This window comes from Hippopotamus amphibius, chromosome 6 (assembly GCF_030028045.1).
Source record: "Hippopotamus amphibius kiboko isolate mHipAmp2 chromosome 6, mHipAmp2.hap2, whole genome shotgun sequence".
Lineage (NCBI taxonomy): Eukaryota > Metazoa > Chordata > Mammalia > Artiodactyla > Hippopotamidae > Hippopotamus > Hippopotamus amphibius.
Genome location: NC_080191.1, coordinates 9682977 through 9755065, shown reverse-complemented (window position 1 = coordinate 9755065; position 72089 = coordinate 9682977). Strand labels below are relative to the sequence as shown.

The 72089-nt window shown below is 39.2% G+C and overlaps 1 protein-coding gene across 1 annotated transcript; it reads right to left on the bottom strand.

The window, feature by feature from the left end:
• Positions 1 to 37141: 37141 nt before the first annotated feature.
• OSTM1 (osteoclastogenesis associated transmembrane protein 1) lies at positions 37142 to 69730 on the bottom strand. Its single transcript, XM_057740022.1, has 6 exons — positions 69207 to 69730; positions 61793 to 61907; positions 50437 to 50534; positions 45757 to 45924; positions 43173 to 43338; positions 37142 to 39211 (listed from the first exon to the last, which is right to left on the bottom strand). Exons 1-6 carry the CDS (start codon positions 69612 to 69614, stop codon positions 39156 to 39158), a joined length of 1011 nt encoding a protein of 336 aa, XP_057596005.1. The 5' UTR covers positions 69615 to 69730; the 3' UTR covers positions 37142 to 39155.
• Positions 69731 to 72089: the final 2359 nt, after the last annotated feature.

The window sequence follows — 72089 nt, the reverse complement described above, 5'->3', positions numbered from 1 at the left end:
ATTAAGGTGTTGTGATGAAAACCAGCAGTAGGGACCACAGATTAATATGGGCACAATCAGAATCAAAGATCATGACGTTTATTTTCCCAAAAGCCTCTTCTCTAACTTCTTTTCAATCTCTAGGTTTTCTCTCAGGTCTCCACCTTAAAGCTAGCCTTTGCATCATTAAGTAACTAAAGACCTATGCAGCATATCTTTTGAAACGTACGTAAATGACATTGACACAGAGTCCTCAAAAATTTACCATTAATAAGTTCTGGATTCTGTAAAATAGGAAAGGCGTAAGGAGAACATGTAGTTCTCTGTGTAGGCCTGGGGTCTTGATAAACCTGTGGCTAGAAGTAAGAGGGGAAGTGTCTGCAAACACCCTGATTTATACATAAATGCCATATGTTTACTATCTTTTCTGGGGAAAGAGTCCATGGCTTTTATCAAATTTATAAAGGAATCTTTAACTAAAATTTTAAAAGTAACCACTTATAGGAGGAGTCTTGTGTCACAAGACCAAGACAAGCAAACAGGGTGACAGAGCCATGTGGTGTGGGCATGGTGAGCAGCTTCTTTAGACATCACGTGATAGTCAACATTGTATCTGTCGTAGGGACACAGCACTGTCAGAGCGCACGTCCAGATTTTGGTGCCCTTCCTCACCACAAAAAGGTCCGTTTTTTCCAGAAACACATCTTCTTTGGTGTGAGAACAGAAGCATGTATTTTGGATCAGGAAGACTTGTATCAGTGACAATGCAAATTATACGTACCTCTCTAACTCCAAATGTACTTGTAAGTCAAGAATCATCATTCCTAATTCATCAGGTTATTGGGAGGCAGAAATGAAATAGCACATGTCAAGCTCCTAGCACAGTGTCTGGCACAGCGTAGGCACTCAGAAATGTTTGTTTTTGTTCCTCTTGTTCACCACCACACTAAGATTTCCCCCATGACAGGGATGCTGAACACAAACTACCTAAGCTCAGCTGGGGCTCGCCTATCAGCCTCAAGGAAATCAGGTTTCCTTCAGGAATTCCCACTTTCCAGTCTCCCCTTCATCACTATTGCAAAGATAAGCAAGGACCTCAGGCACAGAACATGCCTGAGGCTAACAGGAAGTCACAAGGGATGACAAGACATCATCCCTCTCCTTGGAGTTGCCAGACCCTAATGGGGCAGACAGCACCGAAAATTAGTTGGCAGAAGCCACAGGGCATGGAGTGCTAACAACCTCCATACAAACACCAATGTTCTACACACATGAAAACAAGTTACGATAGGACAAAGCCACGTGGAGTTGATTTAGGAAACTGTCATGAAGAAAATGATTATCGAGCAATATTTTTAAAGTTAGGGAAGAGATATAATTTGAGAGAAAGAACAAGGAGGGGAAAAAGCTAACAACGGAGGCAAGAGTGCCACGGGGCGGGCACAGGAGGGAGGTGAACGTGGAGCAGATTTGTGGGGCAGCAGGAGAAGCCATACTTGAGGGCCTGTGAAAAGATGACAGCATTTATGTGTGGGGGAAGGGAGGCAGCTAATTGGTAGAGACCCTTGAAACCCATGATTAGGAGTTTTAATTTAATTCAAGAGGCAATTGGAGCTATTGTAGGCGTCTAAGAAGGGGAGTGATAGGATCAAAATGGTGCTTGAGGACAATGGTTCTTGCCGCTGTGAGCAGGGTGGATTAGATGAAGGAGACGCTCAGGCTGGGAGGCTGATCTGAGGCTGTTTCAGGAATGCAAGGTTACAGGGGCATGGCCTAGAACAGGGCTCTGGGCGTGGCATGGAAGGAGCAGAACTGAAATATATGATGAAGGGTAAACATTCATTCATTCCTTTTAGAACCAAACACTGGGTTAGGTACTGTGATACTACAGGGAACAGGCGCAGAGGCTGGGATGGGGAGAGACAATTAGGCAACTCTAACATGGTGAGATAAGTGCTGTGACCATTGAATCAGAGACGTTTTAAGAGTGCACAGCAGGAGCAGCACTTACCGGAGTCTTGGGGAGGGATACAGGTGGTCAGGGAAGCCTTCCCTAAGGAAATGGTGTTTAGCCTGGCAGTTTTAATGAAGGGTCAGGAGTTAACTGACTGAAAAATCATTGGGGGGAGATGTTCTAGGCGGGAAGCCTCAAGATGAAAGGGTAGGAGTGGAGCCATGAGGGAAAGGAAAGAATCATTCCTAGAAAGACTCAACGGAGCAAGAAGGGTGGGACCAGACCAGGAAGGGCTTTGAGTTTGCAATGTGAACTGTGGACTTTATGCTTAGGGCAGCGGAAGACCAGGAGAGAGACATGGTTCATTTTTCATTTTAGAAAAATCTGTCTAGCTATTGTGGGAGAAAAGGATTGGTGATGATTAGGATAGGAGACTTGCCATAGTCTAGGCAGAGACAATTGGGAAATAGAGATGTAGACACGTAGATATTTAGGATAGAGAACTCATGGGGTGACAAAGAGATTGAGAGGAAGAGAGTATTAGCAGAGATGTCATTAGCCCAGAGAGGGGAGGTCATTCTCTAGGGTCATACAGCCAACCTGTGGAAGCATCAGTGTTAGAATCCAAGTCTCCCATTCTTTTTATGTTTGTTTGTTTATTTGTTGTTTTCTGGCAGTGCCACGAGGCTTGCAGGATCTTAGGTCCCCCGCCAAGGATCAAACCCTGGGGCCCCCTGCAATGGAAGCATTGAGTCCTAATTGCTGGACCACCAGGGAATTCCCATCTGGTTCTTTTTAAAATAAATATCTTTTATATCTCTCCTCATCATGCTCATGTTTTCCTTTACATTGTCAAATATACCTATACAATTTATAATAGATGTTTTAAGTTCTTTGTCTGCTAATTCCATTACCTCTGTCATTTCTGGACCTGTCTCTGCTGGTTGATTTTTCTCCTGGGTGTGGGTCATATTTTCCTGTTTCTTTAGATGGCTGGTAATTTTTATCAGATGCCAGACATTGTGCATTTTACATTGTTGGACGCTGGATTTTGCTATATTCTTAAAGAGTTTTGGACTTTGTTCTGATGTGCAGCTAAGTTATTTGAGTTTGATCCTTTCAATGCTTTCTTTCTTTCTTTATTTTTTAAGGCGTAGGCTTTTAAATAGAAGGAAAATCCTTGTTTTCTTTTTTAAATTAATTAATTAATTAATTAATTGGCTGTGTTGGGCCTTCATTGCTGCACACGGGCTTTCTCTAGTTGTGGCGAGCGTGGGCTACTCTTCCTTGCGGTGTGCGGGCTCCTCATTGCCATGGTTTCTTTTTTGCAGAGCACAGGCTCTAGGCGTGTGGGCTTCAGTAGTTGCAGCACACGGGCTCAGTAGTTGTGGCTCACGAGCTTTGTTGATCTGCAGCATGTGGGATCTTCCTGGAGCAGGGATCAAATTGTGTCCCCTGCATTGGCAGGTGGATTCTTAACCACTGTACCACCTAGGAAGTCCCTCAGTGCTTTCTTTTAAGATTTTTTTAGGGCGGATCTAGAGGAGCCTTTAGGACTTCTGCACTCAGCCATGATGGAGTAACAGGGACTGGATTTACTCTCCCACCTGAAACAATAATAATGAACCAGATTAAATGTATGAAACATTGGTCATCAGGCAATGAAGGACAGTGATCCCTGAGAGATAGGAAACAAATGAGATGAGTCCCATGATTGCCCCAGCTTTCTGCTTTGAAAAGTTCCCAGGCCACAGCAAAGAAAAGTCGAACTCATGTGGATCCTGTTGGACTCCCTGATTCGAGGAGATGGAGCTGAGAGTCTGGGGAGACCAAGGCAGCTAAAGTTCACAGGACAGAGTGCCAGAGAAGAGAGAGCTGAACAAAGAAAGAACTTCAGAGATTTTTCAGAAAATCACCTTCAAATATCCAAGAGTATTTATCAGCACAAGCATGTAGAAAAATGATCCAAGGCTGAAGACAGAATGATCTAACAGGATCAGAGAGACTACTACCTGGCACTTGCTCAGGGCTAAGAATAATGTCTGTTCCCACCAGCCAGAATAGAAAACCTCATAATTCACGGAGCACTGGCAGAGTCCTCAGAAGGGTCTTGCCTCAAGAATGGGGAGTGATTATTAGCCCTGGACTAAACACTGCTCTAGTTTACTCTAAAATATCATAAATGCAAGGCCCCAAAAGAGCAAATGATTTCTAAGTAACTTAACTGCATTTCAGAACAATGTGGAAGAATATTTGTAAAAATTCAAAAATATCTATCATCCAACAAGGTAAAATTCACAATGTCTGTCATCCAATCAAAGATTACCAGGTATGCAAAGAAGCAAAAAAAGATGCTCTATTATGAGAAGGAAAAAAAATCAATTAATTGAAACCAATCCAGAACTAGAGGAAATGTTAGAATTAACAGAAAATATTAAAACCGTATTTGCCATATGTTCAAAAAGTAGAGACATAGAAGATATTTTAAAAGACCCAAATCTAGAGATTAAACCTGAGATAAATTATACACTGGATGACACTAGTAGCAGATTAGACATCACAAATTAGTGAGATTGAAGAAAATATTCAAAATTAAATATAGAGAGAAAAAAGAAATTTAAAAAATGAACAAAGCATCAGTGATCTGTGGGACAACTTCAAGCAGACTAATATACACATAATTAAAGCCTCAAAAGAAAGGGAAGGGGTACAGAAAAATATTTGGAGAAATAATTTCCAAAATTTGATGGAAACTATAATCACAGATCCAAGGAGCTCTTAAAAAAAACAGCAAACAACAACAACAAAACCCCAAGCATGAGAAACATAAAGAAAACTACTCCAAGGCCTATCTTAATCAAATTGCTGAAAATCAGTGATAAAGAGAAAACCCTAGCAGCAGGAGAGGAAAAAAAATACACATTCTATATAGAGGAACAATGAAAATGACAGCAGATTTTTCATTGGCATTTAAATAATGGAACAACACTTTAAAGTACTGGAAAAAAAAAAAAAAACCTGTCAGCCTAGAATTCTATATGTAGCAAAAATATCTTTGAGGAAACAAGCAAACAAACAAAAAATGTTTTCAGACAGACAAAAGCTGGAGGAATTCATTACCAGCAGAACTGCACTACAGAGGACTCATTATTGCAGAGTTAATTTAGCCCCTCTACAGGAGCAAGCACTCCATCTAATATGAGGTCTCTCTATTCTGACTGGGGGAAATACAACTACTCCCAGCCCTGTGTGGGCTTTGAGCTTTGATCATCCCTACCATTTTTACAGTGGTTTATTCCCAGGCCTTGGGGGGTTTCCTCTTATACATGTTCAGATCAATACTCAGTGAAAGACTCAAAGGGGCTCCCCTGGAGCTTGCTGGAGCTCTCTTTCTGTTTACCTCCCACCACTCTGATACTCTACACCACAAATTCCCCAAACTCTGATCTCTGTCTTTCAACTTAGCAAGGTTATCAGGTCATCTAGATTTCTTCTTCTTGCCTCCAGACAGTGAGTTAGAGTACTGATAAGGCATTCCTTGTTTTGTTCCCTTCTCTCAGGGATTACAATTCATGACCCATTGTCCAATGTCTGGAAACTGTTTCAAACATCTTGTCTGGTTTTCTAGTTGTTTACAGTAGAAGGGAAATTCCTGTAGTATTTAATCGTTCATAGACTGAAGCAAAAACGTTTTTAATTTTTAGCTCTTCCAATTGTCACTGTGCTCACTGTCCTTGGGATTCAGTCTCTGCCAAGTAAGATGCAAATCCAGTCCAGATTATAGGGGAAATTTGGTGGTGGCGGGGGGAATGTTTACCTGAAGGGGGACCTGAATGAATGAGGGACAGAAAGAAAGCAGAGAAAGAAGTCAGGATGATGTTCAGGTTTCTGACTTGGGTATTGAGAGTATAGTTGTGCTATTAAAATAGCATGAGTAGAATTTGGGGATGTTGACATTGAACTTTTGATAGAAAATACTTAAACCTTGGGAGAAGAGATCTGGGCTGGGCTGGTAAAACAGATTCCAGTGTTATCATTGTACAGGTGACAGCTCAAGCTTGGAAATAAATGTAATTAGAAAGAGAAATATAAAGGAATACAAAGGAAAAGAAAAGTAGGTCAAGGGCAGAATCTTGAGTAATGACAACATTTTGGAGGCTAACAGATAAAGAGGTACAAAAAAGAGACTGAGAAAGAGCTTTGGGAGAATTGGAAGAAAACCTGGAAGAGAAAAGAAAATAATGATCAGCTCTGTGAATGAAACAAAGATACTACTGAAAATTGACCATTTGCCTTGGCAGTTATGAGTTTAGTGGTCTTTGCAAGAGCAATGTCAGTTAGGTGGTCTGGAATGAAGCCAGGCTAGAGTAGGTTTAAGAATGAAAAGACAGAGAGCAAGTAAAGACAATGAGTGGAGGTGACTCAGAAAACTTGATGAGAAGGGAGGAGGGAGATACAGTCACAGTTGTAGGAGATCGAGGACCTGAGAAGGATAAAATCTTTTATTTTTTCTTTTTAACTAAGGAAAACTGGAGTTGTTCATGGCATGAGGGGAAAGAAGATGTTTGGAATTGGAGAGAAAGAAGATGCATGATGGAGGAAGTTCCACAGGCGTGCATAAGAGGACAGAATCCCAAGCACTCAAGGAACCCTATGATGACTGCTTTCTGTACAGTGAAACAATAATTTGTAAGGAAAGTAATTATGGACATTCTCTCTTCCCTCCTCTTCTTTCCCCTCTGTGCAACCCCTTTTCTGCTCTCCAAAAAATATGCATGATTTATATACTCTGTAAGTCTGGATTGTCATATCAGGTTTCCTTAAGGCAGAATGGCTTCTATATTAGAGTGCAGGACCCGACACTCCCATTGTGTCCCTCTGAGGTTGCTGGCTAGAGCATGAGATAGACATCCAATTATCTGTTGTGAGTCAAGGAGTGTTTGGGGACCTATTCAAATATAATACATTCTGCCAAGGAAAGTCTCATGGGCTCAGTCATTCAGTGACTGTTCATTGGGCACTGGACACTGCTGGGGTAAAGGGAGGTCCCTGCTCTTGAGGAGTCTACTATCCAGTTGTGGAGGAGACAGGTACACAGGAGACACTAAACTGGTGACACTTACCATGTGTGCTGAGCATGTACAATGTGGACATGCTGGAGAGAAGATTTGGGTGGGTTGGGAAAGGCTTCTTAGAGAGGCAGGGCTTGAGCTGGTCCCTGGAGAAGGGCTTTCTGGGCTGGAACGTCATATGAACAAATGCAGAGAGGTTGTATTGTGCTGCATGTTGAATGCGGTACATTTAAAGGGCAGTCACACACCCTGTCTGACCATGGCTGAGGGTCCAGAAGTGGGAAGAAGTATTCTGTAAAGTAAGAAATGCTTGTTGGATAGTTTCTCAAGAGAGGAGCAGAAGACAAGGCTGAAACCAATTATTAAAAGCACCTGTACACCTAATTGACACCAATAACTAAAAACAATGTGTTGGATAAGCACCGTTCAGCGCCTTTTGGAAAGAAATTGCTAAGTGATATTTTACAAAGTTATCTCAATTTGCCCACAAAGGCAAGACTTGGACTTTAAAGCAAAGTGAAATCCTTTAAAAATGGGCACTTCAGAGACTTCCTTTTTGTGTCAAACTGCTGCTGGGGAATGAAGAAACTTGGGGGAAGGATGGAAACGCCCTGTGTCTTGATTGTGGTGGTGTTTGTACAGGTGCAAATATTTGTCAAAACCAATTGAATTTCACACTTAAAATGGATGGTTTATTGGATGCAAAGTATACCTCTCAAAAAAGTTTACTTTCTGTTTGTTTTTTAAATTAATGACTTTATTTATTTATTGGCTGTGTTGGGTCTTCATTGCTATGAGTGGGCTTTCTCTAGTTGCTATGAGTGGGGGCTACTCTTCGTTGTGGTGCACAGGCTTCTCATTGCGGTGGCTTCTCTTGTTGTGGAGCACAGGCTCTAGGCATGAGGGCTTCAATAGTTGTGGCACGTAGGCTCAATAGTTGTGGCTTGCAGGCTCTAGAGCACAGGCTTAGTAGTTGTGGCACACGGGCTTCGCTGCTCCAAAGCATATGGGATCTTCCCGGCCCAGGGCTTGAACCCATGTCCCCTGTATTGGCAGGTGGATTCTTAACCACTGTGCCGCCAGAGCCCCAAAGTTTACTTTTTCAAAAAGCAATTTACACACTTAAAAAATTAGAGTGAATCCAAAACAAACAAAAAACTTCCCCTGGAATTCCTTTCTTTCAGCTGAGCAATACCATTTTGGAAATAGTTTAGGACTTCTTGAGAGTAAGCAGGAAAAGAAAAAGATTCTGAGTTACTAAGATGACTGGAAACAAAAATTTCCAATGAACTATTATGATTATTAAGCAGCCAGCATGGGTTTACATAATTAATGATCCCAGAGGTTTTATGACTTTCATTTTTCTTTTGCCTTTAAACTTGTTCTTCAATAAGCCAATCATGAGAATGCACTGCAGGTGGTGAGAGGCATAAATTGCTGGAGGTAATTACCTCCCTTAGACATTGCCTTAGGGCAAAGATACACTGAAACTGGTATTTTAGGATCTCTCTTTTCCAGCCTGTAGTGTATGTGCTTGCTGCGTTCTTTGAGAATATCCAATTCTACTGTAGAAGAAAGAAAAACACGTAAGGTGGATAAAACTCAAAAGAAGGGTCCAGCGTAGATAGAACGTAAATAAGTAGCTTATGTGCAATAAAACTCAGGATCTGATAAGCATACGTGAGGGAGCAAGCAGCCTATGAAGCACAGAATACATACGATATGCTAAGTATTAGGTAGTAATTGGTAACTTGTAAAATATATTATATGTTAAAGACAGGACGATGAGTGTTACTTATAGACAAAAAGGGATAGAAAGACATGTCCTACGTTATCGATTATGCTACCTCTAGGCTAGTAGTTATGTCATCCCTAAATCAGCAACCTTTCAGTGATCTCAGTACATCCTTTATGACCCCATGTGTGCTCTGTCCCAGAAATGCAGATGGAACTCATAGCTTTAGTGAACTAACTGGCAAGCTTTGACTCTGTGCAGGTGCACTTGCCCTGTGTCTCTCCAATAAAGCAAGCATGCGGTAGCTCTAGGTGTGTTCTTTCTACTGACCCACCTACCTTGTCCAAACTCAACTCTGGTCCTCCTAACTGCAACACAAGCAAAGAGAGAAACGTGATCTTCCTTCCGTGATGCTTGCCCTCATCCTAAGGGTGTCAACCCTCCCCGTCTATGTCCCCCTGTTTCCCATTGTGTTTTAAATAGATTCAATAAATAATGTTATTCGAAATTTACTTTGGTCCATGAGCCTTTCTATTCCATGACCTCTAAGAAAGCTTTCTGGGAGTGAACTTGGAGGCTGTCATTCCTTACAACACATCCTGATTTGGTGGATAGTTAAAGCAGTCTTAAATTCATTGGATATTTTCAAACGTATGTAAGATGCAAATAACATTTTTTCCCTGTTTCCACGCTGTCAGTGTTTATCCAGTCGAGTCCCTTTGTCACATGCCCTGCCAGGTAGCGTGCTTGCTTATGTGGTTATGGGGCAGGGGTGGGAGTGGGGGGGACAGAACTTTTTTTGTGGGGGGAAAGGAGAAGAGGAAGAGGGATCTGGAGGAAGAGGCACATCCCTTCATGACTCTCATTCGTTCACTGATTCAATAAACACTTCATGGAGCTCCACCATGTTCCACTTATTGTGGAAGGGTAAGAGCCATAAAGAGGATACAGTCCCACCCCAAAGGAGCACGCTTTCTCCAGCAGGCTCCAAATGCCCGAAACATGAACAAATAAGGGAACTCAGTGCAGGAGAGGCATTCGTAAAAAGTCCATGGGAAAGAGAGGTGGTCATAGATGCACCTGCTCAGGTGTGTGTGTGTGTGTAAAAGAAAGCAGACCTCACAGAGGATGTGCCAGCTCAGAAGTCTTGAAAGAAGAAGAGTTTGCTTGGTGAACAAATGACCACATTTTGGCAGCCAGCAGGAGAGATTATTATGAACAAAGACTCAGGCATGTGAAAAAATGCTATTTGGGACATGGTAGAGACGGGTGTGAACAGAGCTAAAATATAGAAAGCGAGAGGGAGCTGATGACCAAATAGAAGACTACGATGAAAAGTCCACAGGCCTCTCTCTCTCCCCCACTGCCCCCTTACATCCATCCGAATAGCAAGTCCTCCTGTTGGCTCTGCCTCTACAAAATAGCAAGTCCAGCCACTTCTCACCGCCTGTGTGACCCACCTGGCCCAGGTGACTGCCATCTGTGCTGGACTGCAGCAAAAACCTCCGAACAGGTCCCCCTACTTCTGTCCTTATGCAGCCCTCCCAGCATTCTACTCAACATACAACAGCCAGAGTGATCTTTTAAAAGCTGAGGTTAGATCAGAACTCTCTTCTGCCGAGAATCCTTCAAAGCTCCCAGTCTCACTCAGAGTAAAATCCAGAGTCCTTAAATGCCCCCCAAATCCAGCGTGCTCTCCCCCGACCTCCACCTCCTGTTCCAAGCACAAGGGTGTGCTCCTCTCCACCACAGCGCCTTCCTGACACTGTGTTGCCTCTGCCCGGGGAGCTTTCCCCGCCTCAGGTTTCCACTTGGTTCACTCCCTCACTTCCCCCAGTCCCTACTCAGTGGCTTTCGCACAGAAGCTTTTCCTGACCAAGCCAGGATAGCACTGGCCTTCCCTTCCCTCAATCCGGATCCCCCTCACTTGTTTTCTTTTCCCCACAGTGCTTCTCACCTTCTGACATATTATATACTTACTTGTTTATGTATTGTGTGTTTCCCTCACAAATATCAGCTCTGCAAGTGAGGGATTTTGGAGTGTTTTGTTCACTGCTGAATTCCCAGCCCCCAACACGATGCAAGACATACAGTTTATGCTCTGTAAATATCTGGGGAATGAATGAATGAGCAAATGAGGGAATGAAGCACTGTGGAAGGATTTTAAGCAGAGGAGTCTCATGACCATATTTATGTCTTAGAAAGATCCCTCTCGAACCCTCCTGCACCGCTGGTGGGACTGTAAGTGATACAGCCACTATGGAAAACAGTATGGAGGTTCCTCAAAAAACTAAAAACAGAACTACCATATGGCCCAGCAATCCCACTCCTGGGCATATACCCTGAGAAAACCATAATTCAAAAAGATACATGTACCACAATGTTCATTGCAGCATTATTTACAACAGCCAGGACATGGAAGCAGCCTAAATGCCCATCAACAGATGAACGGATAAAGATGTGGCACATATATACAATGGAACATTACTCAGCCATAAAAAGAAATGAAACTGAGTTATTTGTGGTGAGGTGGATGGAACTAGAGTCTGTCATACAGAGTGAAGTAAGTCAGAAAGAGAAAAACAAATACCGTATGCTAACACATATATATGGAATCTTAAAAAATGGTACTGATGAAACTAGTGACAGGGCAAGAATAAAGATGCAGATGTAGAGAACGGACTTGAGGACATGGGGAGAGGGGGAAGGAGAAGCTGGGACAAAGTGAGAGAGTAGCATGGACGTATATACACTACCAAATGTAAAATAGATAGCTAGTGGGAAGCAGCTGCACAGCACAGGGAGATCAACTAGATGATTGGTGATGACCTAGAGGGGTGGGATAGGGAGGGTGGGAGGGCCGCTCAAGAGGGAGGGGATATAGGGACATATGTATAAATACAGCTGATTCACTTTGTTGTACAGAGGAAACTGGCACAACGGTGTAAAGCTATTATACTCCAATGAAGATCGACAGAAAAATAAATAAATAAATAAAATAAAAATTTGAGATTATTTCTTCTGAGAATTTTCAGAGACTTAAAAAAAAATGAAAGAAAAGAAATAAAGGGAAGATCCCTCTCAAGGAGGCTGAGACTGAAGTGGGGAAATGGACAAGAGGTATTAAAGGTCCTGCCACAGAGGACAAGATTCTAGACCTAGTTTAAAAAAAGAGAGAGATCAAAAGAGTGTTTACAAACTGACTGAGATTAGAGCTATAAAAAGAGTAACTTCAATTTGACCTAGCAAAAATTTGGTAAGTATTGGCTATAGGCAAGGGATCTTGGGAGGGAGAATGAGGGTATAGATGGGACAGCTTCTGCCCCCAGAGGGTTACATTCAGGTGAGTCATGAGCACAAGAGAGGTTTGGTGCAAATGCTGGGAGAGTGGAAGAGGGAAATTTGATTTTCATCAGCGGGGGAGGTTAGAGAAGATGTGGAAGAGGAAGTCTTTACGGTAGGTCTCGAAAAACAGGTAGAATTTTGAAGGCAAAGACTGGAAAGGGCAGTGAGATGATAGGTTTTCAGTTTCACCATCTCTGCCGTCACTTACACAACTTTTGATGGAGTTGATAATGCCTTGAGAAATAGTTCTTTCTACACCATAAAATAAAATTTTTAAAAAGAGGGTGTGGGACCCGAAAAAGCAGAAAGGAAGAGTCAGGATAATTCACTATTTGGATAATTTGGAGAATAAGTGAATCATGCCAATAAGATTGTAAGAAAACAGGGACAAAATCACTTCCTTGTTCAGATGTGTCCCAAAGGGAACAACAACAAAAATCATCCAAGCAAGTAACTCCGGTGACTCCTGGACTTCCACGTGGAAATTCTCTGCCGGTGTGGTATTGTTTTACAGGCAAGTGAAGATCCTGGGTAAGTAAGCAGGATTCGTACATAAAGGCTGGCAGTCATGCTGGCTTTCAGAGCTTGCCTACGTTTTTAATAAAACTGTCAGATTAAGCAATGCCTGGCTGCAGTATATTATTAATACAAATTCTTAACTGTCAATTAGTTAACTGGCTAGTAAAAAGAACCTGGTTTATAAGATTGCTGCTAATGAATACAATGCTTTGTTCTCAGGCAAAACATCTGCTTTGGATATGTAAGTAGAAGACGGGCCCCCTCCCACTCTCCCCATAGGGAGAACATGTGCAGCTTTACTCAAAGGAGCTTATTATACCTGTTAGGGGTCAAAGTCTGTGGATCTGTGGCTTATGGTATTATGACAGATTACAAAATCACTCCATTATGCTAGTCAATCTGTTTCCAAGCACCTAGCAGGGAGCTAGCCGGCACTGGAGGCTCTGAAACAAGATTCCGGTTGGTTTTCTTCCTAAGGTCTTATGATAGGTCAGCTGTTGTTGACATCACCCGACAGCTCACATGTCAGAGCCTCTCTGTCTGACTTCTGCCTCTGTTACTGCCAAGCTCTCCTCTGAGAGTCAGCCTGTGCCTCGGGCCACAACCAGCTCCCAAGAAGAGCTTAAGTGGATTTGAAATCCATGGGTAGCCCCATCATTTGTGCTAATGAAAAGGAAAAGGAAGCAGAACACTTAAACCCCATGTGTCCTTTGTTTCTGACTCTCCCTCTCTCCTACCCTTCCCCCATGCCCCTTCTTTTTATTTTCCATTATTTCCCTAGTTCCTCATCCCACTCCTTCTCCCATGGGCATATGCCTTCTTATAAAACATATTTAGAGAGGAGAGCAACTAGTTCCAAAGGCCTTTGTTTTGAAGTCAGTTGCCCCGTGTACCTAGAAAACCATTTCAAACTCAAGAGGTTGAAAGATATTTGATACTTGCCTGATACTCCAAAGAAGTGGTTTTAAGGAAAGTCAGTGTTATTTCTTAAAAAATTTTTTCTCCCTCATAGTCTACTTTTCCAGCAGCGCCTGGCCATGGGCTGGATAGTATGTGCAGGAAGGGAGGGGGCGATTGTCTTCATTCCTGCCAACTACACCCTCCCTACCTAGTTTCTGCAAGTGCCCAAACAACCCAGAGTTTACGAAGGGGAAATTGATTGGGGGATGTGACATGTCAAATCATAATATTTATAAGATTTAATGAGCAGGAATAAAACCACAATTTCAAGTAGTCACATCTGAAAGAACAAAACAATGAAAACCGTATCCACAGGGGCTGGGAGGAATGGAAGTTCTTCCCTGAGATGAAGGAGGCACTCAGCTCCCGGGGGAAAGCAACACACGCTGTTGCCGTTCGTGGGGGACGTCACACCCCTGGGAACACATGGCTACTTTTCATGAATGAAAATACCTTTTAGGTGGCCATTAGGAACTGAAAATACTTATGCTAAGGCAAGAGATGAGAGAAAGCTGAACAGACCTAGGGGATAAATAGTGTCACCCAGAAGGGCTCTGCAGTTACGAAAGTGGGAACAGAGGCTGAGCCGATTAAGGGTCTTGTATCAGTCACATGTGTACTTGATAGTTTAGTGTTATTTTTGCCCCGTGTCTTCTAGGTACCCTTAGAGTTCCCACAGCCGTATTCAATGGTTCTATTGGTGTGCCACGGGACTGCATCCTCTTTGTAAAGAAGACTGCCTGGGTCTACAGGGCTTTCACCTGGTGTGTATAAGGTGTTCTCTAACATGTGCAGAGAAGGGAATTTAGGAAGAGATCCCGTGTAGGTGAAAAATGGAGAAACTGGGTCCTGGAATATTTGAAACAAAAGCCTGTGGTGTGGTGCAAGGCACGTGGGCTCTGGCACTAGAAACACCTGGATTTGATTCATGGCTTTCACTTACTAGTTGTATAACCTAGAGCCAGTTGCTGAGTTTTCCTGGGTCTCAGTCTCATCGTATGTAAAAATGAGTTTAATATAATTGGAACTACCTTGGGAGAAAAACAATGTAAGAAATCCCCAGGGTAGGGTCTAGCACATAACAGGAGCTCAGTAATGGGTAGTTGTTCCTGTTTTGTATTTTTTTCCCAGAAAAATCATTATTGGTTTTGAAACACTGGGCACTTTCTTGGAGTCCAAAGGATCCTAGGCTTCGAAAGGTGAAGGATTCAGGAAATATTTCAAAATCTCATATTGTAGAACAACACTCCCGGGACTGCTTCATGTGCTAATGAAAATCCTGTGGTCTGGACAACTTACAAAAGAAAAAGCCCCTACATCTTCACCCCCTTAGAGTTCAAGATCCTTCAGGAAAGGGATGGAGGCTTACTCATCTCTGTGTCTCCAGAACCTCCCAATACGGCTTGGATATTCTCTTATTGAGAAATTTAGACCGTTATGTGACAGAAAACATTACAAGGGACTGTCGGAGTGCAGCCCAGGTTTAGGAAAAGTTCCAATTAGAAGAAATTGCCTTGGGGGGGGATGAATTGGGAGATTGGGATTGACATATATACACTACTCTATATGAAATAGATAACTAATGAGAACCTACTGTATAGCTCAGGGAATTCTACCACAGTCATCTGTGGTGACCTAAATGGGAAGGAAATCCAAAAAAAGAGGGGATATATGTATAGCTGATTCACTTTGCTGTACAGCAGAAACTAACACAACATTGTAAAGCAATTATACTCTAATAAAAATTAATAAAAATAATAAAGTTGGAGGGAGGGAATACGGGAATGTGTGTATAAATACAGATAATTGAACTTGGTGTACCTCAAAATAATAATAAATTAATTAATTAAAAGCAAAATAATAATAATAATAAAGTTGGATAGAAGAATGCTAAGAAAGCAAGAAAGCAAGAAAGCAAGAAAGCAAGAAAGCAAGAAAGCAAGAAAGCAAGAAAGAAAGAAAGAAAGAAAGAAAGAAAGAAAGAAAGAAAGAAAGAAAAAGAAAAGAGAAAGAATTTGCCTTGGGCCGATGAGTCTGTTTTACTGCCAACATCGATGTTCTTGGAGACTTCATTTCTGGCAGGCAATTCTGAATCCAGTTGACATCTTAACTGCATAGCTCATTGCTATTTGAACAATAATCCACAATCCTTAGCTTGTTTTATTTGTTAATTCATATATTCAACAAATATTTACCAGGCATCTACACTGTGCCAGGTGCTATCTGTGATTCTGGGGATACATATGGTGAACAAGTAAATTCTTACATAACTCACCCTCTGAGGGGAGGCACAGACAAACAGTGAAAAATTAACTCAGTAATTTCAGATCATGGTAGGTCTATGAGGGAAATAAATAGGATGATGGGCTGGAGACCAAGTGGTTAGAGGTGGTGCCTGCTTCAGGTAAAATGCCTCAGAAAGGCTTCCCTTGGGATGAGGAGCCAGCCCTAGGAAGGAAAAGCATTCTAGGTCAAGCGGACAGGTAAGGACGGGGCAGGGCCTGGAAGCCGGGAACAGCAGGTAGAATTTGAGGAACACAATGGAAAATAGCTGGACTGGAGCATGGTGAACCAGGGGAAAGTGGTCAGCAATGAGCCTGGGAGAAGCGATGTGGTCCGTTTATGAGGACAGTGCAGGCTAAACCAAGCGAGGGGTTTGGGCTCACCGCATGATTCTCTCAGAGACTGTTTGGAGGATGCTTTCCATTTGTGTACACTGGCTCTTCTTCAGGGTACCAAGTGGGCAGCCTGGATCTCTACAAACTGCAGTCTACTATGAGCAATTACTCTTAAGTCAGTCTTTGTCTACCCCTATGAGCCACAGATCCTAAGAAATTGGGAGCAGGCCTCCCTAGGAACAGTTTTATTAAGGGTAATCTTTTTGATTTTTTATTTTTGTTTCAACTGTAATTGAATGGGTACCTTTCAAACATCTGAGAATATAGAAGTAGGGAAGTAGTCAACAAAATCCATGAAAAGAAGGAAAGAACCAAGTAGGGCATGTGAGAGAGTTCTAAGGCTCTTGCATTAGTCTAGGGCTAAGGGTCCCCATTGCTCAAAAGAGTGTGATTAGGACATTATCAGAGTTTTGAACTTAAGAACTATTGGGCAGCTAACTAGTGAGTTGGAGAAACAAATCAGAGCTCTAATGATAAGCTTTTACTAAAATTATTTTTATTTTCTAATCTAATCGGGATTTCTCTTTTATTCTATGAATTTAGCTATTTAACTAGGGAAATTACTATTTTGAAAGCACAAATGCATGTTATATTATTTTTTCAAATAAAAGAAAAGTAATTTTTTTTTCTGCCAGCACTGGAGACTTCTTTCTTCTTATTCTTCTTTTAGAGGAAGAAGCAAGGCAGCAGTACATAGGAGAAAGAATTAGGAGTCATCAAGCAAAAATTGGTCTCCAACTGCTGTGGGCAAATCATTTCAACTCTCTGAGCTTTGGTTTTCTCCTCGAGGGATATTAAACCAGATACTAAGTCTCTTGAGTCCCTTCCAGCTCTAAGAGCTGTGATTTTAGAAAGCGGGGCGATGTTTCTGAGGAAGGATGAAGAAAATATAATGAAAGGTGAGGGAAGCAAGAAGAGAGAGAATGTGAGAAAAAACAAAGTGAAGGTCACTTTCCCTTCTCACCTGACAAATTGACCTTTAAGTCCAAAAAGTTAAAAGGGATCTCTACCCTGCCCGGGCTTCTCGCAACAACTTTAATTCAAAAATATCCCAGTTGCCAGTTTGCAAGGCAGAAATAGAGACACAGATGCAGAGAACAAACATATGGACACCAAGTGGGGAAAGTGGGGAGGGTTGGGGGAGAATGAATTGGGAGATTGGGATACCAAATCGTACACTCTAAATACATGCAGTTTATTGTATGTTAACTGTATCTCAATAAAAGTTCTTAAAAAAAAAAAATCCCAGTTGCTTAATTTATCCAGAATCATCTCTTAAGCCCTGTGCGGTGTGCTTCATCAAAGATTTCAACATGATGAAAAAGCCCTGAAAATACTTTGAAAGATGAAGCTTAGAAACATTTCTTGGTTCTAAATCAAGTCTTGTATTTTACTGTCTAAACTGATTAGTATTCATTTCAGGTTAAGTTATCCTTCGAAATGTATCTGCGAGGTTTTTTGTTTGTTTGTTTGTGTTCTTTTTTTTTTTTTTTTGTCCAGAGGCCAGACCTAGGGAAAGAATATTCTCATTGAGTATACTAACTAGAATTCCCAACTTCCTGTCTCCAGCAGTGACTTAGAAAATAATGTCACTCAGATTCACTCATCTATTCCACACAGCAGGCCCTGAGCTTGTGTGAGAGGAGACAGGCGAGTAGACAGCAATTACAGCTCCTGGCCAGGGGCTGGTACAGGTGCTGAGGGGCTCATAGGAGGGCACGGCCAACGAGCTGTGAGGCAGACTTGGGCTAGGATGGTGCAGGTGAAAGGGAGAGAAGTAGATAGACTTGAGGTCTGTTGGAGGGAAAACTGACCAGAAATGGCAATGGACTGCATGGGGAATATAGGGAAAGGCTGTGGTTTTAATGTAAGCAACTGGGTGGGAATTGGTACTTGTTTACCAAGATGGGAAATCATCTCAGTTTTGGACATATTATCTGATAAACTATAACTCCTAAATTAAGCTATCACTCCTCCAAGGGGTATATGAGTTTAAAAAGGAAAGCTCTCAAGAATTAAAAAGTGTGAAGCTAGAGTGGAAGATGGACGGGCAGTTGCACTGATTATTGTTTGGTTTGTTTTTTCTTTGGGGGATGTTTTTGTTTTTTAATTTAGATATAATTGACATATAAGATTATATTAGTTTTTTTAGGCTTATGACGTAATGATTCAATATTTATATATATTGCAAAATGATCACCACAAGTCTAGTTAACATCTATCACCACACATAGTTAAATTTTTTTTCTTGTGATGAGCACTTTGAAGATCTACTTTCTTAGCAAATGTGAAATATGCAATACAGTATTATTAACCATAGTCACTATGCTGTACATTACATCTCCAGGACTTATTTGCGGACTGTCAGTTTTGAATCAAGGATTACCTGCTCTGCCGATGGGTAAGGCTACTTGGGGCATAATGACCGTATTTTATGGAGGCGAGCACTTCCTCCTCTACCTCCTCTAGTCTAGACATATACCCTCACTTAAAAAAAAAAAAAGATTTTGTTCTGGTGCTAGGAACCTGAGGTTTGGTGGAGAATTTTCCGAGTTGCTCCTGAATATACCTTGACCTAAAAGGCTGGATAAAATCTGTCTCACCCGAAATGACTTATGGAAGTGACCACCGTTCCCCTCCCAAAGCAGCACCTCACCTCCAGCCCCTAAGCCCACCACCCTTGAGGAGGGAACAGCTGAAGCTGCCAAAAGGCTGCCAGTCTCCATGTCTGGAAAAGGAGATGTTGGGATAGGTAGAATTTCATATTCACAGAAAGCAAGGAAAAGAAAGAGACAATTGTCTGCCTGAAGCCAGGTTTTCTGATCCAGTTCCCAGAAACCTCACTCTTCTCCAAATATTCAGGTGCAGTGGTTCCTTCCAAACCCATCCTGAGAAGCACCTTTAAAAAAAATCACAGTCATCAGTTCAAAAGAATTTGTACCTAAAAATGTTCTTCATAAAAAATTTTTGTCTCTACATATGTGACTACTTACCATTCACTTAGCATTTAGAAGTTTTGAGTTACAACACCAGTCCTGAAGAATCTTTTAATTGGTCTCTACTTATTTTACTGAAATTAGAATATGCAGCCACCAAGGTTATATTATCTAAAAAATCGGTTAATCTAGAGGGAAATCATCATGCTTTTACAGCCAACTTTGCTTTTCATATAAAATTAAAACAGCCAAAGAAACAAAAACAAGTTTATTAAAAAGGATATACAATTTTAAATAAAATATAATTGCCTATGCACAACTAAATTTCAGACTCCTTTCTCTTTAATAGTTCGTAATCCCTGGTTTTCTCACCTAGGACCTGCCTGGCTCCTGGCCTGGGCACTAGCCCACCTCATCGGCATTGGCATTAGCTCAGGAGCTCTGCGCGCTCAGACCCGTGTCCGTCTGGGTCACTGCAGAGGCCCCAGGGCTTGGCACACTGCCTGCCTCACCTTAGGGGGCCAGAAATATCGCTTCAGTGACTGAGTGGACATAATCCAGCATCAGGGCTTTAGGATAAATTGAATCTGGTTGGATTATTTCTGGAGGGGCTGGAAGGAGATAGAATTTAAGGGGTAAATGTGAATCAGAGCAGAGGAAGGGAGCCAAGACCAGAGAAGTATCAAATGTGTTTGGCTCTTCGTCCCCCCACCTCCCCTCTCCGGGGGATTTTTATGAGGCCAAAAATAAGAGATAAGGGGAGAGTTCAGGCAGAGGACGTCAGGAATGTCTCAGGAACTCAGGTGTGAATAGGGCAAAGAACAAAGCAAGGGTCTCGGATGTCATTCTTGCTGGTGCTGGGCATGGGACATACAGGCCAGTTCTCGTGCTTAAAGATTAGATTTGGCCCCCATAGAAACTTTCTTGAAATCAGACTCTTCCTGGGAAGGCTTACAAATTTCAAAACAATTTGACAACAAAAATCTTTACAGTGAGTTATACTGTATTTAGGAGAACTTCAGTTCAAGGCCACATTCCCCAAAGTATATTTTTTGTTTTTTTCTTAATAACTTTGATGGGGAATTATAGGGTTTTGTGGAAGGGAAAATAATGGTGAGTAAAACCAATGTTAAGCAGATTACTTTCTTGCAGTAATTCTCAGAGGCTTTAATATGTTAATGTATATTATGAGTCTCAGAGAGAGAGAGAGAGAAGAAAGTAGCATCTCTGAAGACTACAATTCTGCAGAGCCTATTTTGGGAGGAAAATACTTAGTGAGTAATTCCACCTTCCTCTTAAGCACTCTTTGCTAAAAGAAATTCCCCATCTATGTCAACACTTTCCAAAGGGCTTCATTTTCTATTTTTGTGGCATGGCAAAAGCCCAAATGAAAATGTAAAAACCAGAGGTATATTTTTTTTCAGTAAGAAAGAAATATTCTTTTCTCCTAAATTCTGTTTTTTGGGGTTTTTTTTTTTGCCTATTGAAGCCAGAACTGGTATTATTACTTTATATAAATATAATAGCCTTTTAGTGATCATCACAAACAGAAAAATATGACAAAACTGCTTTGTGAAAGAACACAAAGTTAGAAAAACAATTTACCAAAATACAACTTTAAAAATATGGGTCTCTGGCAGCGCAGTGGTTAAGAATCCGCCTGCCAACGCAGGGGACACGTGTTCAATCTCCGATCCAGGAAGATTCCCACATGCTGCTGAGCAACTAAGCCCATGAGCCACAACTATCGAGCCTACATGCCACAACTACTGAAGCCCACACACCTAGAGCCCGTGCCCCACAACAGAAGAAGCCACTGCAACGAGGAGCCTGCGAACCATAATGAAGAGTAGCCCCCGCTCGCCATAACTAGAGAAAGCCCGTGCGCAGCAATGAAGACCCAATGCAGCCAATAAATAAATTTATTTTAAAAATACTTTAAAAATAAAACTTAACCACAAAAACAGAGATATAATGTGGTTTTATCACCATGTATTTGAAAAGTAGAATGACTCATTATTTCCATAACTCCTAAGGGTACCATTTTAGAATTTACCCAAGGATTTGATTTGATTTTCTAGTGGCCCCAAAGGTGGCAGTATCTGCTTATAAAAGCCTTGATTTGGATTGTGTGGGCTCCTGAAGTTTTTTCATACTTTTTCTCATTAAAACAAGATTGTACAGTAGACTGGCAGTGTCACTTACGCATGCTTCCCAGAGGCTTAAGTGATCAGAATTTACCTTTTCCTTTTCTTTGTAATACCATTTTTTTTTCATAGTTAATGGGTTTAAATATCCTCTAAGAAGCTATAAAGTTTAGAAATTTTCCTTTTTCAGAAGTCACCTCACACAAAATATTTTCTCACAGATTCCCTGCACTTCTCTTACTTCCTTTTAACAAAAAATTTGTGAATAATATGAGACAAACACAACTGATAGGTGGTACAGCCTGGGCACTTTGTTGCTTACCATTTAAGAGGTGTCTACTGCAGTTTGAAACAAAATTTTGCTTCCTATGGATTTTTAGAAATTAAATGACTAGACTAGGCCCAAGTTAAAAATATGTCAATCATCGAAGCACCTTTTTGTCTGCCCATCATCTACTCACTTCTGTGCTCTGACGGCTGCTTCTCCTCCTGTGGCATGAAGGAATACAGCAATCAAGGCTGAGACTGTCCTAAAGGGTGGCTGGAGAGGCAACATGGAGGCAAAGAGAACCCTAGGACTGCAGGACTGAACTGCTTATGCTGCCCTGCACCTGCCCTGCAGCAGGGTTATCTTTGCAAAGCGGGGTAAGAAAGTGAGTGGATCCTGCGCCCTGAGAGCCGCTCTCGGTCCTGTGGGATTTTTTTCCCTCAAAGAATTGCCCAAAGAGTGTTTTCCAGAACAGTCTGAATGATGGCTGGATTACAGAGCTGTGGGAGCTCAGAGATGGACTGTGCCGGCTGTAATTCCTCTGTGTACCTTCCAGACCCATTCTCCATCCTTCCCAGCCCTGCTCTGTGCCCAAGGAGACTAATCCCTTCCGACGACAGGGCAAGAGGCGAGAGAGGTCAGGCTTTATTTTCTGCCCTCCCTCCTTAGCAGCTGCGTCTCTGTTGATGGCTGTGATGTTCCATACCTATGGCTCCCCTCAGGGAGCTCCAGCTCTCACCAGGCTCCTAGACCACTTTTTCTTCCCCTTCAGCCCAAGGGGAACTAATGGCTTCCTGCTGGTGTCTGATGCTGGGTGCCTCAAAATCCTTCATTCATTTCCTTACCCCGCCCACACCTCTGGAGGCCGTCCCTCTACAACACTCTCCCCATTGAACTAACAGTCTCGCCCACTGGGGCAAGTTCTGTTTCCTGTGAGGAACCTGGCTGATACACCAACTGACACTCATTTCCAACATGAAACTGTTGAAAGAGATCTTGATTTAGTAGAATACATTTCTTCACGACTTCAGTCAGAGTATTGGTTAGGGGAATGGGTTTTGGGGTCATGCAGATCTGTTCTTAGTAATTGCGTGTCTAGGTATGCTTAATCTTTCCAGGTGTCAGTTAAGTACTCTAGGTATCTCATCCAGAAAATGGAGCTAAAAACAGTATTTAATTCATTTAGCACATAAAATTGTTATTAGGGTTAAATGAGATCATGTTTAAAAGTACTTAGCATAGCACAGTGCTTAAAAGAGAAGACTGTCAATAAGTTGGAGCACTTCATTCTTATTACTATTTACCTTTAAATATATTTCAGTTTTCAAACTGTGTGATAATGCATGTCTCTCTATTGTTCAGGGTTTCTTACTTGTGAAACTAAAAGCCAAACACATTATAGACCATTGTTATTATTTTACCAATATGGACATTGAATGCTCAAGGGATTTGCACTGGTTTAAGATTAAGGACCAAGAGCAGAGAAAGAAGGGAGTTCAAAAGCCTTGGCCTTGGTTACTTTTAGGAAGTAGCACTGATTGTCTAGCTTTTCACCCTTTCACACCAGGCTATCACACACTCACCCCTTCCTGGGTGATATGACACATTTCCTTGTCCTTTAGTACAAAACAGACAGTCCTCTGCTCATCTGCTGCACCTGAAATACACTAAATCAATTGGTATTGCTTCGATTGTGAATGACCAAAACCTCAAAATACTAGTAGCTTAAGCAACGTGGAAGTTTATTCCTCCTTCACATAAAATCTGAGTGGGCAGGCCTGAGTTGGCAGGGGCTCCATGGTGTAAAGGACTCAGGCTTGTTGCTCTGCTATGCATGGCCCTTGTCCTTTTCTTTCAAGATGGAGCTCCGGCCATCACAGCCATACTCCAAGCAGCAGGATGGAGAAAGGGGAGAAAGATAGAGAGCCTTGTGAAATAATAGAAAATATATATTGTTCTCTGCCTCCCAAGACCAGGCACAGAGCTCCTAAAACCCTTGTAACTTCCTAAGTGGTAAGAGCACTAGAAGCATCTTTTGTTCTAATATTTGGTCTTTGACCCCAGCTCCTAACACAGTACTGCTAAAGCCCTTGGAATTTTGGGTGATAGGAATTTTGTTATTCTAGTGAGGCAACTCTCAGTGGGCTCTTGAATTGCTTCAGGGTTGGGGCTGGTAACCAGAAAGACCAATCCATGATTACTAGCTTGGAACTTCAATCGCACCCCTATCCTCTGGGAAAGTCTGGTAAGGGGCTGAAGATTGAGTGAATAAGTGATCATACCAAGTCTTCATAAAAATCCCCAAAGTATGAGGAGTTTGGAGAGTTTCCAGGTTGGTAAACACAGGTGACGTATCCCAATTCCATAGGGACAGAAGCTCCTGTGCTCAGGAGTCTTCTGGACCTCTTCTCTTCATCTGGCTATTCATCTGTATCCTCTACCATATCCTTAATTGTATAATAAACTGGTAAATGTGTTTCCCTGAGTTCTTTGAGCCATTTACAAGGAGAGAGTCATGGGAACCCCAATTACAGCCAGTCAGTCAGAAGTATAGGTGACAACCTGAAACTTGTGATTGACATCTGAATCTGAGGCTATCTCCAAGTAGTGTCAGAATGGAGTTAAACTGTAGGACACCCAGCTGGGGCCAGAGTTGCTTGATGTGTCAAAACCCCACACACCTGACGTCAGAAGTGAAGTGAGGTGTGGTAGTAGTGTGAGGGTAAAGGAGGAACATGGGAACTCACCTACACTAGTTCTCTCTTAAAACAAGGATCCTAGAAGTGGCCATTCAACACTTCTGCTGTGAGTCCATGGGCCATAAAACTTGGTTGGATCCCACCCTCCACCCCCCATCAGGGAGGCTGGGAAATGTTGTCTTTCTCTTGAGAAGTCATGTGTCCAGCACAAAATTCTATAACTATGGAACAAATGAAGGGTGATCACTGGGGACAACAAGCGACCTCTGTTAAAGACATCTTCCTCTCCACCGCTCTCCCTCCTCATCACAGTCAATGGGAAAAGAGAGGCAAGGAGATTTTTTAAAAAGCCATCTTGACAGTAGAAGAGGGCACTTTAAGGTGGTTTCCAGCTTCTCAGAAGTGGTAGGTGTGAAATTAAAAGAAAACCAAAGGGATTTCCCTGGCAGTCCAGCAGATAAGATTCTGCTTCCACTGCAGGGGCCACGGGTTCGATCTCTGGTCGTGGAATTAAGATCCCACATGCCACTGCGGCGAGGCCAAAAAAAGAAGAAGAAAACAAAACCAAAACCAAAGCAGAAAGCTATACTGTCTCATTCTGCCCCACCTCAAACTCTACCCAGAGCATGGTTTCCAAAGAGATTCCAAAGAGATTGCTCCTGGCGAGCAATCAGGAGACTGTTGCCACTGCCCAAACACACCAAGCAGTCAGAGCACAAAACTGGATAAAAATAACATTGACTGTAACTGGAGTTACAGAATACATTTCTTATCTGAGAGATGGAGACAGCCTGTATGAGTCTGAGGTAACAGCCTGAGGTTTATCTTTGCTGCACTAGGCGGCATCCGGGATCTTAGTCCCCCGACCAAGAATAGAACCATGCCCCCTGCAGTAGTAGTGGAGTCTTAACCACTGGACCACCAGGGAAGTCCCTGAGGTTTATCTTTACCACTGAGGCATGGATTCAGCTAGTAACCATAGCAATTGCCTGGCAAGTTCATTCTGTTTCACTGTGGCCATCTCCATAATTCATAGGACTGGAGTGTCATAAAGATTTTTGAGTAAATAAGCAAAGAAGGCCAGAAATGCAATCCAAGGATATTAACCTGGTGAGGTGTTCAGTGGTCAGGAAAGAGAGAAAATGGAGTTGACACCAGTGAGCAGATACTGCAATGGTCCCTGTCAGTGGTACTGACAAGTGGGGTATATAGTAGGATTGGAAAGGTAGAGATCTGCTCCAAAGGACTCAGAAGTAGATTGTTTTCAGGGAGAAGGGGTTTAAAGTAGGAATCTACCAATTTTGTCTTTTCAAAAGAGTTTCTTTTTTGCAGGGAGTTGTTCTTCTGTCATTCCATGTGATACTGGTGAGGCTGCCAAATGGTAGGTCTCTGCCCTTTGAATACAGAGAGGGCAGGGAGGGTAAGGAGGGGTAGCAGTGGTAGAAGCAGCCAAGCATAGACCCTTAGGCCCAGCCAATCATAGCTCCTCATTCTCTTGGGCACAGTGATTGGTCCAGGGATGGGCACGTGCCCCAGTCTGGGCCAATTAGAGCCCTTTTCTGAGACCAGTTTGTAGCTGGAGGAGAAGAGGTCTTGGTTTTTGGAAGTATGTGAATGGGGACTGCTGGCAGCCATATTGTTTTCACTACATGAAGAATACCTGTCTGCAGTAGGAAAGAATGAAGACAATATAGACAAATGGGTAGAGGGTGCAGGTGGCAACCACCTTCAGGTTCCTCAGTCCAGTCAAACCGGAAGCTAGATCAATGCCTGGACTTCCCAGTTAGGTAATCCAATCAATCTCCTTTAATGCTTAAGCTAGTCTGAGTTGGATTTCTGTCACTTGTACAAGTCTGAACTAAAAAAAAAAAAGGCAAAAAAAGGTAAACAACATGCTGTTTCTATTAGAAATACACTTAAGAAACTTCTATGAGTCCACAGTAAATTCAGTGAAATGAATGCTTAAGCAGCTTGGTATCTAAGAAATACTTGAGGCCTTCCCTGGTGGCACAGTGGTTAAGAATCCGCCTGCCAATGCAGGGGACATGGGTTCAAGCCCTGGTCCAGGAAGATCCCACATGCCTCCGAGGAACGAAGCCCGTGCGCCACAACTACTGAGCCTGCGCTCTAGAGCCCGTGAGCCAAAACTATTGAACCCACGAGCCCCAACTACGGAAGCCCATGCGCCTAGAGCCCATGCTCTGCAACAACAGAAGCCACTGCAATAAGAAGTGCACGCACCGCAGTCAAGAGGAGCCCCCACTCTCCGCAACCACAGAAAGCCTGCACAAAGCAATGAAGACCCAATGCAGCCAATAAATAAAAAATAAAATAAATAAATTTTACAAAAAAGAAATACTTGTTAGCATATATACAAATCAAAGGTGTTTAGGAGAATGTTGAGGAAGTCAGTTTTGCTCATTTTTGTTGTTTTCCTTCTTACACTGGTCGTTTTTGCTTGTGAAACTGCAAGAAGAAGAACAATGTCAGTCAAGAGAGAAAGAATAGATAGAGAGGCAGTAAAAGGAGGTATGGGAACAGAGTGATGGAGAAGGGAATGGTGAGAGATGACACAGAGTATCAGAGCTCCAGCCTGGGAGTCAGGGGACCTGGGTCATAGCCCTGGCTCTGCCACTACTTCTCTATCTGTTTGGGTGAACGACTTTGACTGGTTGTAATTTCTACACCTGAGAAATAAGGAGGCCTGGATTAAAGGTGATTAAGGTCCATCTTGGCTCTAATAGTCGATCCTTCTAGTATATCTGTATTTCTAGCAGGAAAATGAAGGAAGCAAGCGAGTAGGGTGCATCGCTATTGGATTCACAGCGGTCAAGAGCATGACCTCAGGTTTCCCAAGAGGTCTAGCTCAGATGGCAGCTATTCAGATACCCCCAAACCAGCCTCAGATCATTCCCAGGCAATTGAGGCTCTGGCTTTTCCCTGGAAGGGTCAAAACATGGTCAACAATTATTGGGCTGGGGGCAGAGGTATATCCAAGACAGAGCTCCTTGTTTATAATGCATTGAAGAATTCATCAGATGCCCTGGGCAGAGAGGGAAGAACTTACCTAGCCTCCCTCTTCCCTCCCCACCCCCTTCCTGCCCACTGAGGAATCCTGACCCAGGTTAAATCCTATGCAGAGGAGCATGCTGGAACCCATCCAACATAGCAAGTGGAGCCTGCCCAGCAGAGACCTGAGCAAACCAATTTCACACAAGAAAATTCAATAGGCTGCTATTGTCACAGCCAGGAGCCCTCCTACCCATCACAGCGATTTAAGTAGGAGAAGAGATGAGACTGGGAAGAAGTGGTGAGTAAACACAGGGAACAGAAGCTCTACAGAAGTGTGCTCCTGCTCAAAAGTTGGGGTTCAAGGGTAGTGTCTGAGAAGAAAGGAGTTTTATTCTAGCTCTTTTAAACCATTTTCCCCATTTCAGCCAAAATAGTCAGCAAGAAGTTTCACGGTTCTTAAGAGTGCTGAGAAGTAAGACTTAGCACAGAGTAGATGCTTAATAAATCTTTATTGAATGACTAAATCAGTGAAGGGATGGAAAAATCTGTTGGTCACCATGTTGACTCTCTTTGTCTTTGATGAACCACAAAAATGCAAGATGCTCCACAGAAGAGAAGGGATGATGAGGATGGGGCTCCTTGCAGGCTCAGCTGAGGCTTATGGTCCCCACTCCAGATTACCCAGGCAGAGTCTTTTTTTTTTTTATTTTTTAAAGCTCTTTATTGGAATGTAATTGCTTTACACTCCTGTACTTTTGAGGTACACCAAAGTGAATCAGCTGTATTTATACATATGTCCCCATATCCCCTCCCTCCCACGACTCCCTCCCACCTTCCCTGTCCTGGCCCTCTAAGGCATCACCCATCATCCAGTTGATCTCCCTTTGTTATACAGCAACTTCCCACTGGCTATCTATTTTACAGTTGGTAGTATATATATGTCTATGCTACTCTCTCACTTCTTCTCAGCTTCCCCTTCGTCCCCTGCCCCCCCCAACCCCGTGTCCTCCAGTCCATTCTCTGCATCTGCATCCTTATTCTTGCCCTGTCACTGGGTTCATCAGTACCATTTTTTTTTTTTAAGATTCCGTATATATGAGTTAGCATGCAGTATTTGTTTTTCTCTTTCTAGCTTACTTCACTCCAGGCAGAGTCTTAATGGGTCACATCACACAGAGGATATTTGTTCAAGGAACAATTACTTCTTTTGGGCTCAGGACCATATAAATGTTAGTCCCTGACTTCTGAGAGCTTGCAGTCTAACTGAAGAGATGGTCTTAGCCCATAAAGAACAATGATACGAATCATATAAATCACTAAATAATCAGTCTTAAGTAACATATGGAGAACTATAATTGCAATTAGAGTCCAAAGAGAAGAGAGATGAGTGAGGCTGAAACAGTCTAGAAAGATTCATTTAAGTGGGATTTGACCTTGACGCAGAGAACAGGCAAATGTGCATTCACCTGGGGGGAACTTGGGTTAATTTTCTGAACTCTGATTCCACCTGAGTCACAGTGCTATTTTCCAGATGCATGGTCAAGTTGCCTTTCGATTTCCCTTCCATAGTCTTCATGGCAGGCGAGATTTTTATCACTGTTAGAGCAGGGGGCTTCACAAGGAGCAGTGCAATTTGAGTGCTGATGAGGCCAAACAGGTTTGATTCTATTGGCCTCAGATTGTTATTGCTGCCAGGCTGTAACCTAGACATATAAATGTGATGCTTGATATGTTCCATCAGGAGGTTCGCTGGGGAGGGCTAATCCTAAGTGAAACCATCTTGATTACAAAGGAAGAAACGACAACACCGTATTGTTTAACTGCTGAACCTTACAATGAAACACAAAGCGGCATTAATGTTCTTTGCCTACAATGCGGAGGTTTAAGCAGTTAATCTTATTTTAGCTGAATGACATGTTCATTACAGCAAATAAGTAGGTAATGTGTGGGATTACTGAAAGGAAAGATAAATTAAACCAGTTATGGGCATCATGTTGATTTTATTTTAACTGTACGATTTAACTTGGTATTTTTCAAGAGTCAGATCTAATATACACACATTTAGCAGAGATTAAGCAGATGGGACTCTTGCCCAGAAAAGGTATTATATGCAACTTAAGATGCTAGTTTTAAGGGCAGTAATCCATGATACTCAGCACTGACTCCAGCCTGGAATCTTCAGTGCTTAAACTGGAGGGTTCCTGAATGGTAAGATAGCACTTCTCTCTTTCCATTAAATAGTTACGTTTTCACCATTTATGCTTTTCAAGGGCAGCTGAAGGACTTTCCTTCAAGGTCTCAAACATCCTTCTGAGTGGACGTGCTACCAAACAGTGTGTAGTTCAGGAATGTATTTTATCTTGTTTACACATGCTTTCTTCAAACAAGTGTTACCCTGACTCCAAAAGCCATTCATTGAACTACAGGTACAAGAGGAAAAGGAGATATAATCCCTGAACTGGAAAAGATTACAGTGTAGTCAGGAGAGGGGGGATAACAATAGCAAAAATAAGGAACCTAGAGAAGAACGCAGGAGGGCGTGTAAACAAGTGCCAAATCTCATAGTACAATTGTGCAGAGGACAGTCCAAACGGAAAAAGACTGGTACGTACCGAGCAGTATGAAGTACTAGATACTGGGCACTGCACTGTAGGCCCTTCACAAACCTAATCTCATTTAATTTGCACACTAATCTCGGGAGGCCAGGGTTATTACCTCCCATTTGTCCAAGGAAGGGGAAGTAAACTGCCTGTCCAAGGAAGGGAAAAAGCAGGAGTTTAAACCCAGGTCTGATTCTAAAGTCCTTGTTTTTTCCTTGATGACAAGTTGCTTCCTTAAATATGAAGAGTCAAGAGCAGAAGAAAATCATAAAAGATGTCATGAAAGGAGTGGAACTGGATCTGAGTCAGAATGCACCTTCAATCCAATTTAAAACAACAAAATTCTTTACCAGTACCCACTCGACAATCAATTCTACTTCCAGGAACAGCCTAAAGAAATAACCTTCTCTCCAGATAATACAACCACCTTAATACATTTTAACTCCAAGAATCCCCTTTTGATTTTTATGCCATTGTTATGTGTTTTCATTACATATATATTAATCCCATGGGGCATTATTGTTGTATACGGGCAATAATTATTTAGCTTTATTTATCTATTTTATCCTTCTTGTGCCTCTGGGTTTCCATCTAAGTTCGTTTTACTTCTGCCTGAAGGATGGTCTTTAGTATTTCTTTAATGCAGGCCCTGCTTGTGATAATTCTCTCAGCATTTATGCCCAGATATGCCTTATTCCCCTTTTAGTTTTGAGGAATACTTTTTTTTGTTGGGCATAGAATTCTAGATTGTCAGTTTCTTTCTTTTAGCACTTTGAAAGTATTCCATTTGCCTTCTGGCTTTCCTTATTTCTCTTGAGAAACCAACAGTAAGTTAGTTATTGCTCTCATGAAGGTAGTGTCTTTTTTTCTCTAGCTGTATGTATGTATGATTTTCTCTTTCGTTTTCATTTACCATGAATGTGACTAGGTTTTGGGGTTTGTTTTAAATTCTTTTTGGACTTCTTAATTTGTGACAATGTTTTTTACCGGTTTGGGAATATTCTCAGCTATTATCTTTTCAAAAATTGTTTCTGTTCCATTTTTCTCTCTCCTTTGCTTTAGGGACTCTAAATACACTTATATTAAATCTTCTCACCATATCCCCTATATCTCTTACCCACCCCCCATTTGGATTTCCAAACTTTTTTCTCTCCATGTTTCCTTCTGGAGGTATTCTTCTAATTTATTCTTAATCACCTCTTCAACTATGTCTTATTGGCTATAAAACCCTTCCACTGAGTTAATTTCAGCTACTAAATTTTTTTGGTTTGGGATTTGGTTCCTATGTATGGTTTCCATCATTATCAATCTTGTTTTTTTGTTTCATCTCTTTACCTATTAAACAAATTGCACAGCAACTGGCTGTCAAGTAAAAACTTGACAACAAAGAAGCAATCAATGAGTTCCAGCCCCACTTAGGACATAGAAAAACAAGAAGCTCTGCTCCTACAAACTGTTTTGCTTTGGACAGAGTGCAGGAGGAAGAGTAGCAGCCAGAACAGTGACAGGAAAAAATCCCGAAATTTTAACAAATGCTTAAAGACCAAGTACAGGCTAGTGTGACAGCTCAGAATCCCCAAGAGCCACAGATACAAGAAGAGTCTGCCCTCACTTGCCAGCTCTCTTCCACAGGCCTCCACTGGGTGTTCATAAGAAAGACTGGGAGCAGATCAGGGGAACAGAAAGAGCCACCCTTTGGTGACACAGGCATGCAGATAGCAACAATATGCCACTGGGGGAGAGGCATGAAACCCACATTCTTTCATACAAAGGAAAAGCCACCTGCTTCTAGTGGAGTGGTACAAAATCTTCCTGTTCCCTAGTCCCAGGAAAAGGCTATGGTAGAGAAGATGTTGAAGCAAAAACCATCAGATGCTGAAGGGGGTAGGAAAGCCACCTGTGACCAGGATCCTGCCCTAATACAAAGCAGAGGTCTGCTGCCAGTAAGAGAGGGACAGGAAACTTACTCTCATTTAAGAACCACCTCCCCATCACAATGTAGAGTCTGACTGCCACAGGGAGAAGGGGGTGCACCAGTGAAGCTCAAGAGCCCAGGGCCTGCATGAAACTGAGGCTGGGGGGGAAACATTGCCCGCCCCAACCACAAAACTTGCACAAAGAAACAAGCAACAGATCCCCACAGCTAAGGGAGGGGCAGGACCACAGAGAAAGATTCCACTTGCAGTACAGGTGTGCCATCTGCTGAAAGCAAGAGGGCGAAGCAGGGATGCTAAGAAAAACTCTCTGGCATTCTAGGCCACTCACTCAACACAAAGTAGCAGCAGTCCACCAATGGATGAATTTTAAATCTCTGGTATACGGAAGGTTACAATATCAACAATAAAACCCAAACCCAGATCAACACTGATGAGAGTTACTTGGTCCTTGCCACACAAATGGTCCGATAGAAAGAGAGGTGTACCCGTTGTAGGTATAAATATTATTTACCTCAGTTTCTGCTGTTCTTTTACATGCAATGTCTGATATTCAATCAAAAACTATAACACATTAAAAAGCAAGAGAAAAAATGACAATCATCCACTGTCAAGAGATAAAGTAATCGACAGAACTAGATCCAGAGATGACCTAGATATTGATGCTATCCAACAGGAACTTTAAAATAACTGTGATTAAAATGCTAAGGGATCTAGTGGAATGAGTGGACAGCATACAAAAACAGAGAATTTCAACAGAGAGAAACTATAAAAAAGAGTTAAGTGGGAACACTGGGAATAAAAATACAGTATCAAGAGATGAAGGATTATTTCAACAGGCGTATTAGCAGACTGGACACAGCACAAGAATCAGTGAACCAGAAGTAGGTCGATAGAAATGATCCAAACTGAAACACAAAAAGAAAAAGAGTGAATAAAACAGAAGAGTGCATCCAATAGAGCTGCGGGACAATATCAAATGGCCTAACATGAATCTAATTTGAGTCCCAGAAGGAGAAGAGAGAGAACAGGGCAGAAGAATATTTGATGGTGTATGGCTGAGAATTTTCCAAAATTAATGATATACAACCAAAAAAATCCAAGAGGCTCAGAGAACCCAAAGCAGAAGAAATACAAAGAAAAACATAGCAAGACACATCACAGCAAAACTGTTGAAAATTGAAAATTAAGAGGAAATCTTGAAGGCAGTCAGAAAGTAAAAAGTCACATAAAGAACAAATGTAAGAATCACAGCAGACCTGTCATCAGAAAATTTGCAAGCCAGAAGGCAATGGAGTGATTCTTTAAAGTACAGTTGACCCTTGAACTACATGGGTTTGAAATGTGCAGGTCCAATCATACACAGATTTTTTTTTCAATGAATATACAAAAATATATGTGTAGAACATTGTGTGCAAGACTTGTATTGAAGTGGATAGCCTATCCCTACATAAGCACAAGGTGAGTGATATTTAACATAACATTAATATTAGTTTTCCTACTATTTTATAACTTTGTTTTCAAAGAATTGCATAACTGTACAGTATGCCTCTCTCTTTCATAATTGGAGAAAACTGTGTATCAGCCTATAATTGTAGGGAAGTGTTTTTTAAAAATATATAATTATATTTCCAATACTGTGCTATGAATATGGCTGTAATACTGTATGCCATAAAAATTTTATAACAATTCATTCAATAGTGAATAGGCTGGGCTACCATGGAGCAATTGTATTGATTACCCTAGGCTACCATAAAGCAATCATAAGCTGCTTCTTCATTATCAATGCAGGAATTGTTATACCTGTAAGTACACTGAATTTCTTTTCCACATTATCTCTTCATTTTTGATGTCTAGTGTTAGTAATATGTATAACATCTACGGGGTTTCATATAACCAATATTGATGTAGGTACTGACAGACAGTGCATCTTGTAAACAGATGACATAAACTTATAGTATCGATACAGTACAGTACTATAAATGTATTTTTCTTCCTTATGATGTTCTTAATAACATTTTATTTTCTGTAGCTTACTTTATTGTAAGAATACAGCATACAATATGTATAACATACAAAATATGTGTTAATAGACTTTATGTTATTAGTAAGGCTTCTGGTCAATGGTAAGCTATTAGAAGTTAAGTTTGGGGGATTATATGTGGATTTTCGACTGCATGAGGAGAGTCAGCACCCCTAACCCCCACATTGTTCAAGGACCAACTATACTGGAAAACTTAGACTTCACCACAGTCCCATCAGGTCACTTGAATTTTTGATGTCGGTGAAGTTAATCACAGCTAAGAAGAAAAATGGTGGCACTATGGGAACAAAAGTAAATGATAGGAACTTCCCTGCTGGTGTGGTGGTGAAGAATCTGCCTGCCAACGCAGGGGACATGGGTTTCATCCCTGGTTCGGGAAGATCCCATATGCTGCGGAGCAACTAAGCCCATGCGCCACAACTACTCTAGAGCACACAAGCTGCAACAACTGAGCCCACATGCCGCAACTATTGAAGCCCTCACGCCTAGAGCCCGTGCTCCACAAGAGAAGCTACCACAAGTGGGCAATGAAGACCCAATGCAGCCAATAAATAAAGAAATAAATTTATTAAAAAAAAAAAAGTAAATGATAGATGCAAGGAGTGAAGAGGGACTGGAAAGCCGAAAGTGATGTAGCTATGCCTCTTGAGTCAGACCATCAATAAGCAAGGACCCCAACCCCTCAAAAAGGTTTTCTAGAGCCTGACCAGGTCAGTGATTCTCTAAATAACTTTCAGCATATGGGGTTGGTTACAAGCAAAATACAGTGCCATCCAAGAACCAATCCCCGGTGTTTCAAAGACATGTGAGTAGTGCAAATTCGGTGACAATAGCGAAAATACAAAGGACAGTTCCTATGACTCCATCTATTGCAGTGTTAGGAGACAGGGAGAAAAAAAGTGAAGAATCTCCTGATGCAGAGGATATAAACCTAAAGCAGGTAAACAGTCACTTCATGCTGCCCCTGAGATGCGGGACTGGAACAAGGAGTAAGTCCTAAGTGGATGGTGGCAAAGTGTGTAAAGCAGTGGTTTAGCCCTTTCAAAATATCCATCATTTCCCAGAAGCCTCCCCCAGTAAATATACAATCTAATAATACACAGTGAATTTGCCATGCACATACAGCAAAGTGGCCCCCAAACAAATGCCCTTTACCATATAGACTGCTATCCCTAGGTCACTCCTGTGTAAACATTTGGGAAATACAAGGTGGAGGTGTGCAGGGAGAGGAGATTGAATCTGAAGATTTCACTTGCTCACCCACCCTTCTTTATATTCTTATACTAGCTGTTTGCCCACACCACAGTAATGAATTCTCCAAGCCCGTAGGAAAACAGCGAAAGAGAGTGCGTATGAAAGCGCTGGGGGAAATGTTGGATTTTGACTGGTAAGAATCCCTGAGTTGTACAAATAAATAATTTGCCTTATTAAGTGGAAAACAGGCAAGATGAAGAGGATTTTTAAAAGTCAAGGTCAAGCTCTTTGTATCTCAGCTCTTCTTACATTACTGGCAACAGCACTAAAAATAAATGTAGAAAATGAGGTACTAATAGGAGAGAGAAAAGGGAAGAAATAACTCTGGTCTCCCCTGGAAACAGAAACTGCTTTCTGTTGTGGGCCCCTGCCTCTAAAGATATACCATATGGTTAACTAGAAACCTTCTCCCAACTTCTTCTGAATACTCTTCTGTTTCCCAAGTCAAGCAGGATAAGCTAATAATTTTCAATCCTGCCTATTTACATTCTAGTTGTCTACAATAATTCCAGAAATTACAATTGTTCATTTTTAATTTCCAATGTTATTGGACAAATCTTTTGGATACAATTCTGATATGTAAGTAAGAAAATGGAGGAATTACTACACTATCTACCTAAATCGGGTTCATCATTTCTTTCAAGGGTCTGAAATATTTTGATTGCATTTTGGTATGGGGATGAATTTTTTTTTTAAATACTATGGTTTATCTTAGGAAAAACATTTTAAAAATCATTATTGAAAATCTCCATACTTTAAACAGCAGGAATCAGTCATATTGAAGAGGAAAGTTAGAAACTTACACTCAGCTAAAAAACAACTCCATGCTTGTTTTGCTTTTGTGAAATATGCTTGCTGCTCGGAGAAAAACAGAAAAACAGGATGACCTAACAATACAATGTAACTTTAAGATGTTTTGCTAAAAAATGGAATGTCCTGCACCTGCTCTCGTAAGTTTCTGTTTGGAAACTTCCATGCTCTGTAAACATGTGCACTATAAAAGTAAAGCTCACCCTGAGCTCGGGGCCCAGAACGTTGGAGCGTTAACTCCTCTGGTGCCGCCCGCTTAATAAACCTGAGTTCTCCAACCCGCCGAGTGTGGTGCTTGGTTTCTTGATGGACCGATTTCTGCAACAATGTTATCTTTTAAAAGCCCTCTTTAGTTGTAGGGAGACAAAGAAAATTATAGGTTATTAAATGTGTTATATTTATGACTAATATTTATTATTACCCAATGTAATAGTTTAGAACAAGCAAACTTGGTACCGTCGCAACATTTGATTAGCTATCTCAAGTCTCAATTTTAGCACTGACTGTCAAACAATGGCTCAGTCATTAATAAGTTCTATGATGTTCTGCTTCTTTAGTAAAAAAGAAAGGAGATAAATTTATGTACTTTTTAGAAGGAATCCATGCAGTGGATAGAAGGCTGGGTTAAGTGGTCTTTAGGAATCCATCCAGCTCTAGGATTCCATGACCAAACGACCTCTCAGGTTTCTTCTAGCTCATAAAATACATGCACTTAGAACATACTTTTTCCCTTTAAATCTTTACATAGGTTACTAGTATATTTTTGCTTTTGCAACTCTTTGCTGGTGATGTCTATTATTTATCTGATGTCATGTCTTTGGTCAAAAATGCAGCCCCAACTACAATGTCACTCTAGGAAAACATTTCACTTTATAAGGAGTACACTGCAGTAGAAAGTAGAGCCCATCCATGAAACATTGGAAAATACTGTCCCACAGAAGTAACATTTACCAACTAAACTCTGTTATTATTCATTGAGAGTTACTCTGTAAGACAGCAGATGGTACTTCTATCTCTTAAATCCAAATCATCATCATCCAAAAGTACATTTTTATTTGCAGTAAAATTATAAGATAGATGGTACTTGTTAAAGTAGGCACTGAAACTCAATACCTGAAACACTGAAATGTGATGTGCAATTACAACTGAAGTTTAAAAAATGTATTGAAAAATCAAGTACAGCACTTCAATTTCCTTAAGCTACTTTATTTCAAAGTGTCAAAAAACTAAAGATGTTCTGGTGCACACACATATGCTAGGAATCTAAGAATTCAGAACTATGCAAAGAGTTTTTCAATATGACTTTACAAATGAAATATTTACACACTTTAGTGTAGTGCTTAATACTTATTTTTGAAATCTATTGCTGATGCTACCTCTAAAGAGCAATGACTCAACCAGAAAAATACTAAAGGCTGCCTCTTCTTCTGTAAAGTGCTTGTTAGCAACCCTATCCAAAAGCAATGGCTTCCAGAAATACATAATATTAAAAGGTGCTCAGAATCACTTCTTACAGAATCGAATATGCCATGTAACTCTGCACATGTAAACTGATCTTATCTGCTTTAGTGAAAGATTGCTTTCAATGGCCCTCAACTATATGCTTCAAATCAAGACAGTGCTATTAGCAACAGCAGTATGAATAGTAACAGCAGAACAAACCCCAGTACATGTTAAATGCATCACAGCAGACTAGAAAAACTGTAACAGCTTTTGGATATGTTACATATCCAAGGATGAGCCTTCTCTTTCACTCTGCATATATGGTAAACATTTAAAAAATAATAAAGACACTTTCTTGTCTCTCTATAAAAGCATTTTACAGTGTGTAAAGGGATTCTTGTACCAATTAAGCAAACTCTTTTTTCTATGTAGAGCAGCCTTTATATTCTCAACATTTAAACAAAACCTAAAAAAGAAAAAAAAAGAAAAAAAAAAGAAATAAAAGAAAGCCTATTTCCACCAAGACAGCTAGAAGGAACTAACAAATGAAACACCTAACACTAAAAACCTGAGGGAAAAAAATGTGAACAATTCTGAAATAAAGCTTTTTTTGAAAGTTTGATATAAACATTCCAAAAAGGATTTTTTTAAACATGAACTGACTTCATTTCAATCATCCATCACTTTTATCTGATTTAACTAATTTAGAAAAAAATAAGCATCATCTTAACGGAACTGCTTTCTGTATCAGATTCCCTTTCTGACTCATGCCCCCAGTATGAACCATTCATAGTCATTGTGAGCATCCCCCCAGGTCCCTGTCTATTTTATGAATCTTAAGCTTTTTTTTACTCCTCCTTTTTCTCCCCTCCAAAACTCCCCATATATCCCAAGAGAAAATCCTTATTAAAAAATCATAATTTAAATACAGTGTGACAATTCTACATTTGATTTAAAGTAGTAATAAATTATAAATTGCCAAATAACTTAATATAATTCACAATGCAAATCCCTGGTATAAAAAGAATCTATCTTGCCCTGAATATAATAAAGTAGTCCAGTGATTTCAAATTACTTATGAAATAAAGGCAAAAATAAGGTGTAAAATACTATTTATAAAAGTCAAGTAAGAAACCAGTTACCATAAATCTTTTTACAAAGATAAATGTAATGTGCCTTTCCACTTTTAAAAATTGTTTGGGAGGTTTATAATTAGTGGTTTCAAAAATGACTTTAAGGAAACCAGAGATTGAATTACATATTATTTGTAATATATGACGTATTAAATATATGTGACAACAATACTGCAATGGTGAGAAATTTAAATTAATCTTTGGACTTGCTACTTTTTTGGCAAGTAAATTTTTTTCAAGGTTTTTGCTATAACTGATTAATTTTTAAATGTTAGTTTTCAAAAATTTTGCTACTAGAGATACTATGTTAACTAAGGAGATACTGGAAGTCTCAAATAGTAACAATATGCCTAGGAAATAAAACAAGATTGTTCTTGCATCTTTTGTTATTATAACAAATACACTTCAAAATACACAACACTGCTATGCCTGGAAATTAAAAATACCCAAACCCTTAAAAAGGGGATGGAAAAGGAAAGAAAAATTGAAAAGTCTTATTTAAAAATAAATCTGAAGTCCTTGCATTTCTTAAGAACTTGACTTGTCAAATCATGGTTTATCTTCTTTTGGACCAAGCTGTGCCTTCCACCATTCATCCATGGGATATGATGTTAATTCTCCATTCTGTAGGTTTCAGTGTGAATTTTCTTGAATGTTGGCAAAGCTGGTACTGGACTTGAGACGTTTGGCTAAACAAATCCAAAGTGTTACATTTTAACTTAAATTCTCTAAACATGATTATTATTTTATGTAAACTATCACATTCATCTATTAATTCTATGTTTGAATAGATTCAGTCTTATAAGAATTAAACCTAAAAGCGAGAGAGTAGCACAGACATATATATACTACCAACTGTAAAATAGATAGTCAGTGGGAAGTTGTTGTATAACAAAGGGAGTCCAACTCAAGGATGGAAGATGCCTTAGAAGACTGGAGCAGGGAGGGTGGGGGGGACTCGAGGGAGGGGAGTCAAGGAAGGGAGGGAATACGGGGATATGTGTATAAAAACAGATGATTGAACTTGGTGTACCCCCCAAAAAATAATAAATAAATAAATAAAAAAGAATTAAACCTAAATCTATTTTTTCTACCAACCTCAAAAAGCATAGCTTTGCTAGAAGCTGCACACAACGTTGTTAGAAGCAGCACCAAATAAAAGACATAATTTATATCATCCTGAACATCACAATCTAAAATATGTAATAAAAGTGAAAGTACTCTACTTTAAAAATAGAAGTGCTATAGGGTATAATAATAAAATTATATATTTAAAAGTCTAATCTAGAAATCCAAATCTGAATTTCTCTTAAAAGAATTCAGTGAAAGAACTCTGTAATGTTTAAGAAAAAAACATTTAAATGGCTTACAAAGAAAAGTGAGTTGGATATTACACAAAAGTGCACAAATATGGCTGCTAGTAAAATATGCACAATCAATTTTGGTTATGATCCTAGAGGGGCTGAATCATTAGCGTTAATAAAGAAAATCATGGCTATTTGGCTTAGTAATATGTTTTGTTCTTATAAAGATGAATGTTTCTTACGTTTCAGAAATTAAAAACAACCATGCCATAGTGAAAGTATCTTACGTTGGAATAACTAGGAATCTCTCTACTTCAGAGGTTCTCAACACTAGAATAGAGGTTATGATTTAGCAGGCCTGCAATGAGATTCAGGCATCTGATTTTTGTTTTTGTTTTTTGAAAGCTCTGCAGACAATTCTGATACGTGGCCCAGGATGAGAACCACTGTTCTAGTTTCTATCAGGCTCTCTCCTGACCACTCTAAGTGCGAGATGACAACCTGGCTTCCTGGACCAGTGTATTGCTTCAGCCTAAACTTAAAAGCAACTTACACTAAAAAATAGCCTAAACTAAAAGTCTACTTCTTAAGCTTTCTGTGGATTTGGGAAGCAAACGAAATCAAAAGGGTTTGGTTTTTTTTTAATGTTGTTTAAAATTATTAAAAGTAATCTAGTTTCTAATTGCCAAATTAAGTAAATTAAGCAGGTAGCAACACCAGTGAGTACATATAACTACAACCTCCTTATTCTCCGCCTGATAAATCCCCACATCCTCCAAAATTCTACCCCAGGGATTATCTGATGGTGAGTTCCAACACTCCTAACACAGAGTTCACCCTTTCTTCCTGTAACCACACTGCATGCACTTCTACTACATTTGTTGTAATGACTGGATTATGGTCAGTATGTTCTTTGAGGGCATCTATTGTGCCTTGTTCCTTTTTAAATCCCTAATTCCTACCATAGGACTTGATGAATGGGAACATATAAAATGGCAGCATGAAAGTAAAATTTCCAAGAGGTAACAGCACAAGAACTGTTAGCTTACACTAGCATTTCCTTAAGCTCCTTAAGTTCATCATTTAATTCATAGACAATGCTTCTGTGAAACATTAATAGGTATTATGCAAGGGTCGTATTGTCAAGTTTGGGGCATGTCATCTCAGAGGCCTTAATTTATATTCAGGTACATTATGAAGCTCATGAAAAGGAATTTAACAGGAATAGTATTTTGAGGAACACACTCTAGGAGTTGCTAACATTAAGTACAATGTTCTTTTATTTGACAAATATTTTTGAGCATCTCCTACAGGCCACGTACTTTCCAGACGCCGGTGATATAGTGATGAGCCACATAAACAAAAATCTTTTTCTGATGGAACTTACAGTTGAGTCAGGGCAGACAAACAAATGAGGTAGAAAATAGGTGGAAAAGTTAATTTAAACAGCCTAAATAGTGACTAAATGCTATTAAAGAAAAATGATACAGAAGAATTAAAAGAAGGGTGTATTCTTAGGTTGGGGCGAGGGGGGTCATAAAAGGTCTCTTTGTGTAAGTAACATTTAACCTAAGACCTGGATGACAAGGAGCCTGTCAAGGAAAGCAGGGATGGCAGATACAAGAGCCGTGGAAAAGGGCAGTGTGAATGAGCTTGGTGTTTGAGGAGCAGAAAGAAGGCCAGACTGCCTACATACAGCATCTTGAGCAAGGAGAGGGGTGGATGCAAGGAGTTTAGGAAGGCAGATAGGGACCAGGCCACATGCAGCTTGGAGAGCAGATCCTGGAATAAGTTAGTATTTTATTCTAGGTGCGGTGGGTACACGGGAAGGGTTTCAAATGGGAGAATAGAATGGTAAAATCTGTGTTTAAAAATTTAGCCACTATATAGACAATGGATTGCAGTGGGTCAAGAAATGGAAGTAGGGATACCAGTTAAGGGACTCCTGACTTAGTGCTGATAAGAGATGATGATTGCCTGGGCTGGGGTATTACCAGTGGGGATAGAGAAAAAATAATTTAAGATATATTTTTGGAAATAGTGCTGGCAGTACTTTTTTTTTCAGTACTTTGCTGATGAATTGAAAAGGAATGGGGAAGGGACAAGGGAATGGGGAAGTAAAAGAAAAGAAAAAGTTAAGAAATTGAAAGATATTAAAAGAAATGAAAAAAGATTTGTGGTTTGTACAAGCAGACGGATGGTAGTGACTTTTATTGTGAAAACAATCAAACAAAAACACTGATCAGAAGTAGTATATATCTTCTGCAGAGTTAAATAGATTTGCAAAGCAAATAAGATGCTAAACTTTAAAAGTACACCAAGCCCTGAAAAATAAAGTTTCTCAACAGTAAGGTCCTTGCAATGTTTTGTTATTACCCTAAATAAGTGCTTTTAGGCCCAAGTTATTACGTATTTACAGAATGCTGGCAATCTTAAAATACTTTACTAAATAAACCCATGAATAAAGACTCTCCTCTAGTAGCTAGCTTTTTGAGATGAGAAGACATTACAAATTCAATGCAATCTACAAGTAATCTGTTTTTTTTTTAAAGTTAGATATATTAGAAGTGAGGTTAGATAAATCATGAAGAAAGAAATTTACAGGGGAAAGAATTTTTATATCATAGGTTCCTAAACTAGGTATAATATTTGAGAGAAAAAAAGCCTAATTTTTTTTCTCTAGAAAACATTCTCTTTTTACAAAACTAAAATTACTAAGGGATAAGTCCATACTTTCATTCTGATAATAAACAGGAAACCTATGAGAACTGGAAGTCATTTTTCTTTGGCTAGTTGGGACCTTCTAGTTAGTGTTTTTTTCTGCTATGCCCTATTTGTCGGGGAGAAAGGAAAGGAATGAATACATACTGAGCACATGCTGTATGAAGTAACTTTCTTGCAACTACAATTCCAATTTGTTCATAAACAAATTGTCTGTGTGTAAGCTACAGTTTCTCCCTGCCTGCTGCCTGCTTGGTGGTTCTGTCATGGGTGGTTCTGTTAATGGGCCTGAGAGCTCTCTACTATTTATCTCCTTATTATGGCCATTTCAGGTCTGCAAAACCTTTGTGGCTATTCCTTTGTTGTCGTCAACCTTATTACTGGGAATCTAGCTTTCTGAATTAAAGCTTCTGAAAGATACTGTATGTTAAAGTTTGATTATAAAGTCACTTATAAACTTACACCTCTTCCATTAGTGAGCACAGCTGTAAAATCTGAGGAAGAAAACTGTTTTAGGCTAATATAGTTTGAGTTCTCAAAGTACATATCATTTCTAAAACAGGCTTAGACTTTTTAAAATACAGGTTTTTATCTCAATAAATGAACAATGTAAAAAGAAACTTACGTAAGATGAGTTTGCGCTTCTTTTGCTCTGAGTGAAGAAAACTACTAAGGTAGAAGACAACAGGTAAAAAGAGAATGAACACAGAAACAGCAATTACAGGCACTGTGTCACTGCAAGGGACTGAACAGTTGAAAGTTCGACTCCAAAGTTTTCGAGTAATATTCATCTGGAACAATAACAAATAATGTTATTCTATTTTATATTGAATGTCTTCAATTTCATACAATTATTTTGTCAATAACAAAACCCCAGAATTTAGACTAAATATACATCCCTAAAAAAACTCAATAGTTGAGGACAATTTTTTCTGCTAGGGAAATAAGCTGGTTTACAATCAGTCATTGTATAAATTTATATCCATACAGAAACTTCATATTCTAAATTCATAATACTGTCCAAAGAATTTCAGCCTTTCACAGACTTCAAACAGAGAACTTGGATCTACACAAATATAGTTAAACTGTGCTTCATTCATTAAAAAAGATTTAAAAGGATAACTACGTGAGGTGATGGATGTTAACTAACGTGACTATGGGAATTCTTTCACAGTGTATATGTGTATCAAACCATCATATTGTACACTTTAAATATCCTACAATTTTGTTAAGTATACCTTAATAAAACTGGGGGAAGGGGAGGGCAAGTCTCACAAAAACATACAAAAATTTTTTTCATATGTTACTTATGTAATCTCACTGAACTTGTTGCAATATTTTAAGAATGGAAATAAAAATATCAACTTTATAGGGCCCCTCTTCAAGAGATGATATCAATGAAATGCTTAGTATCTTATCTAAGACATTATGAAAGATTCATACTTATGGCAAGTAACTTTTTTAAAATAAATTTATTTACTTATTTTATTTTTATTGGCTGCATTGGGTCTTTGTTGCTGCGCTGGCTTTCTCTAGTTGCGATAAGCGGGGGCTACTCTTCGTTGCGGTGCATGGGCTTCTCATTGCGGTGGCTTCTCTTGTTGCGGAGCACAGGCTCTAGGCACCTGGGCTTCCATAGTTGCGGAGCATGAGCTCATTAATTGTGGCTCTTGGGCTCTAGAGCGCAGGCTCAGTAGTTGTGATGCACAGGCTTAGCTGCTCTGCAGCATGTGGGCTCTTCCTGGCCCAGGGCTCGAACCCGTGTCCCCTGCATTGGCAGGCGGATTCTTAACCACTGTGCTACCAGGGAAGCCCGGCAAGTAACTTTTTAAGTACATAATATCTAATTAGTCATGGAAACTATTAGACAATATTAATATCTTGTTTAGCAGCATATTTTAGATATACTTAGGGGCTGCACTACCTCACTTTCATTGAGCTCAGGATATCTGTCAAAGAGGCTAAATGATATAAGGAAACTATTAAATTTAATGTAGAAAACTGTTCTTGCCTGGATTTTATTTAATTGAGATATAGTTTACAAATGGTGCATTGTAAGTTTGCTGTAATTTTGGCTTATTGCAAGATGGATATTCTAAAATAGGTTGGTCATGTTGATTTCCTGTGTAACCCAACTTATGTCATAGAACCAATATTCATTTCTCTTCTTTGTTTAAAAAAATGAAATAGACTATTATTCTTTAAAAAGATGTTTATTATTTATTGGGAACTTACTGGAAGCGAGGTACTATTGTAAACATTAGGACAGAGCAGTAACAAACAAAAGTCCCCATGGTGCATGCATTCTAAGTGCTTTTTACCACTCTGAATATTCCTGATCCACTATGTTCACCTTTAGCTGCTATAATTCACACTCATCATTCTCAAACATTGTTTACCAATTCTGACCACAAGTTCTCTGCTTTTTGCCAATAATTTTTCAGTTTCCTCTAACGCCTCAATACTCAAGGCATCATATTCCCACAAAAAGGCATGATCGCCATCTAGTGGTGCCCCATGTAAAGCCAGGCTATTCAATGGAGGAAAAAGTTTTTGTTGACCATTCATTCAATCAATACATGTTACTAAGGGCCCACTATTTGCCAGGCGCTGTTCTAGATACTGAAGAGTGAACAAAAAAGGACATGAAGTCCCTGTCCTCATGTGGCTTTTATTTTAGTAAGGGGAGACAGACTACAAATAAGTAATTTTTCAGATGGTAATAGATATAAAGAAATAAACAAAGCAATGGGTTAGGAAGTAATTGAGGAATGACTTCAGAATCGTATGGTAGCAAAAATTAGAGACTTCTTGAATTAGCAACAAGTGCACAAGAAACTGAAATGCAAAGGTTTAACAACACCCACACCTCTGAAAATGACACACTGTCAAACTTAAACAAAATGTATAAATGGAGTATAATCTATAAAAATATTAAATCACTGTGTTGTATACCTGAAACTAATATAATATTGTAAATCAACTATACTTTAATAAAAACAAGCCAAACATACCAAATTATCAACTCACTTATGAAGTACCTGACTAACTTCCATTTTAGTTTGACAGATCAGGATATTATAAAACTTTACTACCTAGTAACTAGTTATTTCTGGTTGAAGACAGCATATGCAGATTCCAACTGTAATACTGAAGGCATATTCAACAACACTGCAAGACACTTACTGTATCAGAAGCAAAGTACTTACTGCATCTTCCACGTCGATGCATAAATGTGTTCCAGATTCAGCCTTACTTTCAAGTTCATTCATTTTTTGCATTTCACTGTACAGACTACTCAGATTTTTGTATGCTTCACGACAGTTTTTGCATACTTCCGAATAATTTCTTAACTGAAGAAGACTGTGTGCCCGCCCCTAAAATGTCAAAGGGGGCACATGTAACACACACAGTAAACATAACATTTTTTTAAAACTTATTTGCCCTCCTAGAAGAAATAATACAGTACATTAAAGTGCTAAGCTGTGCTGTGAGGCAGGTTGCTAAACCACCCTGAGCCTTGGTTTTATCTATAACATAGGATACCCTTACCTGTATTACAGGTCCCAAGGAATAGAGACTGGTATGTAGCACATAGCAACATATCTGGCACTTTCTAGTTGCCCCTGAATTTTGAAAACCACGGCACTAGCTACTGTTAACTGAGGACATTAGGTCATATGCCCAATTACTGATACCTAAATACCCAAAATTTCCTAAGTTACCTTGTCATTTATACATCTCCCCTTATCTATCTCTCACCGAATAAACAAAGTATGCCCTTGCCTGTGCTGACTTGAACCCGGAATTCTGCCTTATTGAGACAGAGAGGACTTTAATAATGGGTAAGGAAAAGGCACCCAGTCCACATTCCTCCCCCAACCCTCTTACACCACAGCTTGTAATCCAGGCCTTTCTAGTCAACAAAAAGGGACTAATACCAATGAATTGTATAACCTAAAAGGAAGGTAGTGGATTCTGGGATGGACATTTGTATTTCAAGAACAAGTATGCTAAACAGTCAGTTCACACTTTTGTTTTCTATTCCCTTTATTCTTTACCTTGTAGCCTGGATAAATAATATTAACTGACTATCGGAAGGAAAGAAAAAACGAAAAATTAGAAGAATTAAGCTGATGCAGCCCCTACAACATTACCTTCACCATATATTTGACAGAGAAACTCAGACTCCCTTTAGTTCTGCCACAAGAAATAGCCCATTGCGTGTTTTTCACAAAGCAATTGTACACTTAGCTAAATGTGTTCAATCAAAAACTGAGCACAGTACCTTGATGGGGGAGTATAATTTAGTCATTTATATTAAAACTTAAAATGCACATTTATTTTGACATTGCAATCTCACTTTTAGGAATCTACTAGACAGATAAACATACAAATAACCCCAAAAGACTGTCCCTGTTTGTAATAGTAAAATACTGAACCAAACAAAAATCTCCATCAATACAGAGACTGACTGACTAAATGGTGGCAGAGCCAAATAAAAAGCCCTGCGGCACTTAAAACAAATGAGGAAGTAGGGTTCTGGGGAGATGATAACATCAGCATATGTTTGTCTCCTGATTTCTTTTCTGAAGAGGCTCAAGGACAGAAGAACAAACCTGGGCCCTAGAATAGCACTGTAAATTACAGAGGCATAACATACACATTTCATCACAGCAAGGTTGTATGACAGCTCTATCACACCACTCCCAGAGAAACTAGCCACAGTCTCTTGTGAACCTCTATCCCCTGCAACCACCCACTGTCCTCTAGCAATGCCAGAAGCTGGAATAATAGCCCCACCGTGCCTGTGGGGCCACCCACAAAAAGCAGTCTCCACAGCCACCAAGACAGTCCAGGTTCCCAGAGAAGCCACCTGCAAACACATACTACATAAGGTGGATCTAGTCTGGAACCTACACCCACATCGCCACCTCATCACTGAGCCAGAAGCCACTGCCACAGCTAATACCATCAGTTTCATTGCTACCACCTATCTCTTTAGCTGGCTCCCCTCCCCTCTCAAACACAAATACACACACAACCTATAAAACACTGGCGTTGCCCAGAACTCAGTCCTTGGGGCCTCTTTATCATCTCTATCTACACTCACTCACATTCAAGTTTCCAGGCTTGATACCATCTGTACCTGATGACTCTCAAACTTACAGCTCCAGCTCATACCTCTCCCCTGATAATAAACAAATAAATAAATAAATAAATAAATAACCATTCAATTCAAGGAACTAGAAAAATGACAAAACCAAGAATATAGGAGGAATTAATAAATGCAAAAGCATGTTAACACATTAAGAAAAATAAATCAGAAACTGATAAATAAAGTCAAATGTGGGTTTTCAAAAGATCAATAAATATAAATGCACCTAGCATAGACATATATACACTACCAATTGTAAAATAGATAGCTAGTGGGAAGTTGCTGTATAACAAAGGGAGATCAACTCAATGATGGGTGATGCCTTAGAGGGCCAGGACAAGGAGAGTGGGAGGGAGTCGCGGGAGGGAGGGGATATGGGGATATATGTATAAATACAGCTGATTCACTTTGGTGTACCTCAAAAGCTGGTACAAGAGTGTAAAGCAATTATATTCCAATAAAGAGCTTTAAAAGAAAATTTATTTATGTATATATAAATGCACCTTCAACAAACCTAAAGGAAATTCAAGGGGGAAAAGGACTCACAAGTAGAGCATCTGGAATGAGAAAGGAAATGTGGCTGTATGTATGACAGAAATTTAAGGAGTAACCGACTACTAAATTCAATGCATTATCCTGGAATGAATCCTGAAACAGAAAAAGGACATTAGTAGAAAAACTAGTGAAATTAGAATGAAGTCTGGCATTTAGTTAATAGTTACATACCAGTGTTCATTTCTTATTTTTGACTAATGTACCGTGGTAACATAAGGTGAACATTACGGGAAACTAGGTCAGGGATTTACAGGAATTCTCTGTATTACCTTTGTAACTTTTCTGTAAATCTAAACTTATTCCAAAATAAAACATTTAAAAATAGCCAGTTAAAATCCATAGTGGGGAAAGAAAACATATCATTCATAAGGGCACCAAACACTATGTAATACCTGGAAATAAACTTAAGAAATATATGAGACGTATATGAAATTTAAATAAATAAGTAAAACCAGGCTAGAGAACATTAAAAAATAAAGAATAATGGTGGTTGCCAGGGGCTAGAGAAGGAGGAAATGGGGAGTTATTGCTTAATGTGTATAGAGTTTCAGTTTGAGAAGATGAAAATTCTGGAATGGTGGTGGAGTTATATAACAATGTGAGTGTACTTAATGCTACTGAACTATACACTTAAAAATTGTAATGTGGTAAATTTTATATTCTATTTTACTGCAATAAAAAATTAGGGACTATACCATACTCCTAGATAGGAAAGCTTAATATCATAACATGTCAATTTTTCCCAAATGATGAATCTAAAATGTAATGCAATTCTAATAAAATATCAAAACGATTGATTTTTTTGAACTTGTTTCTAAAATTCATTTCATGGATTTATTTAGTAAATCATGTCTTGACTGTCAAGAAGTCATCAGGAAAAAAAGACTGGAGCTAAGCCTCACATCTTACACCAAGATAAATTTCAACTAGATAAATGACGCTTAAATATACAAGACGAAACCATGAAAGTCCTAAAAGAATCACAGGAGAAAATTTTAAAATAATATCAAAGTGGGAAAAGGCCTTCTAGTGTGACACAAAATCCACAAGCCATTAAATTAATTTTGGTAAATCTAACAACATAAAAATTAAAATTTTCTTCATATCAAAAAGAAAAGCACAATAAAAAGACAAACTAGGAAAAAAAAATTGTAACTAACATCCCAGGAAAAATGTTAATTTCCCTAAAGTACATTCATCAGAACTAGTGTCTTTGGTCTCTAAAACCAAAGAGTTCCTAGTCAAATAGGTTTGGTAAATGTTGGATATAAAATTATCACTTGAAGTTTTATATAACATACATTAGTCCACTAAAGTTCTGTGGTCCTATAGTAAAGCATTTCTCACCCTTATTAAGAACACTAAACCTTTTTTATGGGCTATCTATTAAAATCTTGCAGAACATATTTTGGGAAATGTTCATCTATAGTTTTTATCATACTTAGGGAAATTCATAATTCTATTTATCACATTTATTAAAGAGAAAGTCATATATACCTATATCCTAAACATGTTTCTATTCGTGGCAATTACCTACTTGTTAAAAAGCAAATTTCAAAACTAGGATTTTACCAGAATTCCAATTTCACCCCTCACTCCCACCAGGAAAGTTCCAGTACTAACATTCAAGGGTCAGAGGTAGAGAAAACAAAACTCAATAAGGTAGGTTTCTTAAAGACTATTTTTTATATTATAGTTCATAACTCAAAGTCATCTTATTAAACAATACCTTTTAAAGTAGGTAAACTATATTTAAGCAAATAGTGAGGCAAAGAATAAGCTTCTTATAGACAGAATCATACCAAATTGCAAAATACATTACCGCATAAACAAAGTCAAGATAAATTATTGTCAGATAGAACAACATTGTGTTTTAATTAAACAATCACATGCCTCAGTTGATATGTTCATACTCATTACCTCACTGGATCCTGACTACAAAATACTGGAAGGTAGACAGGGTAGATCTTACTATTCCCATCCTACAAATTAAAAAACTGAAGTTTTGATGATTTGCCCAAGGGCTAGTAATAGAAGAATTTAGCAGAAATCCAGGTCTATCTCTACACTGTGTATGTAGATAAATATCAACAATTAACGCTATAAAAATTGGAATTAATTTACTATTCATTTGGACAAGACAGCATTTTAACTTCAAGCATCATATATAAAATACCTGAAGGTTATTCTCAAAGCAGGTCAAGGTATGATTAAATTGATTCAGGAAGTATATTGTGCTATTTGATAATTCTTCACTTTTGTTCGTTAAACAATCTGTCAAGAAACCAAAAAGAGTATATTAATATATCTCAAGCAACAATTATATATAGTCATTTATCTCTCAAGCTGTTATCTTCTGTTTCACACTATTGTAATCCTTTATTCAAACAAGCATGAAGTGTTCCACAGTAAGAGAATTTTCCAAATACATGAAGCTTATCCCTTTTAGTTTCCAAAAGATATTTTTTATATCATAATCATTTCCATGAAAATCCTAAAATAATCACATACTCTCCTCTCTTTGTAAAAACAATATACCAAGTAAAACTGAAATTGATTTTTGACGGTGCAAAGTCGTAATCATGAATATCAGTCATCAAATGCTGCCTTAACAGGAGTACTCTTAGTGCTGTTTAGGCATAAGACTGTTTATCCTGCATTAAATTTAGCTAAATTCATATGCTTTTTGACCCTTTTCTGTGTTAAATTTAGTAGTTCTGTCTCTTCCATCTTCACTAGTGGGTCAGTTATTACATCTAAGAGGGTAATTTTTTTTAAGCTCTTTATTGGAATATAATTGCTTTACACTCTTGTACCAGCTTTTGAGGTACACCAAAGTCAATCAGCTGTATTTATACATATATCCCCTTATCCCCACCCTCCCGCAACTCCCTCCCACCCTCCCTATCCTGGCCCTCTAAGTCATCACCCATCATCGAGTTGATCTCCTTATGTTATGCAGGAACTTCTCACGAGCTATCTATTTTACAATTGGTAGTGTATATATGTCAATGCTACTCTCTCACTTTGTCCCAGCTTCCCCTTTGCCCACCCTGCCCCCACCCTGTATCCTCAAGTCCATTCTCTACATCCGCATCTTTATTCTTGCCCTGTCACTGGGTTCATCAGTACCATTTTTTTAAGATTCCAATATGTGAGTTAGCATTCGGTATTTGTTTTTCTCTTTCTGGCTTACTTCACTCTGTATGACAGACTCTAGGTCTATCCACCTCACTACAAATAACTCAATTTCATTCTTTTTTTATGGCTGAGTAATATTCCATTGTATGTATGTACCACATCTTCTTTATCCATTCATCTGTTGATGGGCATTTAGGTTGCTTCCAGGTCCTGGCTATTGTAAATAGTGCTGCAATGAACATTATGGTACATGTTTCTTTTTGGATTATGGTTTTCTCAGGGTATATGCCCAAGAGTGGGACTGCTGGGTCATATGGTAGTTACATTTTTAGTTTTTTAAGGAACCTCCAAACTGTTTTCTATAGTGGCTGTACCAACTTACATTCCCACCAACAGTGCAAGAGGGTTCCCTTTTCTCCACACCCTCTCCAGCATTTATTGTTCCTAGTTTTTTTTGATGATGGCCATTCTGACTGTTGTAAGGTGATACCTCATTGTGGCTTTAACTTGCCTTTCCAAGAGGGTAATCTTTTAAAATCTGCTCTTTCTAATCTATTGTGAGTCAGGAGACCAGAGAAACAAGCTGGTGAGAATTTTGCATAAAATACTGATAAGAGCACTTCAAGTAAAATCTGGAAATAAGTACAATTGTTTCACATCTTTCTAAAAATCTTACATAAATGATATTCCTCTGCAGCTTGCTACTCCCACTTAGCATTCGCTTAAGTTCATTCCTTTGAACTGTTTTCTTTGTATGAACATAGCACAATTTACTTCTCTATTCTCCCTTCTTGGATGAACTTATTCTTTAGCCTCAGCTTGCTTTTACCTCTCCCTGTGCTCTCAGCTTACTCTCTGGGATCTATGTTCAAGTGCCTGGCATCACACCTTTGAACTCTTGGTCAGCCATTTCAATTTCACTCTCCTAGAATCCCTGCCCTCTTTATGTACCACATACAAATATTTTAAACCTTCATTAACTTTCTCTACTCCCAATTGTGGTTGCAGAACACTATTAGAGAAAATTCTAAAGATATAACGAGGGGACTCAATTCAAACTAATTTCAGGGCCACAAAACAATCCTTGTAGATGCCCTACCAATTACTCCACAAGGGATGTTCAAATATTTTCTGTTCTTTAGTACTCAACCATACTCTTGTTCTTCTTCAATTCAACTGACAGCTGTATATTACACGCACTCAGGGCCATCTATTACGATCTTTCAACTGGGAGTGGAGAGACAGGATAGAAGGCTGTTGGAATTATTCAGGAGAAAGGTGGCAATGCAAACAGAAAGAAATCAATGGATAAGCGACAGACTGAATAGATAGTGAAGAATACCAGAATAGGCCAACTCAGAATATGCCTCCTTGGTATACAGATTATTCTGAGCTGAAGGCCTTTAGGAACCAACAGATTCAGGAATAATTCTAAAAACAGGGCACAAGTTTTTATTTTGTAAATAAAATTTACAAAAATGGGGGGACTCAACAACGAACTCTTACCAATGGAGAAGGCTCTAACTTAAATCTAGGTAACAAACCTTACTAAACAATCCTGTTTACCATACTTTTCCTGGTCACTTTCCCATAACTTGCCTCCTTTATCCAGAAGACCAAAACCCTTTTTCCTCTGATTAGCCTAAGATGGTACATAAACCCCAATTCTAACCACCCCTTTGGGTTACTCATCACTGGGTGCTCCCATGTGTACATATGCAATGCACATGTTAATAAACTTCTGTTCGCTTTCTCTTGTTACTCCGTCTTTGGCAAGTCTAATTAGAGAGCTCCAGCCAGAGAACCTAAAATAGACATAAGAAAAGATTTTTTTCCCTCCCCTAGAGTAGACATTAGGATATGACACATTATACGATGCATGCACTATTATAAACAACAATCACTACAACGAAAGCTAATGTTAACTGAGTAGTTACTATGCTCCAAGCGCCATACTTTAAACACATTTACTCAATTCTTACAACAATCCTATGAGGCAAAAACTATCATTATCTCTATTTTCTAAATAAGGAACAGAGGCTGGGAGGAACTAAGGAAGTTACCCAAGTTCACAAAACTGGTAAGTAAAAACCTGAAATTTCTACTCAGTCTGATTTCTGAGCCTGCACTTTCAAACACTACAAATATATTCACATCTACACTGTAAACAATTAAAGTTCAATACCGGGAATCAATAAATACATGCCACTGCTCCCCGCTCCGCCACCCACAGATTTCTTACACCATGCAGGGATTCAGGCAGTTGTTACCAACTGATCAGTGTTGGCAACTGAGATGAAGCCTAAAACTGGTAAACAGGACAGCAACTACTACTTTAAGACTGCTTTGTGCAAATTGGAGAAAGACATTCCCTCTGGGTAGATTATTTACAAAAAAGTGCTCCTACCTCCAGTAGCTGAGCTGGAATCCAGCCCCATTCACCCCCTGACATGGGCCGCTGGTGTAGGACTTGGCCTGCACCTGGCATACCTGGGGCCCTGCTGATGAACCTATTCCAAGAGTCTTTCCCTCTCTGAGCTCATATACTCTACATTCTCTGCAGTTTTATCTTCTCAAGGGTGTAAGTCCTATTCTGACTGTTCGCCTTCATTTAAAAATCTGAGGGATCATTTCACAAATTAGGAAACAGCCAGTGAAATAAAGTGATATACTGAGGATCATGCCTCAAGTTAGTAAGGCATTGAAATACAAAATATACTTCCCAGGCTCTTAATTAAGTATCATCTTAATTACACCATTTTTTTAAAGAACTTTTATTGAGATACAGTTAACAGACAATAAACAGCATATATTTAGAGTGTACAATTTGGTATCCCAATCTCCCAATTCATTCCCCCCCCAATCCTCCCCGCTTTCCCCACCTGGTGTTCATATGTTTGTTCTCTACATCTGTGTGTCTATTTCTGCCTTGCAAACCGGTTAATTTGTACCATTTTTCTATAGTCCACATATATGTGTTAATATATGATATTTGTTTTTCTCTTTCTGACTCATTTCACTCTGTATGACAGTCTCTAGGTCCAGCCATGTCTCTACAAATGTCCCAGTTTGCCTAATAACTTTGGGTTCTGTTTGCTCTTCTTTCTCTAGTTTCTTTAGGTGTAAGGTTAGATTGTTTATTTGGGATTTTTCTTGTTTCTTGAGGTAGGATTGTATTGCTATAAACTTCCCTCTTAGAACTGCCTTTGCTGCATCCCACAGGTTTTGGATCGTTGTGTTTTCATTGCCATTTGTCTCTAGGTATTTTTTGATTTCCTCTTTGATTTCTTCAGTGATCTCTTGGTTATTTAGTAGTGTATTGTTTCGCCTCCATGTGTTTGTATTTTTTACAGTTTTTTCCAGTAATTGATTTCTAATCTCATAGCGTTGTGGTTGGAAAAGATGCTTGATATGATTTCAACTTTCTTGAATTTACCAATGCTTAATTTATGACCCAAAATGTGGTCTATCCTGGACAATGTTCCATGTACACTTGAGAAGAACGTGTAATCTACTATTTAAAAGTGTTACTCTCTCTGTTGGCTTTCAAAATGTTCACACACTAAATTCTTTATAAAAAAAAAATAACATAAGCCTCTCTTAATCCTGGTTTAACATCATCAAAATCTTTGAATCTTTTTTTACACATGAGGTAGAGTATATACAAATAAAAACAAACACCGTTACAAATATGCATAATATTAGTATGTTGGGCTAACGAGACTGAAGAAGTTTTCAGTGCTGACATTTTGTAGGGAAGTAGAGGGAATACAATTCCATCCACAAAAATTGTACATCCGTGTCTAATGAGCCATGTCATGGCAACTGACACACACAAAATGGGGGGGTCCCCTGTATTGCCTTACAAAAATAGTAGAAAGCATGAATATGAGAGAGCAATTTCTTCTATACAAAGTATGTAACTGAAATAATTTCTTTATAAAAAAGTAACATCGAATAATGAAAAATAAAAACAAAAGAAAAAAGGTAATTTATAAAGGAAGCTTCTCTGAGCAATGAAGAACTTAATCTCTTTTATTTTACTAACAGCCACTCCTTTTCACTTGAAATAATTTGAAAATTAAACTAAAAGCTAATATAGACTGGTCATCTTATTAAGTACTGCATTAATGCAGTACCATCAAAATTTTTTCAATGATCATTAGACAGTGATATTGTAAAGCACAAAGGAGTTCACTTATACAATGAGATTAAAAATGTCTTCATTAGTAAAGAGCCCTGACTTTCTGATTTAAAACAAAGGAACTCCAGTAAAATTTCCCTTTCATCCTTTTGTAGGAATTGGGAATATAAGGTTATAAGCTGTGAGAAGCTATATGTTTTAGAAATTAGTAACTTAAGAAATGTTAGTAATAATAAAGCTTCCTATAAGCACTAAGTGAAGTGGTCATTATGAATTTTCCTCATTTTAGATAATCAATGCAGCCTCATCAGAGACAGATTAGCATGGCTTCTTTCTCAGTGAGGGCTCAAGCATCAGCTCAAGAGGCATTCTTAAAGGTGTTAAGGATTCAAGTTAAGACCTTACATAGAAACTTACTAAATATCATAACAGGAATTATGTATCCATCTTTCTTTTTTTCTTTTTTTTTTGGTATGCATCTTTAGATAAAGTATTTGGCATCTATTAGGAGTGTGTATAAGTATCTCTGCTGTTTTTCAAAACTAGTTTTATACAGAACAATAGAGACAATCACCAAATTCTGAAAAATAGGGCAAGTTTCAGAAAGTATAGTATTAAACTATGGGAACTTTGTACCTAAACAACATAATTAAGTTTAATAAGTATGAAAACTAGGACATTTTAAATTATAAGATATAAATAAGTCAGTCTAATGCTTAGTGTGTTACTATTTAGATAAAACAAGGGAAAGATGGGTTCTGATTAACTGATCTTCTGGTTAACTACTAAGTTTTACTATTGATTTTTAAAGAATCAAGACATAAAAAGTGAAGGGTGGCAGAATATGCCTTTCTAAGATAGGCTTATTTGCCATAAGGATTATTTTGAGCTGAAGGCACTTGGAAAATAGCCAATAGCAAGAGAAGCTTTCTGTGAATTCCCCTTATCTGCCTGAAGACAGAGCTTCCAAAAGAAACTTAATTGTCATAAATCCTTCCCCTTATCTGCCTTAAGACAGAGCTTCCAAAAGAAACTTAATTGTCATAAATCCAGTTTTATCAACTGGGGAAGATTTTCTCCTATCAGAGGAAAGGAGACCAATAAAACAGAATGGAGAGTCGAGAAATAAATTCCTGCATATACAGTCAACTATGAGCTGAACTCATAGAAACAGAAAGCAAAATGGTGATTGCCAAAGGCTGGGGGGTGGGGGAAATGGGGAGATGTTGGTCAAAGGGCACAAACTTCCAGTTGTAAGATGAGTTAAGTTCTGGGGATCTAATGTACAGTACGGTGATTTTAGTTAGCAATACTGTAGTAGATACTTGAAAGTTGCTAAGAGAATAAATCTTCAATGTTCTCACCACATACACACAAAATGGTAATTATGTGACATAATGGAGGTGGTACCTAACACTACAGTGATAATCATTCTGCAATATATAAGTGAATCAAATCAACACACTGTACACCTTAAACAATGTTGTATGTCAATTATACCTCAATAAAGTTGAAAAAGAAAAAAATAAAAAACAAAGCACCAAAGCACTTTACCAAAGCAATTCATGCTCTCATCAAATCTGATCACTCTACTAAGTATTCCACTATCATAAGCATAAGATAACCAAGAAGCATCTCAATAACCAGGCTATCCTTATGTCAACAATACACTTCTGATAACAGCTTTAAAACTGTGAAGAGGAGAAATCCTTGATATAGTTTCTTTACTTCTTAGCAGTCATTTGCCACAAGAATTAATTTCCATGTTATTTGTAATGTGAATTGGAAGAGTTGTGTTAACACTCTTTGAGTTTCAATCAGTTTCCAAAACCTCATTTCTAACGACTAATATCATTCAAAGACACAGAAATTCTAAAGATAGATGGTAGTGGTAATGGATGGCACTCTTTTTTAAATTTTTATTTTATGTTGGAGTATAGTTGATTAACAATGTTGTGTTAGGATGGCACTCTCTTTTATTGAGTTTCTAGCTGTCCTTTCATCAAGTAAGAATGACAAAGACTAGGTGCCAACCCACAGCTAGACCAAGTAGAAAGGAAAGGTGACTTTTGGCAATGTATTGATTGTAAAAGTATTCTTTTAAACAATATTTTAGCTTTTATATTTTTACGTTTATATTTTTAATATTATTTTTAAAAATTCTAATAGCTCCTTAAATTAACTTCAAAAGATTTTTAACCTATATAATTATAGTTTTGCATTTTCTAGCATAGAGGATGAAAAAGGAATGGTCATTTTATACCGAGTCCTTGAGGAGTCATTTTATATCAAAAGATATAGTCCTACAAAATGGATCACATATTGGCTTAAGTCTCAGTTAAAAACAAATTTTTAAAACACATCAGTAGTTTTTATTCTTTCTTTGTAATTTTTTTCCTTCCCATTTTATCTTTTAGGTGCCAGACTGAACAGACTCCAGGTTATTTACCATTAAAGATCTCTATTGTTGGCATTACTTATCAGCTCTGTATTTGCAAATTTCATAACTAGATCACCACAAAAAGTTAACTGAGACAAAGGGTTCATGGCTTGTATTTAACAATTTTACACAAGTTCTGAGAAAATTGACCAGTCTTTATGTGTAAATAAAAAGGCAAATAATCTAGATTTTGGGGGGAATATTTATATTGTGCTTTTCATGTATATACTGAAGGGAAGGAAAAATAATTCTTTAAATTTTTCAGAAAATGTTCATATTATCTTTAGAACATAATTAGAAGTGTTTCCAGGTAATTTGGTAAAGATTATTCATTTCTAGGCAAGGTGATTATTTTATTTTATTTTATTATTTTTTTTAAAGATTTTTTTTGATGTGGACTATTTTTTAAAAGTCTTTATTGAATTTGTTACAATATTACTGCTGTTTTATGTTCTGGCCAAAGGTTTAAGAAAAGGTTTAAGAAAACAATTCCTGGATAGGTAACAAACGGATTATCTTTTAAGCACAATGTAAAGAGAAGCCTTTAGCATCATTAATTAAGAAAAAAGAGTGAGGATCCCATGAAATCAGCAGTTTAATAGATCTGGTTGCTAGAGACGTGACTGTCTCAGAACCTGATGCCTGATTCCTGATCATTGCTGAGGGTTAACATTAGAAAATGTGCAGCTCTATTAAAAACTTTTTTTCACATTATCTAGTTTTAATTTTATGTAGTACTGATAGGTCTTTAGAAAAAAAAAAGGGTATTTTAGTTTTTCTGTTTGTTTTTTGTGTTTTGGGGTTTTTTTACTTTTGGCTGCGTTGGGTCTTCTTAGCTCCCCGACCAGGGATCGAACCTGCACCCCCTGCATTGGAAGGCAAAGTCTTAACCAGTGGACTGCCAAGGAAGTCCCAGATGATTATTTTAGAATGAATGCCCAAGGGAAAACAGCTGAGGAGTACAAATTTATAAAACTTTTATTTCCATATAAAATACAGAATATAAATTATGATAAATTTTAAAACGTGAATGAAACAATGAATGGAAGATAATTTTTTTTAATGCATAATCTGGGAAAAGAAAATAGCTAATCTCTCTGATTACATCTGACATATGAATAATCACGGCAGATTTGGATGATCTGTCAAGTTTTTAAAATTTTATGTATTTTTGAATAGGTATTAATACTATGGTATACAATCCACAGGGGACAAATGTAAGCAGAATGAAAACTACATCTTCCTTTCTTTCCTGCCCACTCAGGTATCTAATTCTCCAAAAGATATATTTCTCTGCACCTTGCTTGGCCCTATATTTTGGCCAAATTAATTTTAATTAGGAAGTAAACATTTCATTTTTTCTTCAGAAGGAGTTCAATCAAGGAATATTTTCAAGGTAGGATGCCTCACAGAAAAACAAAGCTACCCAAGGAATTTAGTCTAAACAGTTTTATATGTACCATACTGAGTAAATATGCAGCAAAATGTTTTCTTTCCTTTTTATTTATTTTTTTTAAATAACTGGAGAAGAAAGCTATTTTACATCAGTAAATTCATTAGAAAATATCTTTTAAAGAAAAGATGCTTTACCTCTCAAGTATATAAATTAAGTAACATCAGTCAAAAGAAGTGAATCCCAATACATACCCCACTTTTTCTAATTAACTGATTTTAAATTATTTGCAATTAACATATTTCTTCCTATATCAATGGATTTTTCTGAAGGGCTTAAGAATACTTAAAAACAGCTCTTCTGTGTAACTTAAGCAAACTCTGTTCAAGCATATTTATACAAAAAGTTTTACTCCAAAAAAGTAAAGATTTTGCTTTGAAAAAAGTTAGCTGTCACCCAAGTCTCTATGCAAATTACCAGAAAATCTGAATTAATAGAGACAAAATTAAAAGGGTTAATATTCAATATCCATGGTATACTACAAAGGAAAAGAAACTTAGCAGGGAGTCTTTTTCCCATTTACAGTTTTTCTTCATATGAACTAAACAAAAAGACAAAGTCTTTACAAAAGTTAAGCTCCTTAATGACTTATAGGGACACAGATTTTTAATTCACTCTATCCTTTCTATTTCCATAGCTCATTCCCTACTTCATGTTTTCTTTGCTTCTTGCCTAAATCATTGTAATAACTTCCTCACTAGTCTCTTTCTTCCAATGGAGTTCCACAAAAAAAAAAAAAAGAAAAGAAAAAAGTTTTTGTAGCTTAAAAAAAAAAAAAGCTCAGAAAGTGCTAGGTTAGGGACTTCCCTGGTGGGTCAGTGGTTAAGAATTCACGTGCCAATGCAGGGGACAAGGGTTTGAGCCCTGGTCCAGGAAGATCCCACATGCCCCGGAGCAACTAAGCCCCATGCACCACAACTATTGAGCCTGTACTCTAGAGTCCACGGGCCACAACTACTGAAGCCTGTGTGCCTAGAGCCAGTGCACTGCAACAAGAGGAGCCACCACAATGAGAAGCCCACGCACCACAACAAAGAGTAGCACCTGCTCTCTGTAACGAGAGAAAGCCTGTGAGCAGCAACAAAGATCCAACACAGCCAAAAATAAATAAATAAACAAATAACTAAATAATTAAAAAAAAAAAGAGTGATTCTATAATTTCCTTTAAAAAAAAAGTGCTAGGTTAAAGGATGTTTAAAAGGTTTTTTTTAACCTACAGTCCCTCTCACTGCCTTTAATATTCCATGTGTATTGTAAATTCCCAAGATACTATAATATATAACCATTTCTTAATACTATGCTGGTGTTCTAAGCAGTAGGAAAAATGTTGGCGTAAGTGATAAACTACTATATAGGTCAAGGTCCCACTTTCCCTTTCCAAGTTTATCTCCCACTGTGTTTCCAGCATCCTGTGATGTCTACAACTCTTTTATACCTCTGTGCCTCTGTCCACGATGCCTCCCTATCTGCAATGTCCTTCCTCTCATCTCTACTTATTGAAATCATGCCCAGCCATAAAGGTGTAGGATCAAAAGGTACCTCCTCCAGGAAGTCATTTCAGATTCTCTCCAATCTGATTTATTTTCAGCTTCCTTAAGGACTCTATAACTTTATTATAGCACTTATTTGTCTGCTTTAGGTTATATTGTAACTATAACTTTCTTCCTCACTAAATTATAAGGCAACTATGTATTAGGAAAATAAGAATTTCCTAATACATAGTTGGTATTCCAAACACTTATGAATAGAAATAGTGATTTTAATTTTTCCAAAGAATGCTTGAAAATAGATCTCATTTCATTATACAAATACATACAAAACAAGCCTGCAAAATTGGTAGAACAGACCTTATCACCTCCCCCTACCACCATATAACGGATTATTACAAACATCATAATTACTATTATATTAAGCAGCTAACATTCCTTGAACATTAACTATATGCCAGGTACTAAGCTAAAGTGTTTCACACAGTTTATTTCATTTACTTCTCAAAACAATCATATAAAGGAGGTTCCGGTATTACCACCAATTTACAGATGAGGAAATTGAAGCCGCAAGAAGCAAAATTACATGCCCAAAGTCTGACATTAGTAGGTTAGGGCTAATAAATGGCAGAGCTTAGAATAAAATCCAGATCTATCTGACTGTAAAGCTTACTGTTAACTGCTACACTTTTCTGCCTGTCAGTATTTACCCAAGTAGTTCTAATAAACCATGATGCTAATCACAGTTCATTTAAACTTAGTAATAAAAAATATTTAAAATTTTCAAAGTTCAAAATTCACTAAAATAAAACCTGACATCTATACTGTCCGACATAATTGCAACATGAAAATGAAAGAATTACTTACTTGCACAATTTGCCTTCTGCCATGTGGAATTGAAAAACTCAGACAGGATCACAACTATTTGCATTCTATCTGCCATTAAGAGACTTCTAGCACAACTATGACTCTCTGAAGAATTCTGTAACGACAAAAGAAAAAGAAAAAAAAATGCAATCTGAATATTTTTAGACTTCCCAAACAACTTGAGGCAAAAAAAAAAAAAACCTTATAAAAATAATTCAAATATTTATTATAAGCATTTAATATTTTGTTTGCTATAATCAAATAATGATGTCATTAATAATAACTGTAATAAAACGATAACAGCTAACATTTATTGGTACCAGGTTCACTTGCAAGGGAAGAAGATCTTTGCTTCTTAAATAAATAAGTACTTGCTTCTATGGTACAATCTCACCTACTTAGGCCCACATGTAATATTTCTTTCTTCTTATGCACAGGAAAAAATTCTGGAAAGCTATTCACCAAAATATAGCAGTAGTTATCTCTGAATAATGGAAATAGAATGATTTTCATTTTCTTTTTTGCCTCTTTTACACTGTTTAAATTTTCCTATAATGAACCTATATTATTTACACATTTTTAAAAATCTGGTGGGTAAATGATCACAAAACATGATTTCATCTTCTAGGCATTTTTTAGCTCGAAATCTTAAAATCCACAAGATAAACGAGATACATCTAGTTTGTACCCAAATAGTTTGTACCCACATAGAACACGCTTTCCACAGATCATTTTAAAAATGAAACTCACACTATGCAAATAGTAAATTCAAATTCCTAAATTATTGGATCCTGATCTATTTCCTTTCCTTTTTGCCTCAAGCCAGGAACAAAGTCCTGCTGACCCTTCATTCTTTCAAAGTTTTTTAACTCCTACTATTTACCAGGCACTATAAGAATCCTGGAGCTTTGAGGATACAAAGAATGTAAGGGAATGCCATCAAGACTGGGTCTTCAGGAACCTCCCCAGAGACAAACAGATAAGGAATTAAATAGTGTGATGAGTAATAAAAGAGAGGGTGTGTTAACTCTAGAAAAGAACTGATCAGCCATGTGGGTTAAGAAAAGATGGAAGGAGAGCTTAAAAACAGAATTCTTGCTTTCAAATATCTCTGAAGATCATTTTGGGATAATTACCCTTTCTGTGGCTTAGTTTTGTTACCTCATTAAAAGATGCAGCCAAATGAATGCTTGCCTTTAAAATAGTGAATTGAACAAAACACTTTAAAAGCTTCTTTCTTGGAATTGCTTTCAGAGCAATATCAGCTACAGAAGAAAATTTCATAAAAGATGAAACAATGTTTTGTGATAATTTACCCACCAGATTAAAATAGAGCGTGGCCTAAAGAGTCAAACAAAACCTGGATTACTAGCTGGTAATCTTGGACAGCTGAGGTAAACTCTCTGAGGCTCAGTTTCATAATCATGAGTCCTACAGGTACAGTATTAAGTGAAATACCATACGTTAATCACTTAGCACAATGTCTGGCACCTAGTAAGTAACTGATATATGCTATTTTACCTAGCTTGCCTTAGAGCTCATCTATGCTGCCTTCTCAGGAAAACTGACCTTGTTTACTTTCCCACTGTTTCCTGTATCTTCACTCTCCCTATAGGATCCTTCCCATCATCATTTAAACATGTTCAGGTTTCTCTTATCTTAAGAAAGGAAGAAGGGAAGTAGACACAGAGGGAGGGAGGGACACAGGAACAGAAAGAAATTAAAAGAAAATCCCTGAATCTCAATTCCTCTTTAGTGACCTCTCTTTCTTACCTCTTCCTCATGGCCAAACTCTTAGTTGTATAGGATCACTCTTCCCACTTCCTCATCTTCCATTTACTATTTAATCCACTTTAACCTTACTCTCACCCCCAAGCACTCCCTCAAAATGGCTCTTGTTATGGCACCAAGAATGCCAGTGTTGATAGATTCACTTCTGGTCCTCTCACCAGGATTTGACACAAATAACCACCGCTTCCCTTTTCCCTGATTCACAGGACAGCACACTCTCCTGATTTTTCTTAATTTCTCTGACTCTTCCTTCTCGGTTTCTTTCAACACTTTATCCTCTAACCAAATCTTCAACTCTTAGCATTTCTTATTTATCCTCACTTCTTACTCAAACTCATCATGCCACAACTTCAAACACTACTTTTAAGCTGACTACTCCCAAACCCACTATCACCAATCTGTATCTCTAGACATACATATCCAACCACAAGTGCAAGATCTCCACTTAGATGTCTCATAAACACCTCAGAATCAACAAGTTTGAAATCAAGTTCATGGGGACATCCCTGGTGACACAGTGGTTAAGACTCCGCACTCCCAATGCAAGGGGCCCGGGTCTGATCCCTGGTCAGGGAACTAGATCCCACATGCACGCTGCAACTAAGAGTTCACATGCCACAACTAAGGAGCCCATGAGCCACTAAGGAGCCTGCCTGCCTGAACTAAGACCTGGCACAACCAAATAAATACATAAATAATTAAATAAATTTTAAAAAATCAAGTTCATGATCTTCCCCCACCAAACAGGTTCCTCCCTCCATCTCAGTAAATAGCAACCCTAATTCACTAAACTGCTCTTATTAAAACCCTGGAAATCATTGTTCCTTTCCTTCACACTCCATATTCAATTAACTATCAAGTCTTGTCAATTCTACCTCCTAAATATCTCTGAAATCTATCCATTTCTCCCCATCACACTGGCCCCAATATAGCCTAGCCACCACCATTTCTCACATCACTGCAGGAGTCTCTTAATTCATTTCCCCACACATACTCTTCCCCTACCCTCCCCAGGCCCTGTCTCCTCCATTTTCTCTCATCTAACCACAATGACCTTTTAAAGTAAAAATCTGATACTATCATTCACAGAATTAAACCTTTCAGTAATATCACACTTATTTAAAACCCTTAATATTACCCTACAGGGCCCACATGACCTGGTATCTGCCTGCTTCCTCAGCTTCAGATCACTAGACTATTCCTGGCTCACAGTGCTTTGAGTTCCTTCTCTTCCTCAAACACACCAGACTCCCATCATTCAGAGTCTTCACACCCGCTACTTCTTACCTGCTACTTCTTTACATGTATACAACCCTAGTCAAGATCAGCATTCTTGTTATATGCTTTGGTGGCATCTGGGATTTTTTTCTTTGCAACACTTATCACACCTGAATTAAATAATTACTCTTATAACAATATGTCTGTTTCCCCTACCAGACTACAAGCTCTGCTCATTCACAGCTATATCCCTGGTTACTACCACTACCCTGCACATAATAGGCATTCGATAATTTTTTTGAATGAATAAGAAGCACTATGTTTCCTGATCTCTAATGAAAGACATAGATTACATTATGCTGTGTTCCAATTTTCTCCCTATTCCTAAGAATTTATTAATCTACACTAAAACTATGCCGAACACTTCCAGATACACACCCCCAATCATAAGTCATATATATGCATGTCTTTATATCTATCTCTCTGCCTTTATAAATTTTAAACAAACCAAGTAGAATAAGATAGAGATGCGCAATTCAGAGCTTGGGGGGCCAAAGCATCCTGGCAACTCTGGTGATGCCGAACAGATCAATGAAACCACATCCCTATCAGTTTAAATTAAAGAAGAAAGCATGACTCTAAGTAAGAGGGAATCCAACAATTCCCCTATTCAGGTTTCACAAATCACTGTATTCTTTACCTTGAGATAATAAAACTATATGGAGTCCTTGACCCAGTAATTCCAAGAGGAAGTGACTAGAAAATAGAATTCTCATCAGATAGCTCTACTACAGTTAAATGAATCAGCTTGCTGTACCACAGAAATAGCTTGCTAATTTCTACCTTTGATTCTTTTTCTCCTTGTTATACTCACCTCCTCTCTCAATCAATCCATGGATGTGGATTCACCCTCAAGAGGTGAGAAAGAGTGTCTTGTTCATAGTTCTGCTTGTAGGCTTTCTCTGATTAACCCCACCTTGCTCTGTTCCCTCCTTTAATTCAGCATCTTCTTCACTCTTTTGTTCTAAAATCCTATTGTACAATTTATAACATTCACATTGATAATTTTTTCCTTTTTTCTTTTTCTCAATATAGATTTATTTTATTTCCCCAACTACACTGATAGTTTGGGGCCTGGACTTTACCCTCCTTTTCCTTCAAATACCCTTTTACCAGCGCAATATTTAAGAATATTGCTGATTAAACTAATTTAAATGAAAGACTGAGTCTATGTGAGTCAAAGAAAATACATTACTCTCCAGAAACAATTCCCTGCCACAAATACACAAAGGACAGCTGATTCCTTGAAGTTCACTCCTAAGAAACTCAGACATTTTCCCAAAGGTTCATTATTACACATAATGGTTTGATTTCCAAACCAATCTGAAAAGGCCTATTAAATCCATGAAGTACCTCAGAACTGTAGAAATCATGCTTTTGAGCAACCACATCCAGCTCTACTGAGGAAAGGGGAGGGGGAGGTAAGGTCTAGGATGAGTTGGAGAGGAAAAACAGATTGGGGAAACGGTTTTTCTGCCTCTTTTTATCTCATTACCCTGTTTCTTTTACACAACAGTGAGTGAGCTGAATGTGCAGGTCACTAGTAGAATCAGACACAAAGCAGAGGAAGCAGGTTTCTGCCACCCCCACACTGGGAAGCCTCCTGTGGGAATTCATGCAGAAATTTATATATAAATTGGCCCATAATTGGCCCACAGATGCCCATATCACTGTGCCACCAGAGTTTGGGGTAATTTCTTAACCTCTTCTTAATTCCACAAAAACTACACAAATGAGAAATGCACTTGCTGCCTCAAAAGATCCAAGCTTTGCATCATGATTCAGTCATTCTAGCCACAGAACAACACACCTAATAGCTGAAAACAGAACACAGGGTTTCCTAGATGGTGCAGTGGTTAAGAATCTGCCTGCCAATGCAGGGGACAAGGGTTCGAGCCCTGCCCCAGGAAGATACCACATGCCATGGAGCAACTAAGCCCACGTGCCACAACTATTGAGCCTGCGCTTTGGAGCCCGTGAGCCACAACTATTGAGCCCATGTGCCACAACTACTGAAGCCCATGCTTTGCAACAAGAGAGGCCACAGCAATGAGAAGCCCGAGCACCGCAGCAAAGAGTAGCCCCCGCTCTCCGCAACTAGAGAAAGCCCGCGTGCAGTAACGAAGACCCAACACAGCCAATAAATAAATTAATTAATTAATTTAAAAAAATATTTTAAAAAAACTAAAAAACAAAACAGAATGTGATGCCGTATTATATCCTGCTGTAGTTGAAAGGGACAAGTTTTGGGTGCTTTACTTTAAAATCATGGTGAATAATCCAAAAAGAAACATGTACCATAATGTTTATTGCAGCACTACTTACAATAGCCAGGACATGGAAGCAACCTAAATGCCCATCAACAAATGAATGGATAAAGAAGATGTGGCATATATATACAATGGAATATTACTCAGCTATAAAAAGGAATGAGATGGAGCTATATGTAATGAGGTGGATAGACCTAGAGTCTGTCATACAGAGCGAAGTAAGCTGGAAAGAGAAAAAACAAATATTGTATGCTAACTCATATATACAGAATCTAAAAAAAAAAAAAAACGGTACTGATGAATCCAGTGACAGGACAAGAATAAGAATGCAGATACAGAGAATGGACTGGAGGACACGGGGTTGGGGGGGCAGGGGGCGAAGGGGAAGTTGGGACGAAGTGAGAGAGTAGCATAGACATATATATACTACCAACTGTAAAACAGATAGCTCGTGGGAAGTTGCTGTATAACAAAGGGAGATCAACTCGATGATGGGTGATGCCTTAGTGGGCTGGGACGGGGATGGTGGGGGGGAGTCGCGGGAGGGAGGGAATATGGGGATATGTGTATAAATACAGCTAATTCACTTTGGTGTACCTCATAAGCTGGTACAAGAGTGTAAAGCAATTATATTCCAATAAAGAGCTTTAAAAAATAAATAAAATAAACCCAATTAGGCTGTAAAAAAAAAACATGGTGAGATATACACTATATATATACATATATATATCCCTTGATATACAGAAGTATGCCTGAAAAACACTGCATGTAAGTCTAAATTTATTTAAAGTATCTTGAAAACCAGCTCTTTACAGAAAGACTGACCACAGAATTTATTTAATGCAAATAAATTCCCTATTTATGTAAAAAAATACATATTTATGTCAAGTAATATCAGGCTGACAAAGTAGGATACAACTATATATGTTTATATTTTGTCAAATCAAATATGATCTATGAAATAATTCCAACCACATTGTCATGAGACTTTCTTCCTCAATACAAGAGGAACTTTCCACTCCATAATCCCAATGTCATTCCTCATGTTTTTCCTTTACAAGACATATTCAGCCCATACTTCATGACTCCCACCAGCCCTGATGCTCTAATCCTTTCCTACTCTAGACCCTATAAGGTACTTAGGAACAAGAACATGTCTCTGTGCCTTTCTTTCTCTCTCTTTCATCCTTTCTTTTAATTAAGTCCCTCACAGCACCTACCACATGACCAGAAGAGCTCTAACAGCATCAAGAGTAGAGGGCAGGTTTACCATTCTGTAAAATTTTAGCTCCCATTTACTGAGAACTATTACTATGTGCCAGTTTTCTAAGAGTTCCTCTTGTCCCCATCTTACAGATGAGAAAACACACACAGAGGACATAACTTGCCCAGAGTACACCTCTAATAAGCAGAGAAGAACTGGTCTCCTGGCAGAATGGCTCCAGACTGTATTAACGACTAAAACGAACTCTCATGCATTCTCTCTTTTTATTCTTTTAACAGTCACATCTGGGAGCGGTTTTTCTCCATTTTAATGGAGGAAAACTCCAAGATAGACTCCAAGATAATTAATCCAAGATCAAACTGCTAGAAAGTGGCTTGAAAATGCCTGGCTACAAAGCTCAAGCTCCTAACCACCAGCACACTATAGTTTCCTCACTCCACCTGGGGTTTCAGGAAAGAGTCCTTTCTGGGAACTCCAGGTGGAGATGAGAAGAAGCTGTGGCAGACTGGGGGCAAAGAAGTGAAGGAAAGAAAGAAAAGGTAGGGTTGGGGTGCAGTAGCCCCAAGAAAACTAGTCATACCTATATACAAATATGTACCAAAAGATGCCCAACAGCAGCCACGGAGGCAAAAATCCAAACCCCAAGCCCTATAACGCCACCCACTTTTCTGATACCCCTAACTCCACAGTCGCAATCCAACCTCCTTTTCTCACAAATGGGGAAACTGAAACCACTGTCCCCCCTTCCCCCGCCTCCCCCCCCCCCCGCCCCGCCGAGTTAACCATCATTACATCCTCCTCCCTTTTCAACAATCCACACCAGAGGTCCCGGGTGTGCTCTTCTACCCACCCCAACGGCTCGGCTGATGTTGTCCATCTTACTGGCGACCTGTTGGAAGAGGGGGTAGCAGGTCTGACAGAGGCGCACCGGCCGGGCACCGCGCACTATACACCCGGTCAGCTCTGCGCTGCTGTTGGCGAAGTCCAGCAGCAGCTCCCGGCACTCGGGATCCAGATCCGGCAAATCTGGGGGCAGGGACAGTGGCCCCATCCTTCCGCCCTGCATCAGAGTCAGGGACAAGTCCTCCACCTCCAGCAACTGCTCCTCCGACAAGAGGTCGTGGAGGACCCGGTGGGGACTGCTGCCCAAGGAGAAGGTGCCCGGAGCCAGCCCCGACCACAGCAGCACCGCCAGCAGCAGCCGCAGCAGCAGCAGCAACGACGACCTCCGCCGCGCGACTCTCCGGTTCGGGTCCATTGCGGGGTTCACGAAGCGCAAGGCGCAGACCCCGCCCCTCCGCCCCTCCGCCCCTCCGCCCCTCCGCCCCTCTTCGGCGCTGCGGACAGCTGCCTCTTCCGGCTTCCTCAGGCGCAGGCCGCGAGCAGGGTCACGGGGCGCGCGCGTCACGGCCCCGCCCCCGGCGAGCGGCGCCCCGCCCCATTGGCTGCCGAGAGCCTCTCGCGCCGCGGGCCGGCGCGCTTGCGGGAGCGCGCACACCCGAGCGGCCTCGCGCTCCCAGCCGGTGCGGAGGGCCTGACTGAGGCGCGCGCGAGACCCGGGTGGCGTCCGGCGGTGAAACACCGAGCCGAGGCTCGCCCGCCGCGTGGATACGGGCGTCGGCCGCTTTGAACAGTTAAATCTCGGGGGTCTTGCCCTCCATTGCCCACTGCTTTGGGAGTTCGCTGAGTTCTAGAAGTCTGAGGAGTTATGTACCACAGAAAGACGGACGGCCTCCGGCGTGGGAATTACGAGTGAGTTCCCTGAGAAAGCCTACTGGCAGGTGCTTTTGCAGGTTTTTTGACTTGGTGTTTCTTAGCTAATTTTCCCCCTCAAAATATTTGGAAAGAATAATGATGTCTGTTGATTATTTTTGATAGTGGAGCCTAGTGGCTTACAAGCTTTTTTTTTTTTTTTTGTAAACTCTAAACTGTGTCAGCGCGTCCGATAGACCTCCTGAGGTGGTGGAAGGGTTCTGTATCTGCGCCGATAGGCTCGCCACTAGCCACTTGTGGCTGTTGAGCACTCATAATGCGGCTCATGCCACCGGGGAATTGAATTTTTAACAGTATTTCATGTGAACGTAAGTAGCCCTAGCTGGTGAGCGGTGCTGTGTTGGACAGCGCCGGTCTAAGTTCTCTCACTGTAGAGCCTGGTCCTAGGGGGGCTCATGTCTAGGGTTCCTTGCGACTGAAGGGGTTCCTGGGGTGCAGCACAAACCTGCATCCAGTGCAAAAACCTGGAAAATCCTGGACAGACCCCTGAATTTCCAACTTCGCTTCCTGGAACAATTCCATCCTACAGCCATTAGATCAAGAAGAGTAAGGTAGGCATCTGTGGCGTGGTGGGCTGGACGTGTCAGAGGTCCAGAGAGGGGTGTCAGAGCACAGGTAAGAAGAGGAACACGGGGTGGGGGTGGGGGAATCCTGATGCAGGGTATTGGATCCTGAGTTGGGTAAGAAGGGTTTCCGTGTAAGGGAGGGTACAGCAGTGACTGGGAGTTTGCTTACCTTCAGAAGGATTGATCAAATTAAAGATAATGGGAGTCTGGTTTCTCATTGTCCAAGAAGGGAGTTACAAATATGAAAAGGGAGAAAAGTAGAATGAACTGTGTAGTATTGGATTAGAGTTAGCAATATCAGTGGCTGCAAATACATATAGATATAGAAATAGATTGTGGTTTCTGAATGTCATCCTTCACTAAAAAGAATCAAGAATCCTTGGAGAGATAGTTGATTCTACAGCTGGGGAAGGGAAAGCATAAGTTTAGCCTGGATCATCTTTTCGTACCAGAAAGTAAGGAAGTGCTGAAAGAATGATGGGATGTGTTAAGTACACACAGAAGCCAGCTTAACTAGGCTCCCACTGGCCAAATCTGGGATCATTTGAGCATCAAAATAAATAATGATGGTTAATGGGTCATAAACGGTTGAATAAAATAGGAAACCATGAGCCTATAGTGATATATTTAAATAAATGAATAAGTTTAATGTTTCATGGGGATTAAAATATTTATGTATTTTCAAAGTCACCTGCTAAAAAATACATATTAATTATAAATGGAAAAATGAGTAAAATCACAGTGCAGAAGTCTGTCAGACCCCACATTAATCAAATGATCAACATGAACAGCATCATAATGGAACAAACAGAAATTGTGTGCAGCCTGATAGAGTGCAGTTAACAGAACGTAGTACCAATTCTGTTATACTCCTACCAAAGATGCATAACCTGATGCTAGTCATGGGAAAACATCATATAAATCAAGTTTCATTCTGCAAAATATCTAGCCTATAATCTATAGTGTCATGTCTATAAGAGCCAAGAAAAGACTGAGGAATTGCACCTGACATAAAGGACATTATTTGGACAACTAGCAAAATTTGAATGGGATCTGAGAGTTAGGTGGTAGTAATGTATAATGTTAATTTCCTGATTTTGATAATTGTATTGTGGTTTTGCAAGAGAATGTTTTATTTGTAAATATAAAATACACAGGAAAGCATTGAGGGATGATAGGACATCAGCAACTAACTTTTTTTTTGAGGTATAGTTGATTTACAATATTGTGTTAGTTTCAGGTGTACAGCAAAGTGATTCAGTCATGTATATATTTTTTCAGATTATTTTCCATTTTAAGTTATTATAAGATATTGAATATTGTTCCCTGTGTTATACAGTAAATCCTTGTTGCTTATCTATTTTATATACAGTAGTATGTACCTGTTAATCTCA

What these genes read in the sequence shown, in the direction of transcription:
- OSTM1 (XM_057740022.1), bottom strand. Translation starts at nt 69,614, where the DNA reads ATGGACCCGAACCGGAGAGTCGCGCGGCGGAGGTCGTCGTTGCTGCTG. An exon ending in GCAGAAGGCAAATTGTGCAA is followed by an intron (nt 50,535 to 61,792) that starts GTAAGTAATTCT and finishes GTTTCTTGACAG; the next exon opens with ATTGTTTAACGAACAAAAGT. An exon ending in GCATCGACGTGGAAGATGCA is followed by an intron (nt 43,339 to 45,756) that starts GTAAGTACTTTG and finishes TTATTGTTCCAG; the next exon opens with ATGAATATTACTCGAAAACT.